This window comes from Culicoides brevitarsis, chromosome 2 (assembly GCF_036172545.1).
Source record: "Culicoides brevitarsis isolate CSIRO-B50_1 chromosome 2, AGI_CSIRO_Cbre_v1, whole genome shotgun sequence".
Lineage (NCBI taxonomy): Eukaryota > Metazoa > Arthropoda > Insecta > Diptera > Ceratopogonidae > Culicoides > Culicoides brevitarsis.
In genome coordinates, this window is record NC_087086.1 from 37,640,565 (window position 1) to 37,697,432 (window position 56,868).

The 56,868-nt window shown below is 28.7% G+C and overlaps 8 protein-coding genes across 8 annotated transcripts; 4 read left to right on the forward strand and 4 right to left on the reverse strand.

Moving 5' to 3' along the window:
• Positions 1–6,380: 6,380 nt before the first annotated feature.
• Positions 6,381–11,534, reverse strand: LOC134832567 (ribosome biogenesis protein BMS1 homolog). Its single transcript, XM_063846630.1, has 4 exons — positions 11,405–11,534; positions 8,547–11,345; positions 7,010–7,389; positions 6,381–6,644 (listed from the first exon to the last, which is right to left on the reverse strand). The coding sequence occupies exons 1-4, from the start codon at positions 11,460–11,462 to the stop codon at positions 6,432–6,434; spliced, it is 3,450 nt and encodes a 1,149-aa protein (XP_063702700.1). The 5' UTR covers positions 11,463–11,534; the 3' UTR covers positions 6,381–6,431.
• Positions 11,535–14,111: 2,577 nt separating this feature from the next.
• LOC134832568 (protein bicaudal D) lies at positions 14,112–18,254 on the forward strand. The gene is made up of 4 exons (XM_063846631.1): positions 14,112–14,265; positions 14,361–14,511; positions 14,570–16,587; positions 18,084–18,254. Exons 1-4 carry the CDS (start codon positions 14,219–14,221, stop codon positions 18,187–18,189), a joined length of 2,322 nt encoding a protein of 773 aa, XP_063702701.1. The 5' UTR covers positions 14,112–14,218; the 3' UTR covers positions 18,190–18,254.
• A 2,864-nt stretch (positions 18,255–21,118) lies between these two features.
• On the reverse strand, positions 21,119–24,084 carry LOC134830506 (probable tyrosyl-DNA phosphodiesterase). Its single transcript, XM_063844011.1, has 2 exons — positions 23,294–24,084; positions 21,119–22,389 (listed from the first exon to the last, which is right to left on the reverse strand). Exons 1-2 carry the CDS (start codon positions 24,016–24,018, stop codon positions 21,231–21,233), a joined length of 1,884 nt encoding a protein of 627 aa, XP_063700081.1. The 5' UTR covers positions 24,019–24,084; the 3' UTR covers positions 21,119–21,230.
• Positions 24,085–24,933: 849 nt separating this feature from the next.
• On the forward strand, positions 24,934–27,510 carry LOC134831503 (protein prune homolog 2). Its single transcript, XM_063845245.1, has 3 exons — positions 24,934–25,046; positions 25,127–26,215; positions 27,189–27,510. The coding sequence occupies exons 1-3, from the start codon at positions 25,042–25,044 to the stop codon at positions 27,418–27,420; spliced, it is 1,326 nt and encodes a 441-aa protein (XP_063701315.1). The 5' UTR covers positions 24,934–25,041; the 3' UTR covers positions 27,421–27,510.
• A 3,256-nt stretch (positions 27,511–30,766) lies between these two features.
• LOC134829071 (bone morphogenetic protein receptor type-2) lies at positions 30,767–32,799 on the reverse strand. The gene is given in 1 exon segment (XM_063842064.1): positions 30,767–32,799. A coding segment is annotated over 1 exon segment (2,004 nt). The 5' UTR covers positions 32,771–32,799.
• A 5,702-nt stretch (positions 32,800–38,501) lies between these two features.
• LOC134830068 (fumarylacetoacetase) lies at positions 38,502–40,284 on the forward strand. Its single transcript, XM_063843427.1, has 3 exons — positions 38,502–38,932; positions 38,994–39,813; positions 39,877–40,284. Exons 1-3 carry the CDS (start codon positions 38,849–38,851, stop codon positions 40,221–40,223), a joined length of 1,251 nt encoding a protein of 416 aa, XP_063699497.1. The 5' UTR covers positions 38,502–38,848; the 3' UTR covers positions 40,224–40,284.
• A 1,492-nt stretch (positions 40,285–41,776) lies between these two features.
• LOC134830126 (neprilysin-1) lies at positions 41,777–54,775 on the forward strand. The gene is made up of 10 exons (XM_063843507.1): positions 41,777–42,138; positions 45,113–45,720; positions 47,512–47,556; positions 47,624–47,785; positions 51,868–51,951; positions 52,018–53,015; positions 53,703–53,865; positions 53,924–54,043; positions 54,107–54,303; positions 54,367–54,775. The coding sequence occupies exons 2-10, from the start codon at positions 45,231–45,233 to the stop codon at positions 54,637–54,639; spliced, it is 2,532 nt and encodes an 843-aa protein (XP_063699577.1). The 5' UTR covers positions 41,777–42,138; positions 45,113–45,230; the 3' UTR covers positions 54,640–54,775.
• Positions 46,565–47,347, reverse strand: LOC134830128 (salivary glue protein Sgs-3-like). The gene is made up of 2 exons (XM_063843508.1): positions 47,268–47,347; positions 46,565–47,212 (listed from the first exon to the last, which is right to left on the reverse strand). Exons 1-2 carry the CDS (start codon positions 47,329–47,331, stop codon positions 46,650–46,652), a joined length of 627 nt encoding a protein of 208 aa, XP_063699578.1. The 5' UTR covers positions 47,332–47,347; the 3' UTR covers positions 46,565–46,649.
• Positions 54,776–56,868: the final 2,093 nt, after the last annotated feature.

Consider the following 56,868-nt stretch of genomic DNA (forward strand, 5'->3'; position numbering starts at 1 on the left):
AAAAAATCATATAATTATGACTTTTTCTTATGTTCTCTCGTATAATTTGTGTTCAGGTAGGAATTCAATAAAATAATAAAAACAGGAACCTGACTCGATTTTTTTTGACAAAAGAGGACAATGAAACTCTGTAAGTGTGCCAAAGAACGACTTGGGTCTCTTTTGTGTAACTCAGGAAGTTTATTAGCATATTCAATCTCCTTTTTTTCGTGTGTGTCCCGTGATCTGATCCCGTGTTTATTTAATATTCGGTAATAGGATACAAATGTCGTTATTCGTCAAAAAAAAATTTTTTTTTAAATGAAATGAAATTGAAAGGGAATTTTTTGTCAGTTACGAATTCGTTTTAGCGTTTTCAGATGAATTTTGATGAAATATTAGGCGGTTTGTGTTTTCTATGGTTGATTTCTTGATTAGTTTCAGAAGTGCGGATCAAAATTTATTGATTCCAGACAAAATTCTTGAAAAAAAATATAAAGAACCTTCGTCAATTCGGTACTTTTGATTGTTTCTGAGTATTTTTTGACAAATATGAGTTAGATAAACATCAAAAAATGACCTTTATTTGTCATTAATCACAATTTTTTTATTTTTTTTTTTTACAAATAACGAATTTTTTAAACATGAGGATATTTTAAATTAATTTTTGTAAATAAAAAAAAATAAAAAAGTATATTTTTAGAATTTAAAAAAAAAATAAATTCTTTGATAAAATTCACAAAAAAATTATAAAAAAATTCATATAAAAGTCAAAACCTTCAACAAGTGTCTCAAAACTACTTAAAAATCTTTTAAAATTAATTCTTTTCATAACTTCCTAATTTCGAGAACACCCAATTTTTGCTAACTGGTAGCGGATTAGCAAACTGACAAGTGGATTAAAGTAATATTTATCAAAAATCGCTTACAAAAATCTACTTTTCGTGCGTCAAAATTTGGAGGTGAGTCGTGTCTTTAAGCTTAAACCCAAAATATTGTTTATTGTTCGGGCACGTAACATTTTTCTAATATTTATTTATTTATTTTTATTCAAGAAAATGTTTATTTACTTTAAATTTCTAAATATTTAAAATTTTTTATTAAACAAATTTTTTCACATTGTTAAAAAAATAATTAAATATTTTTATTTCAATTTTCGAGATTTATTTATTTTTTTAAATTAATAAAATATTATTAAAATAAATAATTTAAAAATTTTAATTGAATATCTGAAATTTAATACTTTTTCGCTACCTTTTGACTTATTTCACCCCATTTCAAAATTAACAACAATAAAAATTCGCAACGCAATAAAATCTCAAAAATATTTACCTTTATTGATAAAATGTCTGCAGCAAAGTCAGTTTTAAATTCCGTAACTAAAGTGATTGTCTGTTAACTACACCGATAATCCTTTCAAGCGTTCATAATCCATTTATGTATTTCATCAAAATAAGTCACTCTTAATTGCTTGTTTCTCTTCAATTTATTTTTTATTTGTTTATTTTTTTGTCGTCACTTACAAAACTTCTTTTGTATTTTTTTTTTCTATTATTTAATTTTTCGTCAACGTCGATCAATATTTACCTTGTTTGCTTGTGAAGTAACACAAATTATCACTATTGAAAAATATTTGTGGTTTTTTTTTTGTAATTTAATATTTTCTTGTTGTGTATCAATTACTCATGTGTGTAACATTTGTTGTGCACAATATTTACCGTAATTATTCCCCGATAATTTTTTGCACTCCAGGTATGCGAAAAATTTTTATATATCTTGTGGTTCCGAATTTTTCTGATTTTTCTCATTTAATAATTATTTTTTAATTTTTTTTATTTAATTTCAGGTAAGCGAGAAACGCGCGCGCGCATACACACGCATTAACGATCAAACCTAGACTGATCGTGGATTTCGTACCAAAGTCGCTACGTTGGAAAGAAATTCATTCATTCAGTTGTTTGCTTTTGTTTGTTCATTCAGAAAACCGGCTTTTATAGTTTATTGTTGTTGTTTTGATGCGCGCTACGGATCTTCGGCGTGAATATGTGCCGTATACGCTGTATACTGCATTGAGGTAGGGTAAATGTAAATAAATTTGAAATAACGTATAAAAGCATCGAATGACCTATGATATCGGGCCCGCTATCCGTTCGAGCATGAGTCATGTATGAAAGCGCAACGCAACAAGAACACTGTAGATTAAATTTGCAATTAATCTTGTTTCGAGTAGGGTGAGGCGAAATCATTTATGAAATCTGATGGACATCGGAATTAATGAAAATTAATGACGAGATTTCTGTTTTTATAGAAAGTCGTTCAGTTGGAAAATGACAAATTAGGATAATGCTGAAAAGGGACTCGGCTTTTGAAAATCAAATCCGTGGAAAATGGCTTTTTGTTTGTGTCGGGTTTTTGTGGATTTTTCACCCACATGTGAAAGTTCTTTTGTCTTTTGATTAATTTTTTTTACCGTTAAAAATCAAAGAATTTCGTTTTTCATTAATTTCAAATTAATTTTTCAATTTTACTTTTGTATTATTTTTTTTTAATATATATTTTTTTTTGTTTAATTTTAATTTTATTTTTTTTTATTTTTAATTTAATTTTTTATTTAATAATTTTAATTTAGTTTCATTCTTGACGTTTTACTTCACAAAAAAAATATAAATTTTTATCTTTAATTTAATTACAAATTAAGCATTTCTTAATATTTTTATTCTTAATATTTTCTTTATAGGGTCGAAGCACTACTTACCATGATGTTAAGGATCTATGAGCAATCAACCCTTTGGATAAGTTCAAACACTCATTTGGACATAAAATATCTGAAGAATAAATTTAAATCAATTTTGCAAATAGTGCCTCAAATTCAGATGAAAATATTATCGAAAAAAATTATTGAAGAAAAAAAGCATGGAAGATTACAGATTATGAGACCAAATATATGCTGCTTTTACAGATTGATTTGGATCAACTGAAGACCAATTCATTGGACGAATTTTGTCCTATTTAGAAATATTTATAAAATAGTTTATCTTAAATTAAATAACTCATTAAAATGAAAAAGATCAGGGAAAGACCATGGATCAAAATGCTGATCAAAAATTAAATGAAGTTATTATAAAGCAAGCTACATTGGAGAAATTTTTGAAATGGAAATGTTTCGAATCGATACTTTCATTTAGCCTCATGCCAGAACGAACTTTGAGAAAGGCAAATTCGCCAATTTAAACCAATCTTATACCATTTATGATCTCAAAGTAATTTTTTTAAAAACGAAATCTGAACGAAAGCTGTCAACAGTAGCTCTGTCTTCAATTCTATATCATTACTTTTTATACCAAATTCCTTTTTTTTTTCAAATATCAAAAACTATTTAGTTCTTCTTACAAATTTTGATCGATTTTTCACGAAATTCAAAACCATCAAATTTCAACCTAAATACGTCAATTAAAATTCATTCGAAACCCGATGCCTCATCATCGCAAAACCTCTCGTAATCTGACACTCTACTGCACTTTCGTCGACATCTTGTCACCCTACTCACCTATAATATATCGAATAATTTACAACTTGTATGGCAGAGAGGTAAATCATCGAGCTGCAAATGTAAAACTTGCATAACACGTACAACACTCGACAATTATCTGGAAAAAAGAATAGAAGGGGATTAGAATCCCAATGTTCTACTCTACATAAAAAATGTTACACATAAAATGCATTAATGCATTATTCGTTAACGGAACGCACACACCGGTTGCATTGCATCGTCGATTATTATAGTATTTGTTATTCTTTAACGGATTAAAATTGGGAAAATATTGTTTTGTGTTGGAAGGTAAAAAATAATAAAAATAAAAAAAAAGAGTAAAAGGGTCCGGATGGATTGTGTGGCAAAGCGCATTGCGGGTTTGGTTTGGGTTAACACAATTATATAAATACCTCGAATTCCGTGCTTCAATCAATTCGAGGATATTTATGACTTCATGAGGAGGGAAGGTTTTTCGCACATGTTTGCCTTTGAAATTAAATCGAGAAGTGGGATCCTTTGTACCAATTGTCCGCATTATTTATACATTCATTTCTCAATTAGTCATCTATTGTCTTCGGTTAGCTTCGGTTTTTGTATTTTTTTGTAAAATTATGTTTGGCAGAGCGTGACGAACGTTAACGCAGATGATGATGATTCAACATGCATTTTGTGCTGAAAACCTTTCCACGTGTAATTTATTCATGTATTCTCTCTCGGATAAAGTCAAGTACGTTGAATTTTGTTAATTTTGCAAAGGGGAGGATTTTGACGTGCTTTGATTGCTTGAAACTCGAAAAAACAAACAATCAGAGAAACCGGTGCGATAATTGATGTCATCGATGACATTTTTTTCGCTAACTAAAAATATAAAAATCTAGATTTGATTCTAAATTTTGTCAAACCAGTAGTCGGTAGAAAGAATGGAGACGTATAAGAAAGATTTGAATGCCGCGATAGGTTTGAAAACTTAATTTTTGGTTTTGTCGGAATTCTTTTGATTTTTGTTAATGAATTTTTTTTCGAGTTTAGATGAAACAATCAACGGAATTAGTGCATTGAGCCCGGATCCGAGGGCAATTCCAAATGCTGAACGGGTTCATAGTTATGTTTCAAGTCAAATGGGTAAATTTTTATTTTTAAGAAAAATTTTGACAGCTGTCAAAAAAAAATTATTAAATTTTAGTTTTGAGAACAAATTTTAAGCTAAAAATGAATAATTTTAAAAGATAAAAAATTATAAAAATTTGACAGAAAATGTAATTTATGATAAAATTTTGACATCTGTCATTTTGACAGCTTGATGAATTTTTAACTTTTCAAAGCTAAAATCTTATACTTTGTATCAAAATGGACTTAAAATGAATTTTAAAGTTAAATTTTTAGCAAAAATTTTTCAAGATGTCATATTTTTGACAGTATAAAATTTGACAGCTGTCAAAATTTTTATTAAAATCTTTTTATTTTTGAAATTTTAAGGATATTTCATGTATTTTTTGACAAAATTTAAGGATTTTTAGACTTTTTTGCTAAAAATATTAAATTTTGATAGAAAATTTTTTAAATTTTAAAAAAATTGTCAAATTGTTTGAATGAAATTTAAATTTTTTCTTAAAAAAAATCTTAAAAATGACAAAAATCTGTCAAAAAATGATAAATTTAATTTTTTCACTTCAGATAAGCTTGAACAAAAATACCGTTACTACACAATGCATGATCTCAAGTCAAGCGACTCCTCAATTGGTCCTCGAGTAACTGTCAAAACCTTCAAAGTCTTGACTCCAAACTCTTCTCGTTCGAAAAAATCTTTAACTTCATCGTCAATTCGAAAAATGATCACTTTAAAGCATCTCGAGAGCAACGAAGACTCCGAAGAAGTGATTGAAATTTCTGACGACGACACAGATGACGATCCACAAAAGCTGTTGAGTCTCTTGAACGCCTCTTTAAGCAATCGCTCCTCGTCTTACAAGCATCAGAGTTGGTAAATTTCGTAAAATTTCACAAAAATTCAATATTTTTTTGACATTTTTTGTAGAAAGGTCTCCTCAGAAAAGTTCAAAAAGCTCTAAAAATCAAGAAAAATCAAAATTTTTAGTAAAAAGTTGGTTTCAAAATAAAAATTTAACAAAGTACAAGCCGAAAAAACGTAAAAACATTCAAAATTTGAGTCAAAAAAGGACTCCGATGGTCAAATGGAATGCAATTCACAAAGAAATTCACTCAGAAATTGGCAACGAAAGTCTCCCTGAACTAAATTTAACTTCAGAAAACATTTGCAAGGTCGCTTGTGAGAGTTTTCAATCAAAATCCAAACTGAATTCAGCTAAAAATGACAAAATCCAGCTTTTACCCATGAAATGTCGTTCTGAAAATGGCAAAATTCGCATTGCCCCAAGAGAAATTCGTACTTCAGCTTTAAATTTGCTCAGTAAAATTGAACTTGAGTACCTTAACGACCATTTACGCCTCGAAGGACGAGCTTTAACTGACAACGCGTTGCCTGGATATCGTGAAATGTGAGTTACTGTGTCTTGAATTTGCGTTTTCTTGCGTTTAACGCTATTTTTCGTTGATAGATTTCGTATTTTTGACTCCCTCAAAGGCAAATTATTGAGTTCTGATGCTTTAAATCAATCAATTTCATGGAAAAAATCCCAAAATATCGATCACGAATTGGAAATTCTTCCTCCTGAATCTTATGATCTCCATCAATTACGTGGCAAAGTCCCAAAATGGTGCCCGGGCTTCTTTATTTCCGTTCCGCATCAACATTCGACGTTCCAAATGAGTCAACTGGAAAATATGTTACCGAAAATTTGGAAGGGAATGAGTCCTTTTAGTTGAAAATTTTAGTTTTTAAATGATTTTTTGTATTTTTTAAATTTTTTAGCTAACAAACTGCGAAAAAAGAGAAGGAAAATTATCGATTTCCTTTCGTTGACTTGAGAGTTGTGTCCATTTTGCTGATTGTTTTGAAGACTTTTTTGCGTAATTCCTTTTGGCGCTTGAATTTGTCGAATTCCTCGCGTTCCTTTTCTTTGCGGAACTTTTCGAGCTTCTTCTTGGACAACATCTTTCGTTTTTCTTCCTTGAACTGGAAGTTGGTCTTGATCATTTTCATCATGTTGGCGATCTGGAAGAGGAAAATTTGAGTTGAAATATGAATTTCATTGAAAATTTGATAATTTTTGGTCTTGAAAAGTTGATTTTAAAAAGAAAATTAGAAAAATTTGGCCTAAAATTTTAATTAAGAGTAGCTCAAAGGACAAAATTTATTAAATTTTTCGAAATTTTTTATACTGAAGAAAATATTTTTGATCATTAATTGAAGAAATTTGATTCAAAATCAAACTTTCGGCTTCTAAAAAGAAAATTTTTGTCACTTTTTAATTAAATTTAGGCTCAAAATAAAATTTTTATGTCTCTAAAAGACAATTTCTTTGAAATTTTATCATTTTTCCTCAATTTCTATCAAAAAAATTTTCTTTAAAATCTCACCTTCTGCTCATGCGGCGCCCTCACAACGGCAATTCTTCCGCTATCGAACGACTTCTTCGGGTTCACAGGTCCTTTTTTCGGCTTGTCTTTGTACGGAAGTGCTTTTTGGAGTGATTTTGGGATCACAAGAGGTCTAAAGGCTTTTTCCTCTCGCTTGATTTCCGTGTACAAACTATCTGGATTCACTTGATTTCGAATTCCCTTCTCTCGTTTGAGCTGTCCTAAAGTTTTCATTCCATGCCATTGCGATTTTTTGTCTTCAGGCAACAGAAGATTGTTTACTGTTGTGTAGAACTTCGGGACTTCAATTTGATACCATGTGCGACAAAATACGATGTCGGAAAGGAGGATTTTGTCTTCGAACGTTGCACGGAAGGCACCTAAAAAGAGAAAAAAAAATATTTTTTATTCGAAATTTGCAAAATTTATTTTAAATTTTCAATTTTTAAATTTTTTTTTTTACATTTTTGATAAATTTTATTAAAAATTTTATGAATTTTTTTTAAAAATTCTTTTTTTTGAAGATTTTTTTTTTAAGTTGAGTTTTTAATTGTTCAAAAAGCGAAAATTTGATAAATTTAAAATTATAAAGTCAAAATTTTCAATTGAAACTTTAATTTTTATTCATAGAAAAAAATTATTTTTTGACTAAAAAATAATTTTTTTAGCAATATTTTTTAATTAAAGTTTTCAAGTCAAGTCAAAATAAAAGTTTGAGTTCCTTGAAAAAAATTTTTTTAGAAAAAAATTTAAGATCAAACAAAAATTTAATTATTTTTACAAAAATTTAAAAAATTCTTCAATTTTTAAAAAATGTATGAAAAATGTAAAGTTTTGGTAGAAAAAAAGATAAAAATAAATTAAATTCGCTTCAAAATGAATTTTTGAGATAAATTCTATCAAAATTTTGAATTAAAGCTGAAAAATATTGAACCAAAAAATTTAATTTGTAAAAAATATTTTCTTATTTTTTTAATTTCAAAACTTTTAAAAATCATTATTTTTCAAAATTTAAATTTTTTTTTTATAGATTTCAGACAAAAAATTTATGAATTTCGTAAAAATTTTACTTTTTAATTGATTTTTGTAAAAATAATAAAATTTTTGTTTGATTTTAAGCCAAAAATTCAAAGACTTTAAGAAAATTGAGACTTTTGAGAAAAAAAAATTCTATTAAAATTTTGAAATTTTTCATCGACTGTAGACAAAATTTTTTTAAAATTTAAAATAATTCGAAATTTCATTTTATAAAAAAAAATTAATTTATTTAATTTAAGGAATTTTTATGAAATTATTTAAAAATTTTAATATCAAAATTTTAAATTTTTTATAATTAAAAAAATAAATTTCAAAAATTAAAAAAAAAATCAAATTAAAGTTTAAATTAGAAATTTTTTAAAAAATCATCATTTAAAAAAAAAAAAAATAAATAAATAAAAAAATAAAAATAATAAAAAAAATTAATTAAAAAAAATTAAATTTAAAAAAAAAAATAAAAAAAAAATATTTTCAAAATTAAAAAAATTCTCAAACTCACCTTCCGGTTCATTAACCGCCTTCTTAATCTGCCCTCTTATCCCCGACACCGTCTTAATTTTCGCTCCTTCAAACTTCGCCACTTCCAACGTCGACGTAAACATATCCTTAATAAAGGCACTTTTCTTGTAAATTTTGAACGGCGTTCCCACAAGTTTCAACTTTTTCATTATTTGCGTCGACTTTTCATTCAAATTAACCGCTCCCGTCGCCGCAATCCTGAATCCGATGTGTTTCATGTCCTGCACGTCGTTCGAAACGGTTTGCACGGCCAGAACGCCCGTATTTTGCGGCGTCACGGGTCCATAAAAGCTCATGCTGCACGTCACGTGGTTCGGCGTGTATTTCAAGTAACGTTGCTTCATGTCGTCCTCAACTTTGGCGAAAATGGGAAGAGTTTGAAATCTGCGCCAACCGATCGAAAGAATTAAGGGATCTTGCGTTTTGAGAGTTTTTTTGTACCAACGATGTTTTTTGACTTTACTTTGAACGAAACCGACATTTTCTTCGCCGATGTTCAGTCCTCCGATCAAAATCGGGTAGGCGGGGTTGAAATGCTTCACAAATTCACAAGGCATGTTTTTAAAGAGCATCCGAACGTACAAACCAGCTCTGTAGCCCTCAACTTGCAAACGGATCTCCTCCTCGAGTGTTTTAAACTCTTCCCTATTGAGTTCGCTTTGCTTCGTTGCTCGAGCTTTGAGCTCCTCGTAAAATTTGTGATCGCCCGTGACCCAATGATCGTCATTTTTTTCCGGATTATCATATTCCGCATCGAATTTCGCCTTTAATTGACGTTTTCTTTCCATTATTTCATTGCGACTCATGTTCGATTCCTCAATCCGACTCAATTTTAATTTTTTTCCCTTCGGTTTTTCTTCAGTTTCATCATTTTCTGCCTCTGAATCTTCAGTTTTTGACATTTTTCGCTTCGCTTCGAACTTTTCCCCGGTTTCCAAGTCCTCAAAATCGCCATAAGTCTCACTTTCCCCATCACTCATGTCGTCAAGCTTCAATAATTCGGAAGCATCTTCGGAATCTTTCCAAGTTCCCGTCACAAAAAGATCTTTAACGAGTTTTTTGTTGTCCTCCGTGGTCCAATCACGAACAGGGACTTCAATTCCTTGATAGAAACAACTTTCTTCCTTGTTTTGAAGGGCTTTTTGTTTGGAAATTTCGCTATGGCGATCACGTACGGAGCGAAAAAGGCCTCCTAACTCCTCTTCTTCCTCGTTTTCGAGCAGTTTTTTCGATTCTTTCGCGTATTGTGAGAATTTTCCATAGACAATTCGCATTAAATCACGCGATCCAGCTTGTCGCTCGAAGAATTCAAGACGCGCTTTGGCATCCATGTCCTTTTTAAAAGCCTCGTTTTCGTCTTCTTCATCAGAATTTGCTTCAGAATTGTTTCCGGTGTCGAATTTGCTGCTGGAAATCGTTTGATATTCCTCGTCAGAGCTTTCTTCGTCGTCTTTTGTTGGTTCGGGATCACTTTCGGCATCATCTCCGTGCCATCCAAGCTTTCCTCGTTTACCGGGTTGAACATCTTCGTCGTCAGAGACTTCAGAATCCATTCCAGAATCATCTTCTGAGTCATTTTGGTCTTCATCCGATGATTTTTCGCCATTTTCTGCTTCTTCAACGAATTCGGCGGATTTAATAGCGGCACTTTCGCTGAAAAATTTGAACTCTTGTTCCCCGGCAAGGTCTTCGACAGTCGTTTTTTGCTCTTCCAAGACGTTCATGAGCTCCTCAATCTCCGGATCTCGTTCCGCGGTGTGACTATGAGACCCTTGGAGCTCGATATAGACCGAATCTTTGTCGTAAACGATGCCGCCGACGCCCGACATTGGCGCGTAAACGACTCGTTCGTTTTCCATCAACGTTCTTTTCTTCTCGCCCGATGGCAGGGGGCACGGATCCGGTAAAACGCTCAATTCGTCGATTTTTGTGTCGCCATAACCGGCGATATGGACCATATTTTCCTTCCGCAAGGGCACGCCCCGCATATATCCGTACAAAACGACATCCCGATCGCATTTTGGGTTCAAACGAATATTTTCGGCATTTGTGATGTCCTCCATGCGATCTGCCAAGACGTAAGAATGCCCGCTGCGCCATGTCAAAGGTCTAAATTTCATCACAGAAATAAATCTCGCGAGATTTTTGACTTCGTGACGCAAATATTCGCCATGAATGATGCCCGAAAGGTAGAAAAGTTTCGCTCCTTGGTACACTTCGGTCCAAAAACGGTGTTTTAGCATCTTTTTCTGCTTCTTCAGGGTCTTGGCGTTTTTGATCATGTCCAAATGTGTCAAAATTCCCATCACTTTTGGCATGCCGTGCACTTGACAAATGTTTAAAAACTCGAAAATTTCCATCTCGAACCCGAATGAGGCGTCACAAAGCAGCAAAACCAGGTCGGCACACTTGGCGATGTCAATCATGGAGTTAATATCGTTATTACACTCGATCAAAGTTATGCGCCGTTTTTTTGACGTGACAATCGTAACAGGTCCATTGATGCTCGTGACATTCGTTCGCGTGAAATTTTTTATCAAATTATTAATTAACGTCGTTTTTCCCACTTTTGCTGGTCCAACAACCGCAATAATTATCGGAGGAGGCTCCTCGGGGGTTTTATCGACAAGCGGGATGTGAGTTTTTTTCGTGATTAAATCCTCTTTGCGACGAAATTGCTTTTCAGCTTTGCGTGCGGATTGGATTGCGAAGGCTTTGGCATTTTTGGGACGATCTGTGGGTTTTACATTTTTTGCCTTCTTTTTGTCAGCTTTTACACCTGTGAAGAAAGTTTAAATTAATTTTGAGTTTTAAAGAGGAAATTAAGGAAAGTTTTACCTGAATGTCGTGCCTTGTGTGATTTTTGGGGAGCAGAAGAGTCTCCGTCATCTCCCATGATTGGAAATTGGGTAAAATTGGTGAATTTTTATTAAATTATGAGCTGAATTTTTCTCCCGCGTGTGTTTGTTTACCAAAATTTAACTGTTTATCACTTTTATTCGTCTCATTTAAATGGAAGTTTAATTTTTTGCCGCTAATGTTCATGATGGCGTGATGTTTAATAGGGTTCGGAATTACTTTTACTTCAAAAATATGTAAAAATTTTGTTAAATATTCGAATATTAAATTTTACTTTACCGCATCAATAACAATGCTTGATTTAGTTTTTTCTTCAAAACTGTGTCAAAGCCATTTTTGTCAAATCTTGCTCCAAAAGGATAAAAATTTGTCAGAGGGCTCTAATTTATCATTTTTAATCATTTTATAACTTAAAAATGCCAAATAATTGAAACTGAAAAAAATTTTTTTCTTTGACACAGTTTTGATTTGAAAACTAAATCAAGAGCAAAACTGTGTCAAAAACTATGTCAAAAACTGTGTCAAAGCAATTTTTGTCAAATCTTGCTCCAAATGGATAAAAATTTGTCAGAGGGCTCTAATTTATCATTTTTAATCATTTTATAACTCAAAACTGCAAAAAAATTGAAACTGAAAAAATTTTTTTCTTTGACACAGTTTTGATTTGAAAACTAAATCAAGAGCAAAACTGTGTCAAAAACTATGTCAAAAACTGTGTCAAAGCAATTTTTGTCAAATTTTGCTCCAAATGGATAAAAATTTGTCAGAGGGCTCTAATTTATCATTTTTAATCATTTTATAACTCAAAACTGCCAAAAAATTGAAACTGAAAAAAAATTTTTTCTTTGACATAGTTTTGTTTTAAAAACTAAATCAAGAGCAAAAAAAAAAAACTGTGTCAAAGCAATTTTTGTCAAATCTTGCTCCAAATGGATAAAAATTTGTCAGAGGGCTCTAATTTATCATTTTTAATCATTTTATAACTCAAAACTGCCAAAAAATTGAAACTGAAAAAAATTTTTTTCTTTGACATAGTTTTGTTTTAAAAACTAAATCAAGAGCAAAAAAAACTGTGTCAAAAACTGTGTCAAAGCAATTTTGTCAAATCTTGCTCCAAATGGATAAAAATTTGTCAGAAGGCTCTAATTTATCATTTTTAATCATTTTATAACTCAAAACTGCCAAAAAATTGAAACTGAAAAAAATTTTTTCTTTGACATAGTTTTGTTTTAAAAACTAAATCAAGAGCAAAAAAAACTGTGTCAAAAACTGTGTCAAAGCAATTTTGTCAAATCTTGCTCCAAATGGATAAAAATTTGTCAGAGGGCTCTAATTTATCATTTTTAATCATTTTATAACTCAAAACTGCCAAAAAATTGAAACTGAAAAAAATTTTTTTCTTTGACATAGTTTTGTTTTAAAAACTAAATCAAGAGCAAAAAAAACTGTGTCAAAAACTGTGTCAAAGCTAATTTTGTCAAATCTTGCTCCAAATGGATAAAAATTTGTCAGAAGGCTCTAATTTATCATTTTTAATCATTTTATAACTCAAAACTGCCAAAAAATTGAAACTGAAAAAAATTTTTTCTTTGACATAGTTTTGTTTTAAAAACTAAATCAAGAGCAAAAAAAACTGTGTCAAAAACTGTGTCAAAAACTGTGTCAAAGCTAATTTTGTCAAATCTTGCTCCAAATGGATAAAAATTTGTCAGGGGGCTCTAATTTATCATTTTTAATCATTTTATAACTCAAAACTGCCAAAAAATTGAAACTGAAAAAAATTTTTTCTTTGACACAGTTTTTTTTTGAAAACTAAATCAAGAGCAAAAAAAAACTATGTCAAAAACTGTGTCAAAGCAATTTTTGTCAAATCTTGCTCCAAATGGATAAAAATTTGTCAGAGGGCTCTAATTTATCATTTTTAATCATTTTATTACTCAAAACTGCCAAAAAATTGAAACTGAAAAAAAAATTTTTCTTTGACATAGTTTTGTTTTTAAAACTAAATCAAGAGCAAAAAAAACTATGTCAAAAACTGTGTCAAAGCAATTTTTGTCAAATCTTGCTCCAAATGGATAAAAATTTGTCAGAGGGCTCTAATTTATCATTTTTAATCATTTTATATCCCAAAACTGCCAAAAAATTGAAACTGAAAAAAAAAAAAATTTCTTTGACACAGTTTTGTTTTTAAAACTAAATCAAGAGCAAAAAAAACTATGTCAAAAACTGTGTCAAAGCAATTTTTGTCAAATCTTGCTCTTAATGGATAAAAATTTGTCAGAGGGCTCTAATTTATCATTTTTAATCATTTTATAACTCAAAACTGCCAAAAAATTGAAACTGAAAAAAAAATTTTTCTTTGACATAGTTTTGTTTTAAAAACTAAATCAAGAGAAAAACTATGTCAAAAACTATGTCAAAAAACTGTGTCAAAGCAATTTTTGTCAAATCTTGCTCCAAATGGATAAAAAATTTTTCAGAGGGCTCTAAATCATTTTTAATCATTTTTTTCTCGACTACATCATCGGAAAATGAAAAGAGATAACAAATAAAGCAAAAGTAACTAATTTCAAACCCTGATTTCCAATAAAATATTTCCACGAAAAAAACTTTCAACTACCGTTTTCTTCCGAAAAAAATCCTCATCTGTCACCGAAACGTCAAAAAATAACAAAAATTCCAACAAAGTCGAAAAAATTTGCAAAATTCAAGTGAAAAACGTCCAGAAACCGCGTTACTTGTAATGTTTAACTAGTTGATAAGCGCAAAAAGTACATATATTTTTGATAGAAGATGGCGACAGAAATCGAACAGCTTCGTGCTGAAATTGAGAGACTTGGGTAAATATCCGACGTCGTCGTCATTTTTTTTTTCTCTTATTTGCCAAGGTGTTAATTTTTTTTTTATTTTCTATTTTTTCAAAAAAATTCAAAAGTCGCGAACTGGACATTCGCGAAAGTGAGAACATCCAATCAGCGCAGTATGGCTTAAGTTTGTTGGAGGAAAAACAAACGCTTCAGACAAAATGTGAGGAGCTGGAAACATTATATGAGAATGCGAAACATGAGTTGGACATCACACAAGAGGTTTTTTTTCAACTTTTTTTCAAAAAAAAAATTTTTTTAATTAAAAATCGTTTTTCAGGCCCTCGCCAAGTACCAAAATTCTCAAAAAGTCACCACAAAAACGGGAATCGAGACCGAAGACGCCCTTTTGAACGAATCTGCCGCCATGGAAACGTCCCTAAACCTCCAAATTTGCGAGTTGGAGAACGAAGTGAAGCAACTTCGGCACGAATTGGAACGCGTCACAACAGAACGCGACCGAATGTTGCAAGAAAACAGCGAAATAGGGCGCGACAAATCCGGTGTCGAGCAGGAAAAGCAACGTTTGAAGCAGGAATTGAAAGATATCAAGTTCCGTGAGGCTCGGATGTTGACCGAATTTTCCGAACTAGAGGAGGAAAATATTTCTCTTCAAAAGCAAGTGTCGAGTTTGCGTTCGTCTCAAGTCGAATTCGAGGGAGCCAAACACGAAATCCGTCGTTTAACGGAGGAAATTGAACTTTTGAACTCGGAAATGGAACAAGTTGTGAATTTGAAGAAACTTGCGACGAAACAGATGGAAGAAACGTTGGAATTACTGACGAACGAACGGGAAGCTCGTTACGCCTTGAAGAAGGAACTCGATGCTCATGTCAACCGGGAGTCATCTTACAACATCAGCAACTTGGTTTACAGCATCCGCGGCTTGGAGGAGAATAACATGAACAGCAGTGACTGCGAAGAAGACGATGCGCAACTCAAAAGACTCGAAAATGACATGTCTGAGTTAAAATCCCCCGATGGCACGAAAGTTGATCTCTTCAGTGAAATTCACTTGAACGAACTGAAAAAGCTCGAGAAGCAACTCGAAGCTCTGGAGACTGAAAAAACGGGACTTTCGGCAAATTTACGCGATGCCCAACAAAATTTGGACAAAAGTCAGAACGACATGCAGAATTTCGTGGCGAAAGTTTTACTTCTTGCCGCTCACGTTGACGCCCTGCATCAGTTAAAGAAGCAAATTGAGACCGAGGACAAGCTCAAAGCCGTTTCCGTTGACGGGAGTAAAGACAAAGCGATGACCGACATGATGAACGAAGCCATTGCCCAATATACGGCTTGGTTCGCGATCAGCGCGAAGGAAATTGACGGCTTGAAAAGCGACATTGCCGAGTTGCAAAAGGAAATTAACGTCGGCGAAGCGATGAATGTGCTCCGGAACGAAGTTACGAACCTCAAAAACAAACTTTTGAACACGGAACAGAAGAATCTCGATCTCAAAAGTGATGTTCAGGCCTTGGCCAGTCTTGCGCAAGTCGCCGGGCAAAGTATTTGTTCGGCAAAGGGCAATTTAGTCACTTTGAGTGACGATTTGGCGCAACTTTATCATCTGGTGTGCACCGTAAACGGCGAAACCCCGAACCGAGTGTTGCTTGATCACAAAAATGAGGACTTGAGTCTCGATAATGACTCCCTTTCGACCATCCAATCGCAACTCAAGAGCGATATTCTCGTTTCCAAGCCGAATATCTTCAATGATTTGCAGTCCATGGGCGATAGTGTCGAGATAAAACGTTACGTCGACACAATTACCGACCAAATAAAGTACCTTAAGACCGCCGTTGAGCACACAATTGAGCTTAACAAGGACAAAGTTGCGGGAAATGCAGCGGCGAACGACGAAAATCGCGCTTCGGTTGATCAGAAAGAAGAAATTGCAGAGTTGCACGAACAAATTATCAAATTGCGGTCGTTGTTGTCGGCGAAACGGGAGCAAATTGCAACGTTAAGAAGTGTGTTGAAGTCAAATAAGAATACGGCGGAAGTTGCGCTCAATAATTTGAAGAGCAAGTATGAGAATGAGAAAATTGTCGTCAGTGACACGATGAGCAAGTTAAGAAATGAGTTGAGAGTGTTGAAGGAAGATGCGGCGACTTTTTCGAGTTTGCGGGCGATGTTTGCGGCGAGATGCGAGGAATATGTCACGCAAGTTGATGACTTGACGCATCAATTGTCGGCAGCGGAGGAAGAGAAGAAGACGTTGAATCAGTTGTTAAGATTGGCGGTGCAGCAGAAATTGTCGCTCACGCAGAAGTTGGAGGAGTATGAAGTAGATCGGTGAGTTTTTTTGATAAAATTTCATCAAATTTCGAAAAAATACAAATTTTCGAATTTTTTCGAAATTAATTTTTTGAACGATCTCAAGCTTAAAAATTATTCAAAAATCATTTCTGTTGAAATTTTATTTAATTTCGAAAAAATAAAAATTTTCGAATTTTTTCGAAAATAATTTTTTTTTAATTTTATTTTGCTCCAAATTTTTTTAAAGTTTTGAAAAATTTCAAAAGCCGAAAATTTTAATGAAATTTCAAAAACGTTAAAAATTTTTTTTTTTGGTCATTTTCCTTACTTTTTCAAGGAATTTTCAAAAAATAATAATTATTTTAATTTTTTCAAAAATTTTCTGTTGAAAATAAAATTTTTTGAATTTTTTTTGAACGAAAGCTTAAAAATTATTTCATTTCTGTTGAAAATTAATTTTAAAAATTTTTGAAAATTTTTGACGGTTATTTTTCATTTCTGTTGAAATTTTATTTAATTTCGAAAAATAAAAATTTTTAATTTTTTTCGAAATTAATTTTTTGAAAAGCTTAATTAAAAAATCTTAAAAATTATTGAAAAGACATAAAATATTCAAAAAAATCATTTTTTTGAAATTTTGTTTGAAATAGTAAAAATTTCAAAAATCATTTCTGTTGAAATTTTAATTTCGAAAAAATAAAAATTTTCGAATTTTTTTCGAAAATAATTTTTTGAACGGCCTCAAGCTTAAAAATTAAATTTAAATAAATAAAAATTTTTAATTTTTTTCGAAGAAATAAAAATTTTCAAAAATCATTTCTGTTGAAATTTTATTTAATTTCGAAAATAATTTTTTTTTTTTCGAACATTCAACAAGAAATTTTATTTAATTTCGAAGAAATAAAAATTTTTAATTTTTTTCTAATTTTTTGAACAATTACAAAAATCATTTCTTATTTAATTTCGAAAAAATAAAAATTTTCGAATTTATTTGAAATTATTTTTTTTTTTAATTTTATGCCTTTAAATTATTCAGAAGATCATTTCTGTTGAAATTTTATTTAATTTCGAAAAAATAAAAATTTTCGAATTTTTTCGAAAATAATTTTTTGAACAATTTCAAGCTTAAAAATTATTAAAAAGACATTCAGAATAATTTCGAAAAAATAAAAATTTTCGAATTTATTCGAAATTAATTTTTTTTTAATTTTATGCCTTTAAATTATTCAGAAGATCATTTTTATTGAAATTTAATTAAATTTCGAAGAAATAAAAATTTTCGAATTTTTTTGAAAATAATTTTTTGAACAATTTCAAGCTTAAAAATTATTAAAAAGACATCTATAAAATCATTTCTCTTAAAATTTCATCGAATATCGAAAAAATAAAAATTTTCGAATTTTTTCGAAAATCCTTTTTGACGAATTTTAAGCCTTTCAAAAACTTTAATTATTTTTTATTTTATTTTTCTTTACTTTTTAAAATAAATTTTGATTAAATTTCTAAAAATTTAATTTTTTTTCTAATTTTAGTGAAATGCATCCCCAACGTCGCCAAGCCCCCCAAATGCGCGGAGGAAAATCCGCCCGTAGCAGCAACAACAACAACTCGACCAATTCCAAACAAAACTTTTTCTAACATAAAATTAGCGTGCAACGTAAATTACTAGCACTGATCTACACGTTACTTAACTTGTAAACCTCTCAAGAGGAAAATCGGAAAAATTAAAATCCGAGCAAAAAAATTAGCAAATAAGAAAAAAAGTAAGTACTACAAGCACATGGGAGATAAGAAAAAATAATTCGAAAAATCATGAAATAATTAATAATTTATTAAAAATTAAAAAAATGATAAGAAAATAACCAACAAACAAGAAATCTTAAAAAGGAGCCAAAAAAAAATTTTTTTTCCTTAAATTTTTTTTAAAAATATTTCTTGACCCTTTATTACTTCTTGAACTTATTAAATTTATTATTACGATGAAATATTGTTGAAATTGTTAAAATTTAATTATTGACACCGTTTAAGTTGAGAAAAAAAATTGTTAAAATACGAAAATTATTGCAATAACGTGTTATTTATACAAAAAAGTAACAATAAATAATAAAAATGAGTACTATTCGTCCAAAAAAAAAAAAATATTTCAAAACCGAGCCTCTAACTTTGATGTTAAAAATTTCCCCGAAAAATCTCTTTTTCTGCGGGAAAATTAACAAATATTATTTTTAAAGAATAAAAAAACGTCCCAAAAAATTAAAATAATAATGAAGAACGAAAAATTAAACAAAAAAAACACACACCGAGCCATTTTTAATTATTGTTCATTTACGAAATTTTTTGGATTTTCTTCACCGTCCCAAAAAAATGTTCAATGTTTAATATTTAAATAAAATCAACAACGACTTTTCTATCAAAGAAAAAAAAAATAATAAAATGCTCAAAAAAATCGGAGCTTAAATTTGTACCTTCGACAAAAAAAAAATAAATTCAAAAAATTAAAAGCAAAAAAATTATTTCCGTTCAAAAAATCGATTGATTGTTAAAAAAGTATACAAAACAATAAAAAAAATAATAAAAAATAAAATTAATTAAATTACGTCCTGATCTCATGATAAAAAAAAATATCAGAGAAAATTCGTCCAGAAAAAAAAAACATTTTTTTTTGTTTTTTTGCAGCTTAATTAAATTCTTTGCTGATTTTTCAATAAAATATCTAGAAAAATATTAAAAATTAAATAAAAATGTGTATAAAATCGGTGTCTGTATAATTAAAAATAATTATGTGTGTGACGTCTATCTACTAAACTAAACTACTTTTTGCCATTTTTGAGAAAAAAAAAAGTATTAAATGTCTTCTTGCGTTTTCCTGAAATTTATAAAAATGAATTAATTTGCGGTGCCAATAGTACGCGCTTCCAGTTTGGCCATAAAAAAATTTAAAAAATATCGATAGAGACTCCGAAAAATTAAAAATTTGATGAAAATGGGAAGAAAATTGAAAGAAAAATGAGATAAATGTGTGCTTTTGTAGCTTTTTTATACAAAAAAAAATTATTGGAGATATTTAGAATATTTTTAGTTCAGTGAAAAAAATCTTAAAATATTAAACAAAAAATTGGTTCACTTAAAAAAAAATTATTTGTAGAAAATAAATAAATATTTGATAGACTAAAAAATATTATGGAGATAATTTTTAATGGCTTGTTTTGAAATTAAATTTATTTTTTTCTTTAAAATTTTTTAAAATTAAAATTATTTTTTTTATTAAATTTAAAATTTTGTTTAAAGATTTTTTCCTTAACAAATTTTCATTAAAAAAAATTACAAAAAAATTTTATTTAAAATTATTTCCAAAAAAAAAATTTTTAAATAAATTTTTAAATAAAATAAATTAATTAATTTTTATTTAGAATTTTAGACAATTAAATTTAAAAGTAAAAAAACATTAAAATAATTTTTTTTAAATATAAAAAATTAAATAATTAATAAATAATTTTAAATAATTTTTTTTTATTTTGCTCAAGAAATGATAAATATTTCAAAATAAGCCATTTAAAAATAATTAATAAAATTAAATTTATAAAATTAACATAGATTTCATAAAAATTAATAAAAAAAAATAGAAATACAAAAAATAAATCTTTGGTTATCAACAAAAAAAAATTATTAGACATCAAAAATAACAGAAATAAAATAATAAAACCGAAATAAAAAATTAAATTAAAAAAATTATTAAAACGTAGAATTAATAAACAAAAAAAAATTACTTAAATTAAAGTTAAAACATTAGCACGAGCATTTTATCAATAAAAAAATAGCACAATAAATTATTAATTAATATTATTATTCGTATAGCATAGTCTCTTACAGTAGATCTAGTAGTGTTAGTCATTCCTTAAAAAAAAATAAATTATTATTGTTCTCAAAAAATAAATTTAAAGGAGTAAAAATCGTATGAATGAGCTTATCTTGATTGAAAAAAAATAATAAAAAAAAAATCAATCAATGGTAAAGATTTTTCATAAAAATCTTAAAAAATAAAATTAAAGGAAGAAGACAGAAAAATTAAAAGTTTAATCAAAAAAATACTAAAAATAGAAATAAATCAAGTTGTTTAGAGACAAGACGTTAAAAGTAAAAAAAAAAATAAAAATAACTTTGGTGTAGACAGTAAATAATTAAAAAAAAAATACTAACAACATTTTTTAATAATTTTTTTTAAAAACAAAAAAACGCCTTGAATTCGATTAATTTTGAATTTCACAAGAATTATAAAAAATTTGTAACAACTTTTTTCATTTGAATTTATCAATAAAAATATAGTCAGAATATCGTATTTAATTTTTTTTCTTGAAAAAAATTTTTAATTTAACAAAAAATTATTCAATTTTCATCAAAAAAAGGTAAAAAATTAATTTTTTTATTTAAAAAATTTTAATTTAACAAAAATTTATTAAATTTTCAACGAAAAATTAAAAAAAAAATTTTTCTTTAAAAAATTCTTAATTTAACAAAAATTTATTAAATTTTCATCAAAAAATAAAAAAAAAATTTTTTCTTTAAAAAATTTTTAATTTAAAAAAAAATTATTAAATTTTCATCAAAAAAGGTAAAAAAATAATTTTTTTCTTTAAATAAAATTTAATTTAACAAAAATTTGAATTTTTAACTAACAAAAATTATTTTTTCTGTGCCAAAGCTTGTTGCATCTGCCATTGAATCATCATATCTTGCGTGAAAATGACATCTTCCGGACTATACGGCGTCAGCGGGAGATCATAAGGCATCGGAAACTTTGGTACACCATTTTTATCCTCCCCCAATGGGAAGTAATTCATCTGTTTTTCTGTTTTCAGCACAAATTTCGGCAAAAATAAGACTCCTGCTTCGAAATTGTTGATCCGCAAAGTTGCTTCAAGCTTTGCTGACTTATTAAAATTACCCCAAGCGGCTTTCGATAAATTCGCTGATGTCAAAACGAACCAATAAAGTCCCCGATCGGTCCATCGAGCGTACGTTTTGATGTGTGGCATTGCCTGATTTCGATTCCGCGTCTTGGATTTCCATTGGAAAAGATGATTTCGGAGCCACGGTTGTTTTTCGTTGACTGCTCGGGAGTACGGGAGACATCCGCCGCCCATCATATCATCATGACTCCCTTTGACGTTGTTGTAAGTCGGATAAATTAGCTTAAATTGCGGCACACGACGAATCCCAAGAGGCGCTGAATCTCTTCGAAAACTTTGACTCCATTCGGCGGCGATGTACGAGTTCAAATTTGGTCCCAAACTCCCGATCGACGAACATTGCGCGACAATTCCAGCTGAATCGTCAATCGGAGCTGCATGTTTCCCCAGCAAATATCCCAAACGGGGATGACCCCATGGCGGGCCTCGATTCGGGATATCGCGATGCGATCCGAGCACAGAAGCGACGAAACAAACATTCACGCTGCTAAAATCCGTTTTTCGCAGGCGAGAAATCCACGGTTGGAGACGCCCGATGCGATAAGCGACGAGATAGCGACAGAAATCGTCACGAAATCCGGTTGGGCTTTCGCCGGCTGCGGTATCGGCATCTTCGGGCAAAGGCGGGAGGGTGTTCGAGATCCATAAGCCTTGCGTTCGGTTATGCCAATCGTCGACGTAGAGGTTGGCGGTTGAGACAACGATGCGAGAACTGCCGTCTTTGTAGCAGAAAATCATGAGTTTGGAATGATGAGTGGCGAAGGGATTGCCGCCCATGTCGACTTTTAAGGCGGTGATGTTGGGACGAGTTTTTGAAATGTTGCGGAGGTCTTCGGAATCGTCGCCGTATAAGACGAGCATCGGTTTTCCCCTAAAAAAGGAAATGAAAAAAAAAAATAAAAAAATTAATTTAAAAAAAAATTTTAAAAAATCGATTTTTTTAGAATCCAGGCAAAAAAATTAATTAAAAAAAAATATTTAAGAAAATTTTCTTTGTAAAAAAAATTAAATTTGGAAAATTTTTACATGAAAAATATAAAATGGGAAATTCTCATTTTTTTTTTTTTTTTTTTTGAAAAAATTAAATTTAAAAAAGATAAATTATTCAAGACAATTTTATTAAAAAAAATTTTAAAATAATTTTGTAAAAAAAAAAAATTTATGAATTTTTTGGAATTTTCTATAAAAATGACAAATTTACATTTTATTTATTTTTTTAAAATTTTTTTATTTGAAAATATTAATTGAAAAATTTTTTTTCAAAGAAAAAAAAATTAAATTAAATTAAAATATTTTTTTAATATTTTTATAAAAAAATGACGACTTTCGAAAATTTTCATTAAAATTAAAAAAAAAAACTCTTAAACTAAAAATAAAATAAAAAAAAATCAAATTTGAAAAATAACATTTTTACTTAAAGTCAAATAAAAAATTAATTTTCATTTAAAATATTTTTATTTAAATATTTTCTTTAAAAAAAAATAAATTTTGAAGAATATTTCTTGAACAAAGTAAAAAATATATCAAAAAATGTCAAAATTTAAATTTTTATTTAAAAAAAAATAGTTTTTAAACTATTTTCTTAAAAAAAATTTTTTTTGAGGATTTTGTAAGACTTTTACTTAAAAAAAATTAAATTATAAAAATTTTTTCCTAAAAAAATTTAAAATTTCGTGAAAATTTTGAACATTTTTTTTAAATCAAGACAAATTTTTTAAGAATTAAAAATGTAAAAGTGAATTTTAAATATTTTCAAGTAAAAAAATAATACTTACTCTTGTCCAGCAAAGTAATAATTCGCATTGAGCCACGCAATATCGACCATAAAATTAATTTGAACGCTATTTTCCAACTCGCCAAGGCTCTCATCGAGCAATTCCATGAACGTAACTGTCAGAGGCTCGTTATGAGTTGGCTTTGAATCCGTAATTGCTGTCAAGAAAAAGTTGTAAGGCGCAGCATTTTCCAATTTTCGCGCCATTTGCCCTTTTGGAGCGACGACATCGAAGTAATCGTGAACATTTCTCGCTAATTTTCGACGAATTTCGCGTTCAGCTTCTGTTGCGGCGTTCTTGCTCGTCGACGGCGATGGATTTGGCTTTGAATCTTCAACTTTTTGGTTCAATTTTTGCGGTGAGTCTTCAATTTCTTCAACTTTTTCATCATTTTTCGTAATTTCAACCTCCGAAATTTTAGTTTCTTCCTTCTTTGGAGTTGCTTGAACAGTTTTTTCAGGAATTTTATCGATTGCAGCCTTTTTTGTTGGTTGATCGCTCACGAGATGCGGAAAAAGTTTCTCTACGATGTCACATTGGACTGCTACAATCTCTCTGCTGAACGCCAAATCCTTTGGAATTGTGAATTCTCCGTTTGTTCTGCCTTGTTGCACTATTTTGTGGATGTGATTGTGAGCGAATTGCTCAAAATGAATCGGATTCTTGCGATAACAGTTCGTGTTGTACTGACATTCAGTCGTCGGGAGTTGTTTTCGTTTCGACATTTTGCTAAAAAGGACGAGAATTCATTGAAAACACGGAGAAAGGACACGAACGAGATGAAATTTTGTTGTTTTTGCGCGATTTTGGAGGAGTTTGGAATGTACAGTGGGGTTGAAGAAGGAAAACAAACAAATTTTTGTAGAGTGAATCGTCGCGGGAACCAGCTTGGTATCGATTTTCTTTAAAAATTTTTTTTTAATAATTTTTATATTTTTTTAAAGAATCATAATTTTAAAAATTTAATTTAAAATTTTAATTTTTAAAATATTTTAATTATTATTTTAATAAAAAAAATTTTGAGTTTTAAAAAAATTAAATTAAAAAATTAATTAAAAATTTAATTTAATTCATTTAATATTTATTATTATTTTTTTTAAATTTAATTAATTATTAAATTAAATTAATTAAAATTTGTTTAAAAATAAACTTTTTAATTTCAATATTTTGATTTAAAAATTTTAAATTAATTTTATAAATATTTTAATAAATTTAATTCATTTATTTTCAAAAATTATTTTAATTAAATTTTTTAAACGAATTTAATTTTTTATTTCAATTAATTTAAATTAATTATTTTTTAATTTTTATTTTAATTAAATTTTTAATTAAATTTTATTTTAATTAAATTTTTAAAATAAAAAAAAAAATTAAAAATTATTAAAATAAAAAAAAAAATAAAATTTATTAATATTTTTTAATTTAATTTTTCTTTCATTTTAATTTACTTATTTATCAAAATTAATTAAAATTAAATTGATTTAAAAAATTAAATATTTAATTTATTTAATTTAATTTAATTTTTTTTTAATTTTAAAATTATTTTTATTAAAAAAATTCTTGAAATTAATTTTAAAGGAAATTTTATGAAGAAAATTTATGACAAATCAATATTTTACAGCAAAGCTGATAGAATTAAAGAAAAACAAAAGGACAACAAGGACTTTTCCACACAAAATCCAATTGGAATTCACGAATAATGTGTTTTGTCGTGTGATATTTCGAGAGATTTCTGTAAATTTTTCATCATGAAGTGAGTGCCATATCCTTCAAACGTCCCAAAATCCCCAAAAAATCCTCTAAACCTTGAATTTCAATAAAATTTTCTTGCAGTTACTCATCTGACACGGAGAATTACGATGGCAGAAATGGTGCCAGGCAATTTTCCAGCCTTAGCGTGCAAAGTCACGACATCGACAACCGCTCGTTGGACAACTTGAACAACGCCAAGGGCTTGACACCCGTGAATTCGCATCCGCTCATGATGCAACTTTCGCCCACGGGCAGCAATAGTTCGAGCGAAATCGAGTATTGTCCTCCGTCGACGACGAGCACGAAGAAAAATAGTCAAAAAAGCAGCAATTTTCAAACATATCCGGATTTGGTGCCCGAAACTGACAAAAATTCGCGACTTTTGAGCAACGGCACGACAAATGCGAATCATCAGCATTTCAAGCATCACAAAAATTGCACGACACTGTCCACACTGGATGTTGTAAATAACTCGGAGGCAGCTGTGACGAGTACAAAGTTGCATGGCGTGCGCAAAAAAATCGCCGTTCTCGAAGAACCTTCAAACGTGAGTTCAGGATCGGAGCCGGATTTGTCGCAATATCAAGCTGCAGTCGCGCCCACGTACGAAAGTGTCACTTTGATCTCAAAATCCGCGAAAAACAAGAAAAAACCATCAACTTTGGGCATTCGCGAGACTCAGAGGAAAATCACGTTGGAACCGAATCTCTTCAATGACGACCTTTCGTCGCCCGACACAATTTCGGGGCAAAGTTTTGACGAACGCGGAAGACGAATGTCGCTCGAAAGTCCCACAAATTCGATTTTTGATGATCCTTTTCAGGCAGGAGGAGGCGTTGAAGAAGAAAATCCGGGACGAGATCGGAGTAATTGGGTCAAAGTGATTTTGCCGGATGGCAAAACGAGGGAAATTGATATGAAAGTTATTGAGCCGTACAAGAGGATTTTGTCGCATGGCGGTTATTTGAATAACAAGAAAAATGCGATAATTATTTTTAGTTCTTGCTTCCTGCCGGATCGTTCGAGGTCAGATTATCACTATGTCATGGCGAATTTGTTCTTGTATGTGATAAAGACGTTGCAGCAACTCATTACGGATGACTATGTGCTGATTTATTTCCATGGCGGCTCGAATAAGAATAATGTTCCGCCGTTTCGGTGGTTGAAAAAGTAAGTTTTTGAATAAATTTTAAATAATTTTTTTAAATCAATTTTTAATATTTATTTTTTAATTTTATTTAAATTTAATTTAATTTTTTTTTCATTCATAATTTTTTGTTTTTATTTTTTTAAATTAAATAATTTAATATTTATTCATTTTTTTTTATCAAATTTAAAATTTTTCGTTCATATTATTTTATTAAATTTGTTTTATTTTAAATTAATTTAAAAAAAATATGTTTTTTTATTTATTCGAATTTTTTATTTTTTTCTTTATTTATTACAAATTAATTTTAGAAAATAATTTTTTTAGTCAAATTAATTATTTTTAAACTATTATATTCAAATTATTTATTTTTCTTTTTATTATTCTATTAATTATTTTTTAAATGAATTTTAATTTAATTTTATTTTTCATATTTAATTAATTTTTTATTTATTATTTTTTTTTGATTTTTTTTTATTCTTTTTGAATTATTTTTTTCCTAATTTTCAATCAATTATTTTTAATTTATTTTTTAATTATTTAAAATAATTTTTAATTGCAAAAACAAAAAATTTTTAAATTTTAAATATTTCAATTAAAAGTTTATTAATTAATTAAAAATTTTTATTAATTAATATTTAATATTTTTCTTTTTATAAATTTTTATTAATTTAATTTAATTTAGGTATTAATTTTTTTATCTAATTTAATTTTTTTTATTCATATAATTTTATTAAATTTATTTAATTTTTAATTTATTTTAAAAAAATATGATTTTTTTTAATTTTTGGTTAATTTTATCAATTTTTCTAAATTTTTTAAATTATTTTTTATTTATAATTAAAAAATATTTTTTTTTAATTTAAACATTTTTTTTCTTTGTTTAATTTTTAAATTTTATAATTAAAAATAATTTAACTAACCTATTTTAATATTCATATTATTCGGAAATTTTTTATATAAAAACTATTTTTTATAAAAATAATTTTTTTTCAGATGTTACCAACTAATCGATCGCCGCCTTCGAAAAAGCCTCAAAAACATGTATCTCGTGCATCCAAGTTTCTGGCTGAAATCCATGGTTTGGATGTTGCGCCCATTTGTGAGTGCAAAATTCTGGCGAAAACTCGTCTATGTCAACTCGCTGGAGGAACTTTACACATATGTCACTGTTGAAAAGGCTGCCGTCCCCGATAAAGTCAAAAATCACGACGCAAAACACTCGTAAGAAATTTTTCCTCCACAAAAAAAATCACTTTGCAGCTTTCCAATTGACAAAGAAAAATCTCTTAAAGCTTGCCCTTCATAAATTTTTGCACGGTTCAAGCGTAGAAACTAAAAAAAACAAAGCAAACTAAAAGACAATAGTATCGAAAAAAAATAAAAATTAAATAATTTTAGAGAAAAAAGTTAAAAAAAAATATCAAAAATTGTTGTGTTTGTAAAATGTTTGGCTATTATTGTAGAATTATTGTTAAAAAATTATAATTTTTCTGTAGAAAAAAAAATACTTAAAAACTTTCATCACTTACTTAATGAAAAATAGAAAACTTGCACGGGTTGCTTAAAAAATATATTTAAAAATATTTAAAAAATGATGAATCAACTCACCTAAAACGATCTCAGTGCATGCGATGTTTGGTCATCGAACGATATCTAAAGAATTTTATTTAAAAAAAAAATATTTAAAAATGTAGAAATTAAGTAGCGAATCAGATAATCATCAAAAATAAATAAAAATCCAATCACACAAAAATTCCCAATCAAAATAAAATAAAAAAAATTATTTATTAAAACAAAAAATGAAACGTGACCTATAGAAAAATATTTATTGAATTATTTTCATCATATCCTCATAAAAAAAATATAAATTAAATTTTAAAAAATTATTTATTTAATAAATTTTAATGAAAAAATGCTTAAATTAAAAAATAAATAATTATTTAAAAATATTTAAGTAGAAAAAAATGCACGTGTAGCTGAAAAAGTTCTGATTCTAAGTAGACTAAAAAAATTAACAAGATTTAAATAATATTTCAGAAAAAAAGTAAAAACCAAAAAAAATTATGATAAATTCAAATAACAGGAAAATGAAAGAAATTTTTGCATCGAAAATTTTTTAATTAAAAATCTAATTTTCTGACAGGGTTTGGAAAAATTTCTGAAAAAAATATTTTTTTTTTTGCTGAATTTTTAATTAAAATTAAAGTCTTATAGTTACTTAATAATTTCTAAAATTTTATTTTTCAAAAATGTCTAAAAATTTCATAAAAATTTATAAAATTTCCAAACCCTGTTCCTGTTCAAATTTTACTTCAAAACTTACCTGAAAAAATTTCCTCAATAAAAATTTTCAAAATATTTATCAAAAAACTTAAAGAAAAAAAATACTAAAAACGATCGTAGAATTGATAATTTCTAACAAAGTAAAACAACTAAAAGGAACCATTTGTGGAAAAAATTAATTGGTTTTCACATAAAAGCAAAAGCAAAAATAAAAGTAGAAAAAATAAAAAGAACAATGAACGAAAAAAAGTAGCAAAAAAAAATTCAATAAGTTTTAACCAAAAAAAAAATTAAAATAAAAACATTAATTAATTCATAATCAGTTAAAAAATAAAAAATGTACGTAAAGTGTCCGTTAATTGACAAAAAAGTAAGAAAAATGTTAATTATGTGTTCGTAAAATTTGTGAGGCTTAAAAAATATCAAAACGCGAGTTGTTAAAATTAAGTTAAGAGTTCAAAGTGTGAGAAAAGTTCATAAATATTAAATTAAATAAAATATAAGAAAATGAGTTTGAATTGTTTGTGAGTATAAATTTAAAAAAATATAAAAAAATGTATTAAATAAAAAATATAAATAAATAAAATAAAAAATATAGAAAAAAATTAGTGTAAAAAAATAATTAAAAATATTTTTTTATTTCAAAAAATCTCAATTTTTTGTGTAAGTATTAAATATTTATTTATTATTAATTTATTAATTAATTATTATAATTATATTATGTTGTATAGGCATTATTTTATAATTTTAAATTATATTTTTTTCAATTTTTTTATTAATAGAAAAAATTATGCTAAGCTACGAAACTCATTTAAATATTTTTTAATTTTTTTTTCAATAAATTTTTAAATTATGTACAACTTAATTTTAACAATTTTTAATTAATTCTTCATTTTTTTAATCATAAATTAATAATAATATCAATAGTTTTCATTTTTTCAAAGCACTAAAAAAAGGTTGAGAATTGTGTGTGTGCGACGATGACATTTTGAATGTCCTTTCGATGTCCCCAATGTGATTGGGGCTCAAGTCTTGTCAATTGTTGAAATCCTTAACTTTATTATATAATTTAATGTTTTCTTATAGTTTTACGTGTTTTACTTTTCTACATGCTACAATTGAATACCTTTTCGTTATACACATCAATGAAACTTGTCTCTTCACTACGATTCGAGGGTTTCCTTATCTTTCAAATTTCTTTTGCTAAATTCGTTATCTAAATCTTTTTTGTTATAGAAAATGGTCCTTTTTGCTTATCTACGTTCATTTTTTTTTTTGTTAAATATTTTTTTTGTGAGTAAATGTGCGCGATTACGTTTAATTTTTTTTAATTTTAATTTTTGTGGGGTTTGAGGGTTGTTGATAATTTTTTTTTCAAAATTTTAAAAATCATTTCACAAATTTTAGGTTGATAAATTAAATTAAATTTAATAAAAAATTCTTAAATATTTTAAAATTCAAAATTTTTAGTTTAAAAAAAATTATTTTTTGAATAAAATTTAAAAAAAATATTTTTTATTTAAAAATTAAATTAATTTAATAAAATTAAAAAAAAATTTTTTTTTAAATAATTTAAAAAAATATTTTTTGGATGAATTTTCTTTAAGAAAAATTAATTTTTTAAAATTTAAAAAAAAAATTAAAAAAATTTAATTTTATTTTTTAAATAAAATTAAAAAAATTTTTTTTTTTTAAATAAAATTATTAAAAAAATAAAAATTGAAATTTAAAAAAATTTTTGATCTATTTTGTTTACTTTTTTTTTAAAAAAATTTATTTTTTTTTTATTCAACGAAAAATTTTAATTAAAATTTAGAATTAAAATCAAAAAAGATCTTTTTTTCAATTTGAGCAGATTTTTCGATAATTTCAATTTAAAAAAAATAATTATGATAAAAAATTAATAAATCTTCACATAAACTTTAGAAAATTTAAGTAATTTTTTTTAAATTTTTTCCTTAAGAATTTATGTTAATTTTTTTAATTAACTTCTTATCAAAAATTTTGATTCTTCAATATTTTTTTTATGAAAATTTTTATCAACATTTAATTTTTCTAACTTTTTGTGTCAATCAACTTTTGTTTTCCTCCTAAAATGAATGAAAAGTGTATTGCTTTGTGCTTAATTTAAACTATTTTCATTAAATTTCTGTTTTTTCTTTAAGGTTAAATGTTTCAGTAGCTCTCAATTTCCTGCATTTTTGGTAAGTCTTACTTTTTTTTGGTCTCTACTTTTAACTGGAATGCATTTTCTGTGTTTATTTTCGTCTTTTTGCTCGAATTCAGTCCTACAATTCGAGCAACAAGACCTCCTCATGCTATAAATAAGCGCCGGAATTCATCATGCGATCGTCGTACAAACTCAGCGTCTTACTCGCTCTCACGCGTTTCTCTCTGACAGATTTCGGAACGTCTCCGGGAGTTTTTACTCTCTGACTTGGATCTCTTAATTGCTCCTTACTCGGTCCAAATACTTCGTGATAAATTTCAAGCGATCGCTGTCTCTTTAACTGCGAAATTTCCGCCGCGTGATCAAGACTCGTGCTACTCGTGGCGCTTTTTATCGTATTTGCGCGGGAAATTACGACAGTCGGTGACAAATGCGACGAATTGTTTGTTGGGACAACGGCGAATTTTTGTCGCGCGTCATTATTGCTGCTCGATGATGTCGCCGGAAGACTCCTGTAGAGCTCAGGAACACGCACACTGATCGGCGAAAGGTCTAAATTACGCGGGCGTTGCATAACAACGGGATCTGTATGGATCGTCGATGAGATAACGTTGTCTTTGTTGCGTAAATTCACTATCACATTTTTGGCGGGAGACGAAGTGCCATCCATATTAACGCGAACTGTCAACGCGTCATCGACTAAATTTGATTTTTCATCATTATTCGTGTTTTTGAAGATTTTTCGTTCAATTATCGCTCGAACTCCGGGCCATCCGCGTGATTTTCTGTCTCTGCCTGAAGATGACGAACTCGATCTTTCGCCGGAAATGATTTCATGTTGAACTTCGGAGTTTCCTTTTTCGATGTATGTGACATGGGTACTGCCGCTGCTGCTTCTTTCGGGATACGGTTGAATCGGGGGATGAATTTCCTTGTTCTTCAACATTGACGAACCATATAAAGATCCTTCCGCTGCAGTTGGAATTGGCGCCAAAACTGAAACATTTTCCTTCGCATTCGGGCTTGTTGTGATAAAGGAAGGAGTTGTAGGCGCCGCTAAACTACTCATTGCCGGAGCATTTCCTCGAGGTCTCATACTTGAAAGTTCATTGATTCGTTCTTCAACGCATCGCGAGGTAAGTCTTGCTTCCGCATCATGATCCCAACAATCTTCGCACGTTTCTTTGGCGAGTTTGCTTGCCAAGCCCCCGCCCCATGAGGGGGGGAATTGAGGTCTTGCCTTTTGTTTCGATACCAAAACTTGCATATCTTCGAAGGAGGGATGTTTACCGATTTCCGCTTCATATGGCGCTAAATAAGGCGGAACTGCAGCTTCTGAAGTATACCAATCGCGACAACGAACACAAAGTTCCCAAAGTGTCAAACCTAAAGAGTAAACGTCAATTTGCTTTAGGGCTGATTCACAATCTCTCAAATTGACAGCTCCCTCGAGGATTTCCGGAGCCATATACCGAACTGTTCCAACTTCATTTATACTTTTCGTCTCAGCAGAAACAAGTTCACCTCTAAAGTCGTATTTAGATCCATAAGTTTTTAGAGCGAAACCGAAATCACAAATGCAACATGACAGATCAGCTTTTACCAAAATGTTGTTAGAATTCAAATCACGATGACAAACGCAAGGTTTGACAATTCCATCACGTTTGACTTCAGCATGTAGATGAGCTAAACCTCGTGCAATTGACTTCGCCATTTTACAAAAAGTACTGAACGAAATTGTGTTTGCCAATAAATACGATTGAAGCGATCCAAGAGGAGCTAATGATAAAACGAGCAAGTATTCGATGTTTCCATCCATCGTTTGACGTTCATCTGACCCGAAATACATCAAAAGCCCGGGATTATCCATGAAAGGTAAACTATAAATGTCACGTTCATTGTAAAAATATTGTTTGTTGTGCGCTGTGTAGATTTTGACAGCGACAGGTTGTTCATTGACAATTCCTTTCCACACGCTGCCGAATCTGCCTTGACCAACCATTGCAACTACATTCAAATTATCGACATTATAGCTATTACAGCTGTACAAAGGACCTGAAGGAGCTAATGGAGATAACTCTGGCATCGGTTTCGGACTTTGCAAACACCAAATATAAGTCATTCCGAAAAAAATTACAATCCCAGTTACCACGAAAAATGCGTAAAAGGCGGGAACTTCCCACAGTGAAATTGTTTCCATATTCAAGGGAGGTTGACTCGCACTCGATTGAATTACAGACTCAGCTGTGCCGGGATCATTTTCGCCAAGAGTGAAGTTAATATTGCACAAATCAGTGTTGCAACAACAGAATTTGATGGGACGAGGAGGACCTGAGGATGAACTGATGCATTGAGATTTGTTGCATTCTTCACGGTCTTTGTCGCTTGATGGGAACCAACAACCTTGAAAATGGTAAATATTAATAGAATTTATTTTTTTTTTTAGAAAACGTGAAAAAATTTACCTTGCTTTTCCAAAATTTGTTCACTTCCGTTGATGCCAACGACGCTGTAGCAAAATTCAGTTGATCGGGGGCAACGAATTACGCCAGATTCTAAAAGAGCTGTATCCTAAAGTGTTTAAAGTAAAAGTTTAAAAAGTAAGTGAGATGAAGCAAATATTTAAAAAAAGGTAACTTACATTTTTGTTCAAGTCATCATCGTCGGTAAGTTCTTCATTTTCATTATCAAAATTTTCGTCTTCCTCGTCATCTTCAGGGAAAGATGGTTCGATTTTCTGATGATATTTTGTATTTTCTCCTTTTTGGTAGATTTTGCACAGTCTACGTTCATTGGGTTCTGTAACAATACAAAAAGTAAGTTATGATTTTAATACAATTTTTCTTTCAGGTAATACTATATAGGATAATTTTCAAAGATTTTAATGAAAATCGTTCTAATTTGCTTCGAATACCAATAGTTTCGAAGCTTAACCTTCAAAATGAACATCAAAAAATAAAAGCCGAGTTGTCGTGAGATATGAGCTATCGAATGTCAAGAATATTAAGTCAGTTTCAACTTAAGTTAAGTTAAAGCTTAACCCTCGAATATGGAGAAATTTCATTTAAGAAAAAAAAAAATTAAAATAATGAAAGGATGAAAATTTAACCTCAAATTGAAAAATTATAATTATAAACCAACCAAATTAAATGAAATTTTCAGATCAAAAGTAAAATCATACATTTTAGAGCATTAATTTTTTTAACCTATGAATTATGGCAGTTTAATATGGATCAATTTATTGACTATTAAATGACAAATTTTCAATTTATGTAGTACAAATTCGAAAATAAAAACAAGGAAGATGAATCTGGATCACTTTAAAATCGAAAACAAAAAGATCGAATCGTTTTAAGAAACAAATTCCAGTTTTCAGATCGACTGAAACAATAATTTGCTAAAAATAGGAAAGCAATGCTTTATAATATCAAAACTTTTCACACAAGAAAACTTTATTACAAGCAATTGATACAAGATAATAAGAAACTTTTACTAAAAAATTGGTTGAGGATTTAAGGAGGATTTTTCTTCAAATTAAGCCTTTCATTGGAGCAAAGAATAATTTATGAAGCTCAAATAACCCGATTTCATCATTTTATCGAAAAAATATATGGCATGAGATTTTTTGATGGTTAGTTAGGCCTAACATTCATTTGTTGTTAAAAAAGAACATTGTCAAAAAAATCTATCTTGAAGGATGTAAAATTTATCAAAATTTTTCAAAAATGACTTGATGATTTATAAAAAGAAAATCGCCAATGACAAGAAATTATTCAAAATCCTTTAAAACCTTGAAAACATTACCATAAGAAATCCAATATCAAACTAACAATAAAATTCTATCGTCCTGAGTCAAGTAAACGAGACATCCAACAACATATCCAATTAAATTAATGAACCACATTAACGCTAATGAAATCACTCCGATAACGATCATTAATTCGAACAACGACCTCTAAACTAAATGCTTGTCTAAACCTTCATGAAAATCTAATTTCCTTTCATTTCCGATGAAAAAACATCCAAAATTAGGTGAAGGCTATTAAAATTTTGAATTTAAGCCTCTTCTATCAAAAAACTCAACCTTCAAAAACCTGTCATCGAAAGAACTTCAACACTTCACTTTCCCCATATAAACATTAGATACTACTTACCACATTTCACTATGTTCACGAGACACAACAACAACACGAGCAACGTCACTGCCAAATATAGACGAGCACCTTTTTCCATAATTATCCGCACAGTACAGTACTTTCTCCCTTTTTTGTTCTTGGTTTTTAAATAGACACCGCCGCAATTTAATTTTTGTTATTTTATGTAGTTTCTCTATCGTAGCTACACAATCTAATTGCACCTTTTTTTAAAAAAACATGCGAAAAATTTTGTGCTAATTTTTCCTTAAAAGCAACAACAAATCACAACACGCCGATGTACTTTGTACAGAAAAAATTTGTTGTTCCCTTTTTTTTCTTTGTGACTTTTCGTAAACGACAACAAAATTATTGATTTTTCTTCCTCTCTTCGCAATTTCGTCGTGCCTACGCTGTTTGTATATTTTTATGTTATTTTTTTTTTGCGTGTATGAAAATCAATAAGAGGCCACTGAGGATTTTCGTCTTCTTTCTTTGATTATTTTTTGGGTTTAATTGCACTTTTTTTGCTCACATTACTCACTAATTAACACAAAAACTGGTCTAAAAAGCTGCAGATTGACAGCTGAAACTCATCGATGAATTGTCGTCGTCGTCGGCAGTCACTTAAAAATTCACATAATTGTATTTGTTGATGTGAATTGCGATCAATTTATGTTTGATTGTTTGCTTGAGTTTATGTAATGCGATTTTTAGTGACATTTTTTCATTTGATTATTTGGCGACGAGGATTTTTTTTCACGAGTTTTTAGTTTCACATGTCTTGGAAAATTTTTTTCTTATGTAATTTTCCTTTCTTTTTCAACACTTTCTGCTTGCTACTTGCGACGACAAATCCTTTTTCGCTTTTTTGTGTTGGTTTTCAGTGAAAAAATGAAGATTTTTATGCTCAATTGAAATCGGGCGCGTAAAATAATGATTTTTACTGATTTTTGTGTGTTTAGTTTGTTACAGAAAATTTTATTTATTACAATTTAATTTTAAATTGCACTTTTTAACGCCACAATGTCTGAATGTCTGATACAATATTGATTTTCTATTCGGTTTTCCACACCGAGGGGGAGCGTTGTACACGTATAGCTGTACAGACGTGTATAGAAACGTCATACGCTATGGCTGTACGGGATGTACGGAAAATGTTCATATGATGGGAGAACAGTGGCGTGCGTTGATAGTTGAAAGGATTCAGGATAGTTTTTGATTTGAACAAATGTCGAGAGTAAAAAAAATTGTAGAGATTTAATTTTTATGAGGTTTGAAAGGCGCTTCGATGCTTTGAGAAATGCGAGGAATTTAAATTCTTCGCGTAATGAATCTTGACCTACATTAACGATTTTCGGTTTGACAATTTATTTGATTTTCTTCAACGAACGAGAGATAATTAATCGATTTCTCATGAAAATTTTTTTTTTATAAGAAATTCATCTCTTTTGAGATAAATTTTCTTATAAAAAACATCCTGAATTAAGGATTTCTCTCATTGAACGTCTCTCGTATATTCACAGATTCTATCTGGTTAAGTGGAAAACTGTTGCATATCGTCTCGTCTACTCTACTCTACTCTTCTCAATAGACAGAAATTCACGTACGAGATTTCGTTCTCTTTTTGCGGCGTGCTCTGTTATTCGCGCGGTATTGCAAATATTTGTCACATTTGATCGTTTGTCTTTCTGTCGATGCGTTTCGTAAAGTCATCATTGATTAAAGTTGTAATTGATTGAATCTCGATGCGATGTTTATTTCGGCGGATTGTCGATGTTGAAGATTTATGTCAATCAGTTAGTAGAACGAATTCTTGAAAAGTTCAGATTGTCTGCGAATTTTGTTATTGTTTGAATGTTAAGACAACGACTTGCAATTGATTAGAGTTGATTACTGAGATGCGTTGAGATAAAAAGCGGAATTATTGTTTAATTTGTGGATTACATTGTTGCGGAATTGTTGAAATGGAAAAGTACTGAACTTAATTTGAATTCTAATAAAGACGATGTTAATTTGTTTGTTAAATGGTTTAAAATACATTTTGAGAATAGATTTTTAGTTTAGAATTGGATGCATTTTTTTGATTGAAAAAAATTCAGAAGTTATATTAGGCTTATTATAAATATTTAAAAAAAATATTTTTCATAAAATTAAATAAAAAAAATTTAAATTATAAATTTTCATGATTTGAAAAAAAAAATTTTCAAATTAAAAAAAAATAAATTTTCTATTTAAAAAGATCACAAATCAACTTTTTGAGATAAAAAGAATTAAAATTTTAAAGAAAATTAAATTTTCGAAAAATTCGACATTTGTTATAATCAAAACCATCAAAAAGATATAAAAGAAATTTTTTTACGTAATTTTTTACGTATTTTTTTACGTATTTTTTTACGGATTTTTTACGTATTTTCTATATTAAAATTTTTCAAAAATTATTTAATTTTATAATTTGCACAGTCTCTCATATATTATCGAAATTTCATTAAAAATTCTAACAACTTTATACCAAATTGAGTCTTGTTCATAATAAGATATCACAGATATTGGTCTTAATCTATTATTGCTTCTTAATTCATATAATTGAAATTCTTTGAGTCTTCTTTATTACAAAATTTCTGCTCATCGTTGAGAATTTTTTTCTTATTTATTTAGTCAATTAATAATAAATTAATAATTTAATCAATTCATTTCAGTTTTTCTACGATGGGAAAAGCCAATTAAAAGTCTTCCTTCTTAGAAAAATCATTCCAAATTAACAATCAAACAATTAAATGAAAAGTTTAAAAGTTTCTTCAAATGATCGATTTTCCAGTTGGTTATTGAAATTTTTTCCTTTAAGTCTTCAAAGGGTTAAATTTTCTATAGAAGAAAAATGAAATAATTTTATATAAAATTTTAGCAGATTTTTTTTTCATATTTTTATAAAAAAATGTTTAAGCTTACTTATAATTTTATTTTTTATAAATCCAGAATTCAATTTTCGGAGCTATTTAGACTTTTATAATTAATTTGAGCTCTCGATCGATTAATTTTAACATCCGATGAGAAAATATAATAAATTTAAAGAAAAAATTCTTGTATTTTTTCCTTATTTTTTATTTTAAAAATTTTAATTAAAATAAAATTAAATATTTATTTTTTCAAAATTAATTTATTTAAAATTTTAATGAATTTTGACTTTTGAACTTTTTGAAGTTATTATCTTTTTTTAAAAAAATTGCTAAATTTTGAAAATCATTAAAGATTTGTTACATATTTTATAAATTTTAATCGATTTTTAATGTTCAAAACAAACAATTAAACATTTTTGGTAAAGTTTGAAAAAAAATCTTTAAAATTGAGAATTACCTGATTTTTTTTATTAATTTGAGCTTTTGAGCTTCAATTTGAGATCCTTTCCATAATTTCCTAAAACAAAAATTTTTAACGGCAAAATTCTTTAAATTTAAAAATCATTCTAAAACAAACTTTTAATTACGTCACAAACTTACCTCCAACTTTTTTTTTGTTTTTATTCTTATCTACTTCCCGATAACTACTTCTACATAATACAAAGTAACGCTCCAGTTGGCAACACACACCTCCATGATGATCGTTACTTCGTTGTCTAGCAAAGTTTCTCATTTGCATCCAACAAACGAACATTCCAGTAGTGAACATTCTCACACACAATTCTCACTAACATTTAAACAAAAACAACCACATTAATCTATTCCGAGCTTAGATACGACTCGTAGACACCAATAGACACAAATACGACAAAAATGATAATAAAATTCAAATATTAAGTAATTCTTGTTTGTTGTTGTTTACATCGAGACTGTCGGCATGTCAGACGAGTTTTTAATGTTTCTGGTTTTCTAAAAAAAAAAAATAGAAGTTAGTTTCGTTCTACCGGTTAAGTGATACAGTTGAGAGTTAGAAGTCGTTAGTCTCCAAGAATTAATTAAGCACGTTGTTAATTAGTTAAAATTTTTAAACTGTTGAAGGAAATTTTAGGAGTTTTTGTACTTTTTGTTGCTATTTTAACGTTAAATCTCTGTAAAAATCATTCTAAAGAAATGACTTCGTTCGTTCAAGTTCCTGCAGGATCCGATTTTCCTTTAGAAAATTTGCCTTATGGCGTTTTTTCGACAGCTGATAATGTGAGTTTTTAATTTTTTTTTTAAATTTGAAGATTTTTCATTGAAAAAAATTTTTTTTCAGGCTAAACATCGCATTGGAAACGCAATTGGCGATCACATTTTGGATTTATCGGCAGTAGCTCACTTATATCCGAACAATGTTCAAGCTGCTCTTCGTTCTGAGACCCTCAACGATCTTATGAGTCTCGGTTATGACAATTGGAAAGTCGTTCGGGACGTTACTCGTTCCCTTCTTTCAACTGGATCGCCTCTCGCGAACGATTTAGCTCTTCAAAAAGCTTCGTTGGTGCATCAAAAAGACGCTACAATGCATTTACCTGCTACCATTGGCGATTATACGGATTTTTACTCGTCAATTCATCATGCGACAAATGTCGGGATCATGTTTCGTGGCAAAGAAAATGCTTTGATGCCAAATTGGAAGCACATTCCCGTCGGTTATCACGGCAGAGCGTCGAGTGTAGTTGTCTCGGGGACCCCTATTCGTCGTCCTTATGGACAAACGTTGCCTGTTGATGCTACAGAACCTGTTTTCGGGCCTTGTCGTCTCTTGGATTTCGAATTGGAAATGGCATTTTTCATCGGAGGACCTCCGACGAACCTCGGCGAACGCGTTACGGTTAACGAAGCAGCGAAACGCGTCTTTGGGTTTTCGTTGATGAACGATTGGAGTGCTCGAGACATCCAAAAATGGGAATATGTGCCATTGGGACCTTTCACAGCGAAAAATTTGGGCACGACAATTTCCCCGTGGGTTGTTACGACATTCGCTCTCGAGCCGTTTTTGGTTGATAATTACCCGCAAGACGTCAAACCCTTCCCGTATTTGCAGCACGAACAAAAATTCAACTTTGACATCAAGTTGGAAGTCGATGTCAAACGTAAGTACTTCAAAATTACTTTTATTTCATTTTTTTTTTCAAATACTTACCTCAAAATTTCAGCTGAAAATGCATCAACTCCAACCACAATTTGTCGCTCGAACTTCCGTCATCTTTATTGGACTCCGTTGCAACAAATCGCTCATCATACTGTGACTGGATGCAATCTCAAACCGGGAGATTTGATGGCTTCAGGAACAATTTCGGGCGATACCGCAGATTCTTTCGGTTCAATGCTCGAACTTTGCTGGAAAGGAACGAAGGAGATTCAATTGAACAATGGCGATACGAGAAAATTCTTGAAAGATGGCGATGAAGTGATTATTCGAGGATGGTGTGAAAATGCAAATGGGTTGAGAATCGGATTTGGACAATCAGCGGGAAAAGTTTTGCCGGCAATTCCTTTTTGAATGTAAAATTTTTGAAAATTTAATGCTAAGTTAGGTGATGGAATAAAAAAAATTATTAAAGTTCAAATAAAAAAAAATTATAATTTTTTAAAAATTAATTTTAAAGAATTTTTTTCAAAAATATCGAATTTTAAACAAAAAACGTAAAATATTATCAAAAAATTAAAAAATATTTTTTATATTTAAAAAAAAAAAAAATTAAATAAAATAATTTGCCCGGAAATATTTCATTCATTTTTTTTCGAAATTCAAATAAAAAATTTTCGAAATTATTTAGAAACTATTTCGAAATTAATTAAAAATTTACAAAAACTTTTAAAATTTTTGATATAAATAATTTTAAATTATTTAAGAGACAGTCTTCTATATTCTAAAAAGGAGATTAGATATGAATTTTTTTTATTTTTTTTTTTCGAAATTAATTAAATTTCGAAAATCTTAACTAATGAGAATTTTTTTTTTTTAATTACTTTTAAATTGAATAAAAATATTTTTTAAATTTTTGATGAAAATAATTTTAAATTATTTAAAGAACTTATGAAAATTTTAAAGAAAGTTGTGTTAAAAAATTTTGAAGTTTCGAAATATTTTCGAAATTTCTTGAAAAAAATAATAACAATGAAATTTTAGTTAAATTCGAAATATAAATTAAAATTTTTAAACAAAAAACGTAAATTATTCTCAAAATTTAAGAGACGGTCTTCTATATTTTAAAAAAGAATTTTGATATGAAAAAAAATTTTTTTTTCAAAAATAATTAAATTTCGAAAATCTTATTTAAAAAGGAAAAAAAAATTTTAATTTCTTTCGAATTGAATAAAAATATTTTATAAATTTTTGATGAAAATAATTTTTATTCAGTTAAGGAAATTATAAAAATTTAGTAGAAAGTTGACTTAAAAAATTTTGTAATTTCGAAATTTTTCAAAAATTTCTTTTAAAATTAATTAAATAAATTGATTTTAATTAAATTAATTTAAATTAAATAAAAATATAAAATTTTAGTTAAATACAAAAAAAAAAAAATAATTAAAAATCCGAAAAAAATAGAAAAAAAATTACGAAAAAATTCTTTGAATAAAATTTGCTTTAAAACTACAAAAAAAAAATTGTAATAAAATTTTCTAAATTTTTAATATTTTTGTTTTAAAAAATTATTTTTTTTTTATAAAAAAGCTTTAAAAACTTACCAAATCCAATTTTTTTCTATAATTTAAGAAAATCCTTCTAATTTTTTTCTTATTTCAAATTTCCTCCAACAGATGTCGCACTAAAATCCTAAAATTCAAAAAAATTAACCGTTATTCACTTAAATTTCGTAAATTTTCGTACATCACACCTCCATACCGCGTCGCGCGCGAAAAATCTCACACACAAGCCAATTACTCGCCGTCGTCAATTCACACCGTCAAGCCTCTAAAACGTATTTCTCTCATTTTTGCATCTTTTATCAGTTCTTTGCCAACCGCACACCCGCCAACATCGCCGCTGACAACTCGCGTACACTTTGTTGTTGTTCTTTCGCCTCGCCGTTCAGTATGTAGCAACTTATCGTAACAACAAGGACACACACAGCAAAAAAAATCGTCAAACATATCATTCGCAACTCATTGTGAACAAAAATCGCGTGAAAAATTAGCAAATATTCATTTTCTATGACGTAGTGCTTAGCGATAGCGGGAAAATTAGTGATATTTTGTAAAAATTAAGCAAAAAAGTGCCTCTGAAAAAACATTTTAGAAAAAAAAAGTCTTAGCTTTGACAGTAGAACGTAGAAAAATAAATTTGCAGAAACCGTTTCTCGGGAAAATCTGACAGCACGCCACGAAATTGCGGGAAAAAAGTGAAGAAAAAGCATTTGTCTTGAAAAAAATCAACAAAAAAATTCAAAAAATCCCCGAAAAATCGTAAAAAAGTGTAAAATAAATCACAGAAATTGCTATTTAATTTTTTTTTGCAAGAACCTCAAGGCGCATGACACGGTTCTAAGGAAGCGCATGTCAACATTCTCATTGTTCTGACAATTGACTCGACCAAACTGATAAGAAATTTCGTATTTTGCGGCGTTTTTGTGCCGCATCTAATGAAGGATTATGGCAATTTAATTGAGCAAAATGCTGAATTTACGCCTCGAAAGTCGTCGAAAATCGTAAAAACTAGAAATATTCCACTTTTACGAGTAAAACTACAAAAACTCGTAAAGCAACAAGTGGTTGCCACACACGCCGTACAGAGGAAAATTTTTGATAAGAAACATCTGATCGATTCTGACAGGACGACGTAGAGAAAAAAAATTCCACAGAAAAAAAAATTTTCTTGTTTATTTGTGTTTTTGCTGTCGCGCGAACAAGTCAGAGTACAAAAATTCTCGTAGTTCGTTCGAGAGAGGTGTTTTTGTTCAGCAAAGGAACAAACAAACAAAAAAAGTGAATCAACAAACAAAACACGAGTTAAATTGGATCGATGTGTGTTTGCGGTGGCAAAATTCTTGTTATTACATTTTAAATTGTGTGTGAAAAGTAAATTCAATTAATGTGATTACGACTAGAAATCTTGATTTGATGTATTGTGTGACAGTTAAGTGTCGTCGTCTTGGCCAATTTCATATGTGTCGCTGTGTGTCGACGGACCAGTGATAGATTATCTTGATACAAATGTGACGTGTGAGGAGATATCCGACACGAAATTTGATTTTGGAGTGAAGTGATGAATTGTTGTGAGGTACAGAGTGAAGGAATTTATTGAATTTTGAATTAATTCTTCAATAGAATTTCAAAAAATTTTTTTATGAATCAGAAAAAAAAATTAATTTTTAAATAAAATTCTAATTGAAAAGGTAAAAAATCTATTTGAAGTTAAAAAAACCATTTAACCTCAAAAACTTTTAATATGAGCAAAAATTTTTACGAAAACAAACATTTTTGGCCTTTCTGATATAAAAGTATTAGTTTACGAGTATATGCTTTCATTAAAAAAAGGGATGTACTTAAGATTAAAACAATTTAAGGCATAAAAATTTTCATATGAAATTTTAAAAAACTTTTTTTGATACAAATCATTAATTGTTCAAATTTAGCAAAAAAAAAAAATTAAAAACTAAATTTGCAAAATTTAATATAATTTGATACAATTTTTGGTAATTATCATGAACAATTATGACAATTAAAATCGAATAATTTTTCAAAAATCAAACTTGACCTCTAACGAAAAGTTTTTGTACAGAAAGTTCAATTTTTTGTATCAAAACATTTTCAAGGTTAAATAGAGGTCAAGTTTGTTTTTCCCAAAAATTATTTGCTTTGATCTTATTTGAAAATTTTAATTACCATAACTTGTTAAAATAATTATTATTTTTTATAAATTTTTATTTTTTTTCGCTATAAATCAGTTGAAATTTTTCGTGAATAAAATTCCTTAAAAATAAATAGAAAAAATTTCATAAAAAAAGTTATTTGAATATTTAAAAAAAAAAATGGAGAAAATTAACGAACGAGTAACGTTTGTTTAGACTTGATGTCATTAATATCGTAAAAATTAATATAATTTTTAATTAAAATTAAAACTTGAAATGAACCTTAAAATTGACGGATTTTAAAAGTTCTTTGAAATTTGAAATGAATTTAGTTCTAAAAGTTTGAAAAAATGTAAAAATTGTAATTTAAATTTAAAAATTCAATTAAAAGATCTTAAATGTATTTTTTTATAAACTTCGAATTTTTTTTTATCATTTTATTAAAATTATCTTTTTTGACAAAACGGTGTCTAAAGAAAGAAGTTAAAAAAAATTCGCAAATAGAATTTGAACTCTTACAAAAGATCTTAAGATTTTGGAAATTTTTAGAACTATTTATTTTAAAAATAGATTTTTAAAAACCTTTAATTCATTTTAATTTTACAAAGTGACATTTTTAACATGAGTCTTAACTTAAAATCTTCGATATTCATTTTTTGAAAATTTTCGAGAACGAAAAGGGTTTAAGAGCTGAAAATTTTTAAAAGTTTTATTCCATGAAGAAGTAAAAATACTTTTAAATCAGCTTTATAAGCTCTTATCGGTCTCGAAAAATTTCAAAAACCCGTCGAACAATTTTTGGAAATTCAACTTTTCCTCATGAAGTTGAAGTTCTCAACTTCATTAAATAGCTTTATAGCTTTGAAATAAACTCTTTGCTTCACATCAAGTAAGTCTGTGTCATTCAACATGGTCTCCATATTCGCCCTTTTTGAGAAAAATCTTTCTCAATGCTTTGTTACAGATCTTTTGAATCGCTTTCAAGTCTTCGTCTTTCATCAGCATCATTATCGTACAAAAAGTTCAAAACTTACCCTTCAACGCCGCATCCCTGATCCGCTCCAAATCGCCTAAAATTGCAAACTATTACAGCATATCATGTCACAATCCATTAGAAACATTGTAATCCCAAATTAGCGGCAGTCATGTCACTCGAGCAAGAGGTTTGTCTTCGACACGTCGCGCATCTTCTCACATCACTTTTAATCAAAACTTGGAGCAAATTGAATTTAGTACTTGCTTTCGTGTTCCATTGTTTGTGTGACTTGAAAGAAAGGAAAAGGCAAAAATATTATGATTTTATGATTGGATGGTGTGTCAGAAGTAAATATAAATAAATAAAGAGACGTGCCATTTGACGAAACGCGCCGAGAAAGAAGTTCAAGAACACGTAAATTGCATTTTGTGTTGATTCGCGGGATTGAGAGCGGAGAGAGACAAAGAGAGAACGTTTTGATGGAAACCAAGCTTTCGGCCTTGAATGAGACTTGACGTGACATAAAGACAAGAAAACGTAATTTGTCATCAATTTTCAGAACATGAAGTGTTGACATGAGCAACAAAAAAAAAATCTAAATCAGTGAAGAGTTATTTTTAGTGCAAAGTGTTGATTGATTTGCAACAGAAAATTTTTTGCACTCAATATGAATGAATAGTGCATCAAAGACATCTCATTAAAAAAAAGTGCAAAAAAAAAATTTTTTTTTTAACGTAAAATGCCTTCACCGTCATCGTACGCAGAAACACGAACATTTGAACAGCCAAGTTGCGATAGACGCTCAAAGAATAACGGCTTAGTGATCCGGAGTACGACAAATCCCAATTATCTGCACAACAATGGCGTGCCCTCGATGAATCTCGACGACAACATGACGACGACGGGCGACGGAAATATCTCATTAGAACCGTTGCAGCATCAGCAGCAGCAGCAACAAAACGACCAAGCAGCGACAAGTGCGTCGCAGCCATGTGAACAGCAAGCAATTGTGGTCAATTATACGAGCGGCGGTGCACGGAGCTCTGCCGTGCCGCAAATAGTCAAGTTTTCGCACAACAGTGTGCAGGACAGGAAACAGTGCTATTGCAAAGTGAAAGATATCCGATCGAGGATTTTAGTGTTAATTGTAGCGGTGCTGGTGCTGGGCACGGCAATTGGGGCGCTCACGATGTATTTTTCAGGGAATTTGCAGTGTGGAAGGAAAAATGGTGAGCATTAAAGTATTTTAAGCTTTTTAATCGAATTTCAGCTCTTGAAAATTTCTTCAGTTATCGAATCGAATTTCAGCTCTTGAAAATTTCTTCAGTTTTTGAATCGAATTTCAGCTCTTGAAAATTTCTTCAGTTTTCGAATCGAACTTCAGCTTTTAAAAATTTCTTCAGTTTTTGAATCGAACTTCAGCTCTTGAAAATTTCTTCAGTTTTCGAATCGAACTTCAGCTTTTAAAAATTTCTTCAGTTTTTGAATCGAACTTCAGCTTTTAAAAATTTCTTCAGTTTTTGAATCGAACTTCAGCTCTTGAAAAATTTCTTCAGTTTTTGAATCGAACTTCAGCTCTTGAAAATTTCTTCAGTTTTCGAATCGAACTTCAGCTCTTGAAAATTTCTTCAGTTTTCGAATCGAACTTCAGCTTTTGAAAATTTCTTCAGTTTTTGAATCGAACTTCAACTTTTAAAAATTTCTTCAGTTTTTGAATCGAACTTCAGCTCTTGAAAATTTCTTCAGTTTTCGAATCGAACTTCAGCTCTTGAAAATTTCTTCAGTTTTTGAATCGAACTTCAGCTCTTGAAAATTTCTTCAGTTTTTGAATCGAACTTCAGCTCTTGAAAATTTCTTCAGTTTTCGAATCGAATTTCAGCTCTTGAAAATTTCTTCAGGTTTCGAGTCGATTTTTCGAATTCGAAATTTCTTTAAAATAAAAATCTACAAAAATTGTTAAACTAACGAATTTGGCAAAAAAAAAAATAAAATTGGAAAAACTATTTTTTTTTCAGTTTTTTGTTAAAATAAGTGACATCATCTAAAAATATCTTCAAAACAACTTTTCAGGAAATTAGTTTATTGATTTTTTCCCATGTCCGCAATTAAATGTTTTTTATAAATTTCCTCAATTCCCTTTTTTTCTCTTCATCGAAAATCAGTTACATCCGGCATTTTTACAACCTTTTCTAAAATCTGCGTTGAAAGTAAAATTTCCTCCGTTATTCACGGAATGGAAATTAATTCCGCCGCAGCATGGTTTACAATTCTGTCCCTTATCGCATCCATCAGAGCAATCACACGAATCGCAATCTGAATTATCTGAAGGTTTTTCTGTCACTGTTTCGTCTTCAACTGGTTTTTTGTCGAGAATATCCATCAATTTTACTTCAACGAAGTTATTTTGAAGCTTTTTGGTCGTCGTTGGAGGCTTTTTTGTCGTGCTCGTAGTAGTTGTTGTTCGAGTTGTTGTCTCAGGCGTCGTTGTTTCTGCCTCAGTTGTTGCTTCTGTCTCTTCAACTTCTTCTGTCGTAACTTCCTCTACGACTTCAGATGCCGTTTCTTCCTCATCGCCTTCCGCAGGAGCCCCTAAAATATTCACATCACTCAAATTATTACTGTCAAAGTCATCGTTCATGGGAAATGTCGAAGTTTCTGGCGTGGTTTCTGTCGTTGCGCTCGTTGTTGTCGTATATTTCGCGCCCCAAACATTGTGGGTGACTAAAAAACGACGCATGAGAAAATTGCACACCAGAATTTTTTTCACTTCACTCACCGTCAGCGTTGCTTATGGAGATTAAAAATATCACAAGAAACCCGAAAATTAGAATTTTCTTCATTTTTAGAGACCTTTCAGTTGCGCCTTTGAAGCATCAATGAACAAAAATTGGATTTTTTTGTAACTCATTGACTTGAATTTCGCTCCATTCGTGTCACGATTAATTTTTTTATCAGCAATCATGAGACACGCTCGAGTTTTTCATTGACTAGCAACATTAAAAACTTTCGTTTTTTTCCAGTTGACAGCAGTGATATTTGTCTAACTGAGGATTGTGTAACGGCGGGTAAGGCTCCTTTTTTCGTATTTGAATTAACTTACAAAAATTATTTCCCTTCTTTTATTTTTTTTAGCTTCGTCGCTGTTATCGGCGATGGATAGAACAGCAGATCCATGCAAAGATTTTTTCCAGTTTGCGTGCGGCGTTTGGAACAAGAAACATCTGATACCTGAGGATCGAAGTTCAATTAGTACCTTTGAAGTGTTGGCGGATCAACAGCAAGTCATTTTAAAAGGTTAGTTATTGATGAGCTGAAAATTAAAAAAAAAAATATTTGAAATTTTTTATATGAAGAAAAATTTAAAATTTTAATTTAAGCTTGAAATTCTTCAAAAAACCGTTGTTTTTTTTTCTCAAGTCAATTTTCAACCCATATTTAATAGATTTCAAAGCTAAAAATTAATAAATATTCATTCTAAAGATGATTTACATTGCTATCTGATCGATTTTTGATGAAATAAAAAAAAGTACGATTTTATCATATGAGGAGCAAAAATCGTACTTTTTTCCTCAAGTCACTTTTCAACCAACTTTTGATGGGTTTTAAAGCTAAAAGTTAATAAATATTCATTCTAAAGTTGATTTCCATTGATATCTGATCGATTTTTGATGAAATAAAAAAAAGTACGATTTTATCATATGAGGAGCAAAAATCGTACTTTTTTCCTCAAGTCACTTTTCAACCAACTTTTGATGGGTTTTAAAGCTAAAAGTTAATAAATATTCATTCTAAAGTTGATTTCCATTGATATCTGATCGATTTTTGATGAAATAAAAAAAAGTACGATTTTATCATATGAGGAGCAAAAATCGTACTTTTTTCCTCAAGTCACTTTTCAACCAACTTTTGATGGGTTTTAAAGCTAAAAGTTAATAAATATTCATTCTAAAGTTGATTTCCATTGATATCTGATCGATTTTTGATGAAATAAAAAAAAGTACGATTTTATTATATGAGGAGCAAAAATCGTACTTTTTTTCTCAAGTCAATTTTCAACCAACTTTTGATGGGTTTCAAAGCTAAAAGTTAATAAATATTCATTCTAAAGTTGATTTCCATTGATATCTGATCGATTTTTGATGAAATAAAAAAAAGTACGATTTTATAATATGAGGAGCAAAAATCGTACTTTTTTCCTCAAGTCACTTTTCAACCAAATTTTGATGGGTTTCAAAGCTAAAAGTTAATAAATATTCATTCTAAAGTTGATTTCCATTGATATCTGATCGATTTTTGATGAAATAAAAAAAGTACGATTTTATCATATGAGGAGCAAAAATCGTACTTTTTTCCTCAAGTCACTTTTCAACCAACTTTTGATGGGTTTTAAAGCTAAAAGTTAATAAATATTCATTCTAAAGTTGATTTCCATTGATATCTGATCGATTTTTGATGAAATAAAAAAAAGTACGATTTTATCATATGAGGAGCAAAAATCGTACTTTTTTCCTCAAGTCAATTTTCAACCAACTTTTGATGGGTTTCAAAGCTAAAAGTTAATAAATATTCATTCTAAAGCGACTTCAATGATTTTCATTGATATCTGATCGATTTTTGATGAAATAAAAAAAAGTACGATTTTATCATATGAAAGTCACTTTTCAACCAAATTTTGATGGGTTTTAAAGCTAAAAGTTAATAAATATTCATTCTAAAGTTGATTTCCATTGATATCTGATCGATTTTTGATGAAATAAAAAAAAGTACGATTTTATAATATGAGGAGCAAAAATCGTACTTTTTTCCTCAAGTCACTTTTCAACCAACTTTTGATGGGTTTTAAAGCTAAAAGTTAATAAATATTCATTCTAAAGTTGATTTCCATTGATATCTGATCGATTTTTGATGAAATAAAAAAAAGTACGATTTTATCATATGAGGAGCAAAAATCGTACTTTTTTCCTCAAGTCACTTTTCAACCAACTTTTGATGGGTTTTAAAGCTAAAAGTTAATAAATATTCATTCTAAAGTTGATTTCCATTGATATCTGATCGATTTTTGATGAAATAAAAAAAAGTACGATTTTATCATATGAGGAGCAAAAATCGTACTTTTTTCCTCAAGTCACTTTTCAACCAACTTTTGATGGGTTTTAAAGCTAAAAGTTAATAAATATTCATTCTAAAGTTGATTTCCATTGATATTTGATCGATTTTTGATGAAATAAAAAAAGTACGATTTTATCATATGAGGAGCAAAAATCGTACTTTTTTTCTCAAGTCACTTTTCAACCAACTTTTGATGGGTTTCAAAGCTAAAATTAATAAATATTCATTCTAAAGTTGATTTCCATTGATATCTGATCGATTTTTGATGAAATAAAAAAAGTACGATTTTATCATATGAGGAGCAAAAATCGTACTTTTTTCCTCAAGTCACTTTTCAACCAACTTTTGATGGGTTTCAAAGCTAAAAGTTAATAAATATTCATTCTAAAGTTGATTTCCATTGATATCTGATCGATTTTTGATGAAATAAAAAAAAGTACGATTTTAATCATATGAGGAGCAAAAATCGTACTTTTTTCCTCAAGTCACTTTTCAACCAAATTTTGATGGGTTTCAAAGCTAAAATTAAATAAATTCATTCTAAAGTTGATTTCTATTGATATCTGATCGATTTTTGATGAAATAAAAAAAAGTACGATTTTATCATATGAGGAGCAAAAATCGTACTTTTTTCCTCAAGTCACTTTTCAACCAACTTTTGATGGGTTTTAAAGCTAAAAGTTAATAAATATTCATTCTAAAGTTGATTTCCATTGATATCTGATCGATTTTTGATGAAATAAAAAAAAGTACGATTTTATCATATGAGGAGCAAAAATCGTACTTTTTTCCTCAAGTCAATTTTTGATGGGTTTCAAAGCTAAAAGTTAATAAATATTCATTCTAAAGTTGATTTCCATTGATATCTGATCGATTTTTGATGAAATAAAAAAAGTACGATTTTATCATATGAGGAGCAAAAATCGTACTTTTTTTCTCAAGTCAATTTTCAACCAACTTTTGATGGGTTTTAAAGCTAAAAGTTAATAAATATTCATTCTAAAGTTGATTTCCATTGATAAATGATCGATTTTTGATGAAATAAAAAAAGTACGATTTTATCATATGAGGAGCAAAAATCGTACTTTTTTCCTCAAGTCACTTTTCAACCAACTTTTGATGGGTTTCAAAGCTATAAGTTAATAAATATTCATTCTAAAGTTGATTTCCATTGATATCTGATCGATTTTTGATGAAATAAAAAAAAGTACGATTTTATAATATGAGGAGCAAAAATCGTACTTTTTTCCTCAAGTCACTTTTCAACCAACTTTTGATGGGTTTTAAAGCTAAAAGTTAATAAATATTCATTCTAAAGTTGATTTCCATTGATATCTGATCGATTTTTGATGAAATAAAAAAAGTACGATTTTATCATATGAGGAGCAAAAATCGTACTTTTTTCCTCAAGTCACTTTTCAACCAACTTTTGATGGGTTTTAAAGCTAAAAGTTAATAAATATTCATTCTAAAGTTGATTTCCATTGATATCTGATCGATTTTTGATGAAATAAAAAAAAGTACGATTTTATCATATGAGGAGCAAAAATCGTACTTTTTTCCTCAAGTCACTTTTCAACCAACTTTTGATGGGTTTTAAAGCTAAAAGTTAATAAATATTCATTCTAAAGTTGATTTCCATTGATATCTGATCGATTTTTGATGAAATAAAAAAAAGTACGATTTTATAATATGAGGAGCAAAAATCGTACTTTTTTCCTCAAGTCACTTTTCAACCAACTTTTGATGGGTTTTAAAGCTAAAAGTTAATAAATATTCATTCTAAAGTTGATTTCCATTGATATCTGATCGATTTTTGATGAAATAAAAAAAAAGTACGATTTTATAATATGAGGAGCAAAAATCGTACTTTTTTCCTCAAGTCACTTTTCAACCAACTTTTGATGGGTTTTAAAGCTAAAAGTTAATAAATATTCATTCTAAAGTTGATTTCCATTGATATCTGATCGATTTTTGATGAAATAAAAAAAAGTACGATTTTATCATATGAGGAGCAAAAATCGTACTTTTTTTCTCAAGTCAATTTTCAACCAACTTTTGATGGGTTTCAAAGCCAAAATTGAATAAATATTCATTCCAAAGATGATTTCCATCAAAATCTCCTTGATTCTTGAAGAAATAAAAAATTTTTTTTTCCTTCACCGTTTTCGAAAAAAAAATAAAAACGGTCATGAAATTTTTCAAGTCAAGATCTAACAAACTTTTGATGGATTTCAAAGCTAAAAGTTAATAAATATTTCTTGTAGGAGTTCTTGAGGAGCCCGTAGATGAAAATGACAACAAAGCAACAATTAAAGCCAAAATGTTCTACAAAAGTTGCATGGACTTACGTGAGTACCAAAAAATTTTCTTCTCCAAAAAAATAATTTAAAAAAATTTCAATTTAAATTTTTCAGAACAAATCCGCAAAATTGGCATTCAACCATTTCTGGATGTTCTCAAATATCTCGGAGGTTGGCCCGTCATCGAAAAGAATTGGACAGCGCCGAATTTCAGCATTGAATGGCTCATGGGTCGTTTACGCGGCGACTTCAGTGAACCCGTTCTCGTTGAATTTTACGTCGGCGCCGATGACAAAAATTCCTCTTCGAACATTTTGCAACTCGATCAACTCGTTTTGGCGCTTCCGTCACGCGATTATTACCTGAAGCCCAGCAGCAAAGGAGACTTGGAGGCATATCATCGTTACATGACTCAAATCGCTCGCTTACTAGGCGCCTCCTCCGACGCTTCGAAAGAACTAAACGACATCATTCAATTCGAAATTCGCCTGGCAAATGCTTCGTCTCCCGAAGCAGATCGTCACGACACGAGCGCCATCTACCGGAAATTGACACTTTCGGAGCTGCAAAAGGAAGTGCCCGAGATCGATTGGCGCGAATACCTGCAAGAAACTGTCGGAGACATCAAATTGAAAAGAGACGAACCTGTTGTCGTTTATGCGTTGCCGTATCTCGTCTCGTTGGGGAAAATTTTAAAGACGACAGATCGACGAGTTGTTCATAATTACCTTTTGTGGCGCTTAACAATGTCCATGATGACGCACATGATTGACGAATATCAAAGGGAACGAGTTGAGTTTAGGAAAATTTTGTTGGGAATTCAATCGGAGCGACATCGATGGTCTCAGTGCGTTGAATGGACCAATAAAAAACTTGGAATGGCAGTTGGAGCGTTGTTCATAAGAGATAATTTTAATCAGGTGAGCAAGGAAACGGCGTTGGAGATGATTCATAACATCCGGGAGGCATTTAATGAACTGCTGGCTGACATTCATTGGATGGATGACGAAACGAGGGCAGTTGCGAAGGAGAAAGCTGATGCGATGAACGAAAGGATTGGGTATCCGGAGATTTTGACGAATCCGCCAGAACTGGAAAAGGAATATGTGAATGTGAGTTTTTAAAATTTCCCTTTTTTTAAATTCTTTTTGTCAAAAATTTCCCTTTTTTTCTAAAAATTTCCCTTTTTTAATTTTTTTCTAAAAATTTCCCTTCTTAATTTTTTTTATCAAAAAAATTTTTTTTTTAAATTCTTCTTTTCCAAAAAATTTTCTTTTTTAAAAAAAAATTTCCCTTTTTAAATTTTTCTTGTCAAAAAAATTTCCCTTTTTTAAATTATTCTTAATAAAAAAATTTCCTTTTTAAATTCTTCTTATCAAAAAATTTCCCTTTTTAAATTTTTCTTGTCAAAAAAATTTCCCTTTTTTAAATTTTTCTTTTCAAAAATTTCCTTTTTTTTTAATTTTTCTTTTCAAAAATTTCCTTTTTTGTAAATTTTTCTTGTCAAAAAATTTCCCTTTTTTAAATTCTTCTTGTCAAAAAATTTCCCTTTTTTAAATTCTTCTTGTCAAAAAATTTCCCTTTTTTAAATTTTTCTTGTCAAAAAATTTCCCTTTTTTAAATTCTTCTTGTCAAAAAATTTCCCTTTTTTAAATTTTTCTTGTCAAAAATTTCCCTTTTTAAAATTTTTCTTGTCAAAAATTTCCCTTTTTAAATAATTTTTGTCAAAAAACTTCCCTTTTTTTAAATTTTTTAAGAAATTAATTCATCAAAAATTTTTAAAAATTTAAAATTTTCAGCTCACAATTGATGAAAACAACTTCTTGAACAACGTTCTGAACATTTTACGATGGGATGCACACCGAAATATGCAACTTTTGAGAAAACCCGTCGACAAAAACAAATGGGCAACCGAACCTGCAGTTGTCAATGCTTTCTACAATCCAAACAAAAACGATATTGGTAAGAAATTTCACTCTTTAAACTTTTTTGAAATTAATTTTAAAGATTTTTCTTTTAGTTTTTCCCGCTGGAATCCTTCAACCGCTCTTCTACAGTCAAAATTTTCCGAAATCCTTAAATTATGGAGGAATTGGGGTCGTTATTGGGCATGAAGTTACTCATGGATTCGATGATAAAGGTAAAATTTTTTATTTTTTAACTGAATTTCATGAAAAATATCAAAAAATTATCTTTTTTGTAGGACGCCAATTCGACAAAGACGGAAATATGATGCAATGGTGGAACAATGCGACGATAAAAGCGTTTCGTGAGCGTGCCCAATGCATCATCGATCAGTATTCGCGTTACAGAATCGACGAAGTTGGCATGTACATGAATGGGCGCATGACACAAGGGGAAAATATTGCCGATAATGGAGGCTTAAAGCAGGCTTTTCGGGTATTTTTTGCTATTTTTTAACTTAAAACTCAAAATTTTCATGAAAAATCTTCAAAATTTCAGGCTTATCGCAAATGGGTCGACAAACACGGTCCCGAACCACGACTTCCGGGCCTCAATTTGACACATGATCAACTTTTCTTCCTGAATTACGCCCAAATTTGGTGCGGCTCGATGCGTCCTGAAGATGCCCTCACGAAAATTCGATCGTCAGTTCACTCGCCGGGCATCATTCGTGTCATCGGACCCCTTTCCAACTCCAAAGATTTTGCAGAAGCGTACAAATGCCCTCTCGGATCCCCCATGAACCCAACCAGCAAGTGCAGCGTTTGGTAAAAAATGATGAAATTCGTACAAAAATCTAATTTTTTAGCTCAAAGAATTGTCGTTTCACTAAAAAAATAAGAAATTTTTTTGGAAAAAGGAAAAAAATTAGGTTAAACCACATTTTATGATGAAAAAAAAGGAAAAAAAACACACAAAATTAGAATTAAATTAATGAATTAGAAATAGGTGAAAAATGTATTATTGTAGGATATTTTCTCTCCCAGAATCTCTCTTGGATGTCTAAAAATAACAAAAAAAATAGCAATAATTGGATTTGAAACAAAAAAAAGTATTATTCTCGCTATATAATTAAAATTATCATTATACAGAAAAAAACATACTACTAATGTATTAACTTTACATATCTAAACATGAATTTCCTTTTTTTGTAAATGAATGTTTCAAATAATGTTAATGATTAAAAAATATATATTATATATTATACACGTGTAATAATAAATAAATTAATAAAAAAATAATGATGATGATTAATTATAATAAAAAAAATAAAAATATATTATGAATTGATTAAAATTTAATTATTTTAATTTTTTTCTGATATTAAAAAATTCGTAAGTATTAAATTTTATTTAAAAAAAATTAATTTTAAAAATGTTCTTTTAATGAAAAAAATATTTATAAATATTTATTAAATTAAAAATTCTAATTCAAATTATTTTTTTATTTAATTAAAAAAAATTATTTAAAAGTTAAAAAAAAAATAATTAAAATAATTTTTAAAAAATAACCTGAATTAAATTTTAAATATTTTTTTTTAATTTTTAAATAAATAAAAATTTCAATAAAATTTTTTATAATAAAAAAAATAAAATACTTTTTAAAAAAATTACCTGAATCAAATTTTAATTATTTTTTTTTTTTAATTTTAAAATAAATAAAAAATTTAATTAAATTATTTTTAATTTAATTAAAAAAAAATAAAATATTTTTTTAGAAACTTACCTGAATTAAATTTAAATTTATTATTTTTTTTGTTTTAAAATAATTAAAATTAAAAAAATAATTTGTTTGGAATATATTTCGCAATTTTTCTTTATTTTTATTTGTTCATTTTTCTTTACTTATAATAGTCATTTTTAAGTTTTTTTTTTCAACAACACATAACATTTAATATTATTTTTTTCGTTTTTCATTCTTTAATTTTTGTTTTCATCAACTCAACTTCTTTCAAACATTTGTTTCCAAATTCATTGACAATACTCATAATTTTCATTTTTATTTAATGATTGCACGATTTCCCACCCCACGAAGTCTTTTACATACATTACTTCATTTTATTTTTTTTTAATCCTAATTTTTCAGCGGTTTTTAATTATTTTAATCTAAATCTAAACAAAATAATTTTTAATAAATTTTAATAAAAATTAAAAAAAAAAAAAAAAAAAAAACGGTGCATTTAAATATTTTTCTACATTGTGCTAAAATCTAATTTCTACTTGTGCTGTAAAATTATAATTTTCTATAAAAATTAAAAAAAATAATTTTTTTTAAATGATAAATTTTTTTTAAATAAATAAAAAACAATCGATGAAAATTTAAATTTAGATTAAAATTGATTTGACCAAAAATGATGAGAATTTACAATTTTTTTAGTCATTTTAATCAATAATAATTTTTTTTTTAAATATATTTTTTTTTTAATTTAAATCTACTTCATCATTGTTTTGGAAGACTTGATGATTTTATTGTCTATACTTTGCAGTATTTTTCGTTTATTTTTTATTTAATTTATTTTTTTATACATTTTTTAAATAATTAATTAAATTTTAAAAACTAAAAATTTTTTTTAAGCGATTATATATTATGATAATTTCTCTCAAAAAGCATCTTTTTGGTAAATGTTTAGTGATGTATATTATTGTTTTTTTTTCAAGTAAATATATATATATTTTTTTATATTCGTCTTTTATCTGCTCTAATCTCTTTTTTTCTTTGTTTCGTGTATATATATAGTCTTTAGGTTTACTTTTATAATTTTTTTTAATAATTTAATATTAAATAAAAAATAAAATTAAATATTAATTTAATAAAAATAATTAATTATTATTTTTAAAAATATTTATTGCATGCTACACATGTATGATAATTCGTATGATCATCATTAAACATTAAATTATTTTTTTTTCTAAAATTAATTATTTTTTAAAATTATCACTTCATAATATATATTTTATATATAGTATCTATAGTTTTATTTACGTGCATTTAAATAATTTT

Bases quoted from the DNA above. Each gene is read 5' to 3' on its own strand.
- LOC134831503 (XM_063845245.1), top strand. The intron at 26,216-27,188 runs GTAAGTTTTTGA...ATTTTTTTTCAG, and splicing joins CCGTTTCGGTGGTTGAAAAA to ATGTTACCAACTAATCGATC.
- LOC134832568 (XM_063846631.1), top strand. From the start codon at position 14,219: ATGGCGACAGAAATCGAACAGCTTCGTGCTGAAATTGAGAGACTTGG. The intron at 14,266-14,360 runs GTAAATATCCGA...AAAATTCAAAAG, and splicing joins GCTGAAATTGAGAGACTTGG to TCGCGAACTGGACATTCGCG. The intron at 16,588-18,083 runs GTGAGTTTTTTT...TTCTAATTTTAG, and splicing joins GAGGAGTATGAAGTAGATCG to TGAAATGCATCCCCAACGTC.
- LOC134830506 (XM_063844011.1), bottom strand. From the start codon at position 24,018: ATGTCGAAACGAAAACAACTCCCGACGACTGAATGTCAGTACAACACG. The intron at 22,390-23,293 runs GTAAGTATTATT...TTCCTTTTTTAG, and splicing joins TATTACTTTGCTGGACAAGA to GGGAAAACCGATGCTCGTCT.
- LOC134830126 (XM_063843507.1), top strand. From the start codon at position 45,231: ATGCCTTCACCGTCATCGTACGCAGAAACACGAACATTTGAACAGCCA. The intron at 45,721-47,511 runs GTGAGCATTAAA...GTTTTTTTCCAG, and splicing joins GCAGTGTGGAAGGAAAAATG to TTGACAGCAGTGATATTTGT. The intron at 53,016-53,702 runs GTGAGTTTTTAA...TAAAATTTTCAG, and splicing joins TGGAAAAGGAATATGTGAAT to CTCACAATTGATGAAAACAA.
- LOC134832567 (XM_063846630.1), bottom strand. From the start codon at position 11,462: ATGGGAGATGACGGAGACTCTTCTGCTCCCCAAAAATCACACAAGGCA. The intron at 11,346-11,404 runs GTAAAACTTTCC...CTTTCTTCACAG, and splicing joins ACACAAGGCACGACATTCAG to GTGTAAAAGCTGACAAAAAG. The intron at 6,645-7,009 runs GTGAGATTTTAA...TTCCTCTTCCAG, and splicing joins GGGCGCCGCATGAGCAGAAG to ATCGCCAACATGATGAAAAT.
- LOC134830068 (XM_063843427.1), top strand. From the start codon at position 38,849: ATGACTTCGTTCGTTCAAGTTCCTGCAGGATCCGATTTTCCTTTAGAA. The intron at 38,933-38,993 runs GTGAGTTTTTAA...ATTTTTTTTCAG, and splicing joins TTTTTTCGACAGCTGATAAT to GCTAAACATCGCATTGGAAA. The intron at 39,814-39,876 runs GTAAGTACTTCA...TCAAAATTTCAG, and splicing joins GTTGGAAGTCGATGTCAAAC to CTGAAAATGCATCAACTCCA.
- LOC134830128 (XM_063843508.1), bottom strand. From the start codon at position 47,331: ATGAAGAAAATTCTAATTTTCGGGTTTCTTGTGATATTTTTAATCTCC. The intron at 47,213-47,267 runs GTGAGTGAAGTG...GTCGTTTTTTAG, and splicing joins CTCCATAAGCAACGCTGACG to TCACCCACAATGTTTGGGGC.